Source organism: Ambystoma mexicanum, chromosome 2q, assembly GCF_040938575.1.
Source record: "Ambystoma mexicanum isolate Mex_15411 chromosome 2q, UKY_AmexF1_1, whole genome shotgun sequence".
In the NCBI taxonomy this organism is placed as follows: domain Eukaryota; kingdom Metazoa; phylum Chordata; class Amphibia; order Caudata; family Ambystomatidae; genus Ambystoma; species Ambystoma mexicanum.
In genome coordinates this window covers 1,206,038,522-1,206,110,610 of record NC_090924.1, presented here as the reverse complement: position 1 = coordinate 1,206,110,610, position 72,089 = coordinate 1,206,038,522, and positions in this window count along the sequence as shown.

The following is a 72,089-nucleotide window of genomic DNA, read 5'->3' as shown; positions in this document are numbered from 1 at the left end:
CTGGCAGAAGGTGGACCCAACAGGGCAGACTTCAGTAAGGGACAGAGAGAATGTCCAACTCTGGAAGGCCTTCGCCACCAGGCAGAAGCTCAGGCTGAAGGGCAAGAGCCTGGGAAATATAGGTTGCACTGGGAAGATGGCCTCTTCTACAGTGAACCGACCGAGTCTGCACCTGGAGACTACAAACGACTTGTAGTACCCCAGGAGAACAGACAACAGTTCTTGCAGTTAGCCCACAAGATTCCTTTGGCTGGTCACTTGAGTTTCAAGAAGACTAAGGAAAGGCTCTCTCTCTACTTTTATTGGCCGAAGATGGGGGCCGAAGTAGAAAAACATTGCAGGAGCTGCCACACTTGCCAGACCTCTGGTAAAGTTGGCTCCAAGAATGTTGCACCTTTATTGCCTCTCCCAGTTGTGGGAGTCCCATTTGAGAGAGTAGGGATTGACATTGTTGGTCCCCTTGATCCTCCAACCTCCTCAGGCAACAGGTTTATACTGGTTGTAGTAGACCATGCTACTAGGTATCCTGAGGCAATTCCTATGAGGATTGTTACAGCTCCGGCTGTGGCTAAGGCCCTCCTTGGTATTTTTACCAGGGTCGGGTTTCCTAAGGAAGTAATCTCTGATAGGGGGTCAAACTTTATGTCCCACTACATGAAAGCCATGTGGAAAACCTGTGGAGTTACTTACAAGTTCTCAACAGCTTACCACCCACAAACAAATGGATTGGTAGAAAGGTTCAACCAAACCATGAAGAGCATGATAGGTGCTTTAGAAGAACCCCTTAAACGGAAGTGGGACCTTCTACTGCCATGCCTTCTCTTTGCTTATAGAGAAGTCCCTCAGGAGGGAGTAGGTTATTCTCCCTTTGAGCTCCTCTATGGTCATCCCGTCAGAGGTCCATTGGCCCTGATTAAGGAGGGGTTGGAGAGTGCTCCTTCCCCCAAGCCAGTCAGAGTGACTGACTACGTGATAGGTCTCCGGAGGAGAATGTCGCACATGATGATGGAAGCAAGTGATAACTTGAAAGCTGGACAAGCATTGGTCAAGCACTGGCATGATCAAAAGGCTAACATGGTTGAGTTCACTCAAGACCAGCTAGTTCTCGTTATGATCCCAACAAGGCAGAGGGCCTTGCAAGACAAATGGATGGGACCCTTCAGAGTTGTGGGTAAACTCAGAGAGATCAACTATCTGGTGGACTTGGGCAATCCCAAGGAGGCTCCAACAGTCTTCCACACCAACAGACTCAAAGCGTATGTCTCGAGACCTGATGTAGGAGCGTTGCTTCTAGCATCATCAGAGGAAGAAGAAGAGAGTGAAGCTCTTCCTGATCTCCTCAGAGGCTTACCTTTAGACGAAAAAATTGAAGGAGTAAATCTCTCTTCAAATCTGACACCTGAGCAACAAGAAGAGTGCAAATCTATGTTGAATCAGTTTGCCTCTCTGTTCTCACTTTCACCAGGCTTGACCCCTCGGGGCCAGCATGACATACTCACTGGTGACTGTCTGCCAGTCAAATGCAGAGGATACAGAATGTCAGAAAATGTACGAACCCACATCAAAGGTGAGGTCAGCAAGATGCTTGATCTCGGGGTAATAGAGCCCTCTACTAGTCCATGGTCTAGCCCAGTTGTGTTAGTACCAAAGGCAGGATCTAAGGAACTTAGATTCTGCGTGGATTATAGAGCTCTTAATGCAGTCACCAAGACTGATGCCCACCCTTTGCCAAGAACAGATGAGTTGGTGGATAAACTTGGTTCAGCCAAGTTCTGCAGCACATTTGACTTGACGTCAGGCTATTGGCAAATAGCCCTGACAGACCATGCCAAGGAGAAAACTGCATTTTCTACCCCAGTGGGCTTATACCAGTTTAAGGTAATGCCAGTGCCTTAAGTGGCACTACAAATCGAGCCGGGGCTCATCGAGGGGGCGTGGTTTAACAGCGGGGGTCCTGCTGGCCCGTGAGGCCACGCCCCCTTGACACGCCTCAGCTCAATGGGCTACTGGCACCCTTTTGTAGAGATCAGCACCCTCTCCCCATAGGGGAGAGGGTGCTGACCTCTGCATTTATTTTCTATAGGCTTGCCTGGCAGGGGACAGCGCCTCGCCTATTCAGCCTTAATGGTGGCACTGCCCCTCGCCAGCTGCGGAAGGGCAGCGTCACCATTAAGGTTGAAAGGGTGAGGCCGCTGGAAGCAGAGACCTTTTTCCTAAATACTGAAACTCCCGCAAATCCGCGGGAGATTCAGTATTTAGAAAGCAAGGCCTCTGCTTCCAGCGGCCTCACGTTTTCTCTATAATGGTGGCGCCGGCCCACAGGCATCCCTTGATTAAAGGGATGCCTCGCAGGTGCGGCGCCACCATTATGGCTGAAAGGCATTTTTTTCTGAAGCCTGAAGCTCTCGCACACGAGCGAGAGCTTCAGGCTGTAGAAAAAAAGTGTTTTCGTGTAGTGGCCGGGGCTGCCAGGGGAGAATAGTGGGCCCCGGCAGGGCCCCGCCTCAAAACGAAATTTCGGAGCCTGCCGGGGCCCAGCCCCGGCAGGCCCCGGCCCACTTAAAGCCCTGGCTAATGCCTTTCGGATTGAAAAATGCACCTGCTACATTTCAACGGATGGTAAATCAGGTTCTTAATGGGATGGAGGACTTCTGTATGGCATACTTGGATGACATAGCAGTGTTCAGCAATTCCTGGGAAGAACATGTGACCCACCTAAGAGATGTTTAGCAGGCTCTTGGACGAGCCAATCTGACCATAAAGGCGTGTAAATGCCAAATTGGACAGAGTAAGGTAGTCTATCTTGGACATGAGGTAGGAGGTGGAGAAATAAGGCCATTGATCACTGAGATTGAAGCTGTGCAAAATTGGACAATACCTACTACTCAGACCCAGGTGAGAGCCTTCTTAGGTCTCACTGGGTATTACAGGAATTTCATTGAGAACTATGGGACCATAGCTTCTCCTCTGAATGTCATCTTCTCTCCCAAATTCCCTAAAAAGGTTAGATGGAACGAGGAGTGGAATCAGACTTTTGAAAACCTGAAAAAGGCTCTTTGCCAAGCCCCAGTACTCAGAGCCCCTGATTACCACCAAACTTTCATTGTGCAGACAGATGCTTCAAATGTAGGAATAGGTGCAGTACTCAGTCAACTGGATGGGAAAGGTAGGGAGCACCCCGTTTGCTTCATCAGCCGCAAGCTGAAGGATCCTGAAACAAGGTGGGCAACAATCGAAAGAGAATGCTTTGCTATCGTGTGGGCTCTGAAGAAGTTTAGGCCATACTTGTATGGTTCTACTTTTGTCATTCAGACTGACCACCAACCCTTGAGATGGTTACTGCAAATGAAAGGGGAAAACCCAAAACTACTGAGATGGTCAATCTGCCTGCAAGGGTTTGATTTCACCATTGAGCACAGGTCAGGGTGTCACCACCGAAATGCTGATGGACTCTCTAGGATGTATGTCATCGACTTAAGGTATGAGATTCATCCAGGAGTGGATGAAATCCTCCTGTCCCTTAGTCTGGGGGGGGAGCAGTGTTAGGGAGAATTATCTGTTTGGGCTGGGATTTCCTAACCTAGTGAGTCCCCCAGCAGCTTTGCTGGATTTCTGGAGTTTTTTTTTTCCATCCTGCCAAGAGTGAGACTCTTTTCTCCCACTCTTAAACATGAATGTGGTTGATTCCTGAAATGTCAATGTGTGAGGGGCTATGGGGCCTTTTACTCCATAGAGTCTCATGTGTTTTACTATGTGTGTTACACCGCACCCTCCGTGCCGTAACACTGGGGCGTCCTAGAGGATCCCCACCATAGACTCCATACCCTGGGACTGACTACTGTCTCCGAGGGCATGTAAAGTCACATTTGGCTTTACTAGACCTAAATTTACTAACAGAACTAGTACAAACCATCCTATTGTGGACGTACTAGTAGGGGTAACTCGATTACCCCTGGGTCTGTTATTCGAGGGGGCACTGTCCCGTCCCCCCTCGTCGAGTTTTGGCTTGTGGCAGTGGAAACTACTTGTTATATTCGACCCCGAATATAAATCTATTGGATTCTTCCCATTGTTGGAGGCTAATACTTTTTCCTGTTAGTCTCTAAGATACCACCGGTTTATTTATCTTAAATAAATCTACTGGTTGGTATTTTCTGCCAGAACTCGGTTTTTAAAATGGCGTCTGGGTTCACCTCTGTAACTCCGAACCAAAGGTTGAGCCCTTTGTTCCACCTTTGGCGGGCTTCTGCACAGAAGCCCTCCAAAGTGGTGCTGTTCTGTCTGGGTACCACAGGGGGTGTGGGAGGGGGTTTAGGCACCCTGGACTGAGTTGCCTTGCCAACTCAAGTCGCACTCTGGTGTGATTGGCCCAAGTGGTGAGCCACCCCGCTCACCACTTAGCGTGTTTTAATTGACAGCTAGGCTGAATGAATGGAGGTTTGCTCCATAAAAGCAGGGCTTTTGGGACTGGATCTTCAGAAGTCGCTACAGGACCTAAGAATCCGACGAGGGTAAAGCTGAGCCGACCTGCAACGACGACACCTCCGGTGGAGCCCTGCTGAACCATCTCACCACTTCCTAACGACAGAGGAGATCTCCCGGCTGGAGAGTCTTCTTCCCCTGACTGGTGGGAACAACCAGTCCCTTTGCTTTTTCTTCGCTTCCCGGGCGTAGTGGTCGAATTGCCCGTGCTGAGCTCCCCAGCAACCGGATAGCCACTAGCCCATACCGTGACCAAAAGGTGGTGCCTTGTGACGGAGCACTCCGCGGCTGGTCTCTTCCCTGGTGGTGCAACGATCTTCAACTTTTCTTCAACGACGAGACCATCTCATCTCTTGGCAAAGTCCCGACTTGCATCCACCACCAGGAACAACTGCCCCCGCCGGAGCTGTCTATGCACTTACAAGGTACCGTGTCCGCCTGGCTTCCCTTGTGACGGTTAGCGTGGGGTGTCTTAAATCCCTGCCTTTCCCTTGGGTCGCCTCCAGACCTTCTTAACTTTTTGTTCTAAACTGGTCCAAACTGTCTGTGACAATTTGCTACAAAGACTCGAAGTGCATTTCCACTGTGATACTTTTTGGGACATATCGCCTTGCCTCTCTCCGAGTGGGCCTGGCCTCTGAACTTTGTGATCCACAGTAGACCCTGCCTTACTTGCCTTGCATTTGCTTCGTAAAAGTGTTGGTACCGAGTTGGTTGCATACCCTGCCTTTTTCTCTCCCGTTCTAACTAATATTAGAGTGCCATCTAGGTTAAAGCATTCACCTCTGTCTGCAAATAAGTGGTGCAGTTGAACCTAGACTTGTCGAAATATTGTTAGGGGATTGGTATACTTATCGGAATTGCAATTGGAGTTGTGTGCCATATTAGCGCCAGCGTGTTTTTCATAGATGTGTTTTTAAAATAATTAATTATATATCTTTACACCCAAGCTCTGTTCCATGTATGCTTGTCCTACGGTGTAAGTTGCCCTATCTTGTATACTCCACATACTGCCTAACGTTTCTTGAGAGATGTCTGACTGCTCAGCCACAGCTACCAGGTGAATCTGTGTGGTACAGACTGCTACCAAGTGGGTTTACTGCCAAACACATGTAGGCCTAAATATTTTGCAGTGGTCCCAGAGGGAACTGCACAGGTTTCCGCTTAAAAGCCATAGCCACTCATTGACTGCCATTTGGGGAGCAGTCCTATGCTGACAGCATACAATGCTCTCACAGTATGTTCTAATCTGGATCTAGGCATCCTAACAGTATTAGAGAAACCCTCTTCCCCAATGTGTGCAGTTGACGCACATAACACAAGACCTAAACCAAAAAGAAAGGAATGGCAACAACAACAAAAAACATGGTGGCGCACAATAATAACAGAAGGAAATCCTCTCTAAAATCTTTGACAGTGATGGAAGAGTCCAACAACTTATCCCTCAGGAAATTTAGGCTTCTCCTCAACCAGATTTAACTGGCCAAACGATGCAAGAAGACCATATAGCAGTCCCTGTGATGGGGAATAAAGCTAACCAACATAAAATGACTTCCTTCTTGACATCATCATCACAAGCCACAGAAAGGCATAATGATCTATCTACTGTAAAACAACTGACTTTCCACACAGAAGGTGCCACTCCTGATAACAACGCTACAAGGGCCCAAGGTACACAGTCCATGGTCACTAATAGAAATGGACTTGCACCTCTGAGTGACCCCTTGAGGGCAACAGATACTGGCTTTCCGTTAAATTGGGAGGATAGCTCAGGGTCAATGGGCTGGTCATGGAAGCAAGACGACTCAGAGCAACACAAGTTTGATCCCCAGGTCCATGCTTAGAAACCTTAGGGTATTAAGCATGTTACAAATAACCCATTCCAGTTACAATTACAATTACCAACCACAGATACAAAAGTGACCAATAGGCCAATTACTAAATCTTTTGGACAAACAAACATAACCCAGGTTAATAGTGTCATGGTTATGAACAGGACCAAGGTCCTGGAGCAGTTCAATGTGATTCAATTTTGCAGCTTCTGCATTCTAGTGATATAGACCACGTAGTATTCTCTGAAACAGAGAGCAAACCTGCTGGTGTGCCATTTCTATTCCAACCTGGTCACCAGGCTGGTCTTTGAAGAGTGAGCAATTTTAAGATCTATGGGTTTTGATCTATATGAGGTCAACAATGTGGAAGAAGCCAGGACCGTTGTAATGGTACCCTCTAAAAGGGTACCATCAGTGAAGGAAGATAAATGACAAGAACTAACCATACATGTAGCCTCCCAGAGTGGTAATTCAACATCTGTTGTCAATATTGGGTTGGCTCAGACTTGGTCATGCCTGGAGGCTGCTCTTAAGATGTTTCTGAGCTCAAAATTAGTTCAACACCATCTTTATCCTCTGTAAACTTTCATTAAGTTGTTGGAACGTTTGTGGACACAGTAACTTAGATAAGGCTACAAACCAAAAAAACTTCTTCAAGGACAACATTTTTTTCTCTTTCAAGAAAGTCTACAATAGTGATTTAGAAAAATTGCGGACCAGCCAGTAACTTTCCCAGTTAATCTGGGTCATGTCAAGTTAAATGCTGTGACATTTGCTGATGATCTGGTCTTTTTCAACAAAACTTCCTTGGGCCTCCAAAGAAAGTTAAATCTATTTTTTGATTATTCTATTGAGAATAGTCTCCTGATTAATGGGGAGAAGTCCCAAGTCGTTATTTTTCGAACAAGTTAACACCGAAAGTGATGCAGTGGAAGGTGGGGGAGTACAGTCTCGAATGGGCATCTGCGATACACTATCTGGGTTATAATTTAACAAACACTCACTCTCTGACACTTTATAAAAACACTCTCAGAGAGAAATCCATGCCATTGATTTGCCAGATGAAAAGGCTTAGTTCAAACCTCTGTAAATTCTCCCTTCTCGCTTCAATGTAGTAATTAAGTACTACTTAGCCAAAGTGGAACCTTCAATTCTTTACAGTTTAGATATGACCACCCTTGAACTTGGTTCTTACCTAAATACCTAAATGCCATTCAGGGTTTAGTTTGGGAAGAGTCTATGGGCTTGTCGAAATTGATATCAAACTGCTTCATCAGATATGATTTGTGTCTGATTTCCCTTCAGGCCTGGGCACAATGGAGGCAACTGTTGAACTATTCAAAATTGATCTGTCCTCCTAAAAATTCCCTATACAGGGATTTGGGTGAACTATTGGTCAACCAGTCTGTGGAGTCGATAAATATGTTCAGGCTCAATAGTAAACTAATCCTGGAGAGAATCAACTCCATGGAAGAGGAACTGACCCTCCGTGACAAAGAAAACACTTTTTATGTTGTATTGGTGCCTTTCAATCGACGGCTTGTCACGATTTAAGACCTACAGAAAATATGTAAAATTCCCTAGAAAACGTGAGCAGCTGCCAAAATTTGGTTACTTGTTTCCTTGCAGTAAAATCTATCTCTGTTTCTGACTTAACCAACTTCCTACGTTGGAGAGGGTGACTGGGTGGAGTTCTGAGGTTGACACTACATTACACTGTAGACTGTGCCAAGCTGAATCCACTGTAGAAACCCTGAAGCATCTGACCTTAGACCTCAACAAACTAATGGACATTAGGTCTAAATACTTCAAAATTGCAGTACCTCCATAATCCAACGACCTGGGGAGTCACTGTGGACAGGCCTTATGCTGGGCTAGAGTGTCATACTGGCTCCAAATGGCTTCCTGATGGAGACATTTAACAAAATTAATGAACTAGGTGTGTCTTTGTTTTCTTTTTTTGTTAATACTCCTCACTGTATGCATGATTGTATATTCATTGTATGTATGATTGATTTTACTGAATTTGTAACTTGGATAAAGGATTTCTTTTCTCTTCTTTCTTTCTACATTTCTACAGCTTCATAGTATTCAACAGTTTGCAGCTTAAAAACTTTCAACAACTCTTCAGGGAAAACAAGATTCACATTGATGCTCTTTAATACTCTTCTGTAAATAATGCTCCTCTAATTCTATATATCCTTTTCCAAAAGGGCAGACTTTGCCACCCTATCTTTCCCCACTGCACAAGTAACCAAATACTGACAGGGAGAGGGTCTTATTCTGCTTCTCATTTGGCTTTGGCAATGTGAGTTTATACCAACTTTCACCATATGTTGTACAAAGTATGGGCAACACGTTTCACAACTTATGAACCTTTCATTAGCCCCCTTCTGCCATTGGCAATGTCTGTTGGATTGTATTTGCCCTGATTTTAGTCTCTCTTAGTTTTTGCAATGCTTGTAGGTATTCATTCTTAACGTCTTCCCCACGGATTGCTGGGTTTTACACAGACTCACATGTTTTATCGTTACAGTCATTTGACTTCGTTACATAAGGCTTTCGCTTCTTTTCACTAGTTCAGTATTCAAAATTACTTTGAGAACCTCATTCACTCATACGCGAGTGCTGCTTTCACTGCTTTTCAATATGTTGGTATTCAAAATTACTTTCATAACTACTTTCACTCATGCATGAGTGTTGCATACTTGTTGAATGTCTGGTGTTAGGGAGAATTCTCAAGAATGTGCTAATTTCCCTTTCCTTTTGAGACCCCCAGCCACTTTGCTGGGTTACTAGTATTTACATTTTTACCTGGAAAGAGTGTGAGCCTTTTTTCCCACTCTGTCATGTATTTTGATGTGTATTTTACTTTTGTGTTCTTTGGTTATGGAGTTTTAAAACAACTCCATAGGCATCATCTGTTTCTGTGTGTCACACAGCACCTTAAGTGCAGTGGCGCAGGGGTGTCTTTCAGACTCCCCAAAGTTTAAATACCTTCCCTGGGACTGACTACTCTCTCCCAAAGCTTGTAAAGTTAAATTGACTTTAGTACTCTTTTTAAATGTACAGACCCAGCACACACTATCTTCCTATAGAGTGCTGGAGGGGTTGCCTAGGGGTTGAATTTTACACTCATGTAAAATTCAAATGTTGCCCTTTTCTACTTGAAATGGCTGGTGGCAGTGGTTTTAAACAAACGACCATGATTTTTCCCAACCGCGAACAACAGTAGCTAATAATCGGGTCAGCCATGTTTTTCAATACAGCGCCCAAGACCTATCTGTAAAAACAGACTTCGGTGGACTTTTTTCGTTGTATCTTTTAGAAAAGGCTGTTCTTGTGTTTAAGTCTGTGCGCCAAACAAGGTTTGGTCCCCTTGTTCATTGGCCTTTGGCGGGCTTCAGTGCTCAACCCCTCCTCTGGCACCTGAGTGTCGGAGGTGGACAGAATGTGAGGGAGGTGCCCGAATCTCCCTGTGCTTAATCTCCTGGGTAATCTGAATGCACTCTGGCGTGATTCGCTGGCTGGCTGTACGGCACAGCCCCCCTGCTTTGTGAGTGACAGCCAGGCTGGAATGAATGGGGAAAACTGTTTAAAAGCAGGCCTCCGGGACTTGGAAAGCAGAGTCGACCATTGGAACGAAAGAACCGAAGACGAGCTGAAGGAAGACGACTGCTGCAACTCCTGATCCACCGGTGAAGCTCTGCTGCATGTCCGAATTGCGTGAAACTCCATTGACAGAGAAGCCCTTCAAGGTTAACTTCTTCCCTTGAGTTTGGTGGGAACAACCAACTCGTAAGCCGCCTGGACACCATCCCCATACTGGTCGAATTTTCTTCAGAGTGCTGTTGAAATCAGGATTGCCAGTGGGAAGGATACCAGTTCATGGTCTTTAAGGCAATCACACCTTAAACTGACGTTTTGCCAAGCTTGTGGGCTCTTCCCTGGGCAGTGCAGGAACCTCCCGACGTCCACCTTCTTTTCCCCACGACTGAAGCACAGGAACAGCGAGATCTGCAGGAACTACCAGGAACAACTGCCTCAGCTACAGCTCTTCTTCATTTAAAGGTACTGTGCAAACACGGTCAGGAAATCTTTTCTGCCGCTGTGAAAGTTCGTGAAACTTTCCCAACTTCGAAGGCTTGTCCTTCCCTAAACCAACATCTAACTTTTCATCTGACCAACTACTTCTAAAAACCGTGGCAAAGATTTAACCGTTTACTACCAGAACTTTGCTACCCTATCCAAGACTCTGAACCATTGTCTTTGGCCCAGGCCTATTGAATTGAATTTTTGGTTGTAGTGAACTGAAACTATTTGCCCTACCTCTGCAAAGTATGTGTGCTTTTGATTGTGACATTGAGCTGCTCTTGCTATTGGAATGTTTTCCAAATGACTGTGTAAATAAATGTATATTCTTTTACCAAGAAACCTGATTAAGTTTTTGTTTGAAACACTGATTGCTAGTCCTTTGTGTAACCCCTTGTACTGCTCACTTTACTCTTGAGATAAGTCTGGCTGCTCAGCCACTGCTATCACATTACTGTGTAGTACAGGCTTGTACCAAAGGTGAAATTGTACTGACACTTGTAGTCTTAATTGTGTGTAGTGTTCCCAAAGGGTACTGCATATGATTCTACCTGTCACCTGCCTTGAACACGTAAGCGGGTATGGTGTGCTCCCGGGTCACTACGTTCTTGTGAACTCACTCAGCATGGCATGCACTTCCATTCCCCTTGCTGCTCGTAGGACTTGAGCTTCTGAGGTGCCTCACGACCTGGAAAACTGCTTCATTAGTCCGCATTCACCTGTGCCAGCTGGAATGGGAGCTCCTTTTGCTCCTGAGTCTCTCTGGTGCATGCCAGCCACCAGTGACAGTCTTGAGGCCCTCGGGTGCACGCAAGGCAACAGAGACAGCCTTGTGGGAAATAAAGCTTCCCTCATGTTTGCTTCCCGCAACGCAGCATCTTCAGAACAAGTATCCACAGGGCACGCTTCACGCTCGCATGCCTCTCACTGCGCGACCTCTGCACTTCAGGTTTCGGGAGACACAGACCCTCTCATGTCCGACAGCTGATATCTGCCAAACAGTTGTCCCAGCGTCTTCTCTCTCCTCCAGCTTCTGCTTGGCTGCCTGAACAAAACACACTGCTTCTGCTTCTTGCTTCCTCTGCACTTCTCCATAGCCTGCACCTGAGTGGGCCTTTTAAGCCTCGCTGTCGCACTCACATTTGGATCATCTGAATTAACGATCTGGCCACTCCTGCAACATTGCACCTTGTTAGTCCCAGTACTTGATTTATGGGACATGAAGTTAGGTTTTGGAATTTGATTTTTACGTTTAACCCCAAGAATATTCCTAATAATATTAATTAAAGGAATATCATAATGATTATTCACCAGACTTGAATGAAAAGGGGAACAAAATTCTTTTAAGCTATTATTATTCATCGAGTTCCTTTCACTGTACCTTTGGATGTTCGAGAGGTCTTTAGCATTACAGTTCGCCAGGATTTTGGAAGGGTGTTTATTTTCCCCAAGGCCAGGAGTTTCTGATTGGTTTCACCTCTATTTACATATGTATCCTGTAGAACAAAAAGATGTTTTTTACAACAAGCCATTACATGCTTTGGCATTGTGGAGCTATCCTCCCTAGAGGAAGACAAATACTGCGTCTCATCCCACAGAGTCCTTTCTTTTCCCTGGTCGTTTTCTCTTCCCAGGTGATCCTCCTGCAGAACACCATCCCCAAGGTCAGGATCAGACAGCTTCTGCCTTTCCCTGGCCACCCAGGAGGCGAATATACGCAGGGAATTAGTGAGCCCCACCCACCTGGTGCCTTCCTGGTTGCAGCTCTTTTTCCCCACTTAAGGATGCCTAAACCCCGCCCACCTTTTGGCTTCCTGGTTGCCGCTATTTTTCTCTACTTAAGGAGCCCTCCAGCCTCTTTTCCTTTGCAGATGGGGAGCAGGTGCAAGTGGATCTAGGTCACCTAGCCTAAGGCCTGCCCGCCTAGTGCCTTCCTGTTTGGTGCTCTTTTTCCCGATTTAAGGATGCCTAAGTCCCGCCCACCAGGTGCCTTCCTGGTTGCTGCTCTTTTTCCCTACTCAAGGAGCCCTCCAGCCTCTTTTCCTTTGCAGATGGAGAGCAGGTGCAAGTGGATCTTGGTCACATGGCCTAAGCCCGCCCACCTTGTGCCTTCCTGGTTGATGCTCTTTTCCCCCACTTAAGGATTCCTAAGGCCCGCCAACCTGGTTCCTTCCTGCTGTGTTTGGGATTGTAGTACCATTTAGCTGTCTATCAATTACCATCTTCAAAAGGGATACACCGCCGCGGAGCGGCCGCATAGTCGGCTGTTGTGTCTTTGTGTCTTTGTTCCGTAGGGTCCAAAGGAACAAAGAAGTGAAGAAATAACCGGCTGTTGGAAACGTGGGACCAATCAGCTGGTGTTCAATACTTCTAAACTGCAACACATTTGAAAACCATTTGAAGAAGGAGACGGTGTGTGTTTAAAACCAGTGCTAAGATTGGGACTGAAGACTGGGGGCAATTGGTGTTAGAATGCGGTTTGAGTTTTTTCCGCTTAACAGAACACCAATGACACCAATGATAAACAGATCCAAAATTAAGTAAAGGTCTAGTAAGCAAGGATTACCTTTTCTTGGTCCCCAGTTCCCTCAACACCTCTTGCAGTTGTCTCATGGCTTTTGTAGCATTATGCCTGCTTTGTGGAACTGCAACGCGGATTCCTGCCTGGGCTTTTTTTGTGGCCGAGAACTGATAACTCGTGTTTGCAATTGAACGTTTTTTTTTTTTATTGGTGGCCTCTGTGCTCAACAAGGAGACAGAGTAAAGTGGGCTAAATAAGTGGCTTCCAGATCCATCTGCATTTCCATTGACATTTTCCTTTCTGTTTATTTTTCCTTTCTTTTTTTTCTTTTTTCGGCGTGTGTGATCATCAAGAGACAATATGACTTTCTGTAGCTAGATACTTTAATTGTTAGTTCCGTATTGGAGGAGCGGGGGGAGTTTGGACACCTTAGGACACCTCTGAGTCAGTCTCTATGACTACTGACCTGATTAACTAATTTTCAGAGGGGCACTTGTCAGAGCCTCACGCTATGAAGCGCCGAAGCTCAATTCTCCAGGATGACATGAGATCTCCAGAGTGCGATGGTTCCTTTATAGATCCCTCACCCGCTCTGGTCCTGCAGGCCCCATTGGTGATTGAGAATATTTTGGCAGCTAATCTAATCCACACGATACAAGCCCAAGTACATGAGGGACAGCAAGCCATAATGAAATCATGGAAACGTGGTCTCGAGTCTACAGTGACCACAAGAAAAAAAAAATGGAAGATCATTTTGGAAGATAAATGAGTAGAAGCGTAAATGACAACGAATCCCTGACCTCCACTTTGGCCCTACCTTCATGGCAAGAAGAAAGAAAAGGTGAAAAAAGCAAATCAGGCTGGACCACATTGCAGAGTGAACTACCCTCTGATAGGGAGACCCTGGACATTCTGGCTACTCGGGGGGATCTTTTCATTGATTTCCACAGGGACCCTTCAGAAGAGGAGAGGTGTAGTGAGCCTACAGAAGAAATATGCTCATCTCCAGCCTCCAGGGGTGCTCAGTTGGACGTACAAACAAGTGAAGTTACACTATCAGCCTTGAATTTCGTTTTGAACTCCTTGGTGTCTGTCTTTGAACTGTTAAAGACAGAAGTGCAGTCATAAGCAGGGGTCATGCTGGAACTCACCAAGGAAACAGCGAACTGTGATTCTTCATTAGTAGGGATTAACAATGTTAATAATTCTGTGTTGGTCCCATCTCTGAAGGATATACGGCTGGATGTAGCAAAACAAGGCCTGGATATTTCAGCAATCCAGACAACACTCTCAACACGAAGGAAAGAGGAAGAAGCTAACAATCTGCTCCTACAAGAACTACTGATCCAACTGAAATCTAAAACTCGACTAGAGGAGAGAGAAGAAGAGGGGGAGTGGGCAGAGGATGTACATTTAATCTTGATGATACCCCCCCTTTTCCGAATTAATCTTGGAGGAATTTAGAAGGCTGGCTAATGTGGTTGAGGGGACTATGGAAGGAGGCACAGTCCCCCCACATCCCGAGCCAGTGGACCCAGCTCAGGATTTGGAGGTAGTCACACAAGAGTGGACAGAGACAGGTCAGCAGAACTCTAGTGGTAGAAGGAGGATCCAGAAGAGAGAAGCCAGGAAGAGGAGCTCGAATAAGACCTTAGTGTCACTAAGGAAAGAGTTAAAAAAAACAAAGAAGCAGAAAAGTACAAGGTTGAAGAAATCAGAAATTAATGACTTTTTCAAGGCCTTATCGAAGCCCTCCAGAGAAGATGCTTCGGGGGGAGATAACAATCTAAATTCTACAGTCACCATCAGGAGGGAATCAATTGACAGAATTGATAAAGAAGGGAAGCAGGAGATAATAAGTAAAAAGCAAAAGTCTAAGATGATGAAAATTTATGGTGGGCCACAGCAAGCGATTGAAAACATAAATGTTAGTGTGGGGCTCCAAATGGATCTGCAAGAGTCTTGGATCAAAAACAACAGAGATCAACACATCACAATCAATAATCAGAAGGGTGACAATTTGTCATCGGGGGGAATGATAATTCCCCACTCGTTACCCAATCATCAAGTCCCAAAAACATCTGAGTTGCCTTTAGCCCCAATTTTCCTGTGTAATAAACGCTCTTCAGTGACTTCAAGGTTAGCTTCAACCTCGGCAGTACCTGTTACAATGGGGGCGAGAGTAAAAATTGCCCCAATATTCTTAAAACACTCAAGCAAGGAGACAGGAACAATTAGGATAGTAGAAGAAGTGAGAAAGGGGCATGGCAAACAGACAATAAATGCAATGATATCAAATGGAGCTGGCAAGTCAGCAGAAATCAAGGGGGACGATAATCAGTCTATCTTACATATTCAAGATCGGAGGCATTTGTTTATTCCTCAGAAGAACAAAGAAGAAGAATATCAGCGTTTGCTGTGCCGAAGGTTTGGCTCACGTCAGTAGCAAAGGACATTAAATATAAATCCCTTTGCAGAAGTGCAATTTTGTCGCATTTCAAAAGGGTGCCCGACCTCTATCTGTTTGGTTCAAAGGATATGGAATTTGTGCGATTCCCAGTTAGTCATAATCTCTTCTTGGTGGAGGTTGGTTTAACTTCACGAAAAGCACATGATGCTATCATAGGGGCCGCAAGAAAAGTGATGGACCAAGGTCTTGTGGTATCCCCCCTAGCTCCAATGGAAATGACTGGAGCAAGTGATCTGGCTCCAGTCAGGCCGTTTAGGGGATCTATGTGATTATTGCGACCCTCACAATTGTGACAGCCGAAAATGCCGACTTTTTGTTTTTTTTAAAAAACTCCTTTAGACCACATATATATGCGGGGGGAGACCACCCAGAGCTCACCCATATTAATATTAGATTATATACCCCCCCACATATATATGTGGTGAATGGGGGGTCTCAAAAAAAGTCTGAATTGTCGGCCGTCGTAACTGTGGGGGCAACATTTCGGTACGATTCCCATTTAGGTCAACGCTGGGACTTGGGGATGTATCAAGAATTGAGACATCTGGTTGAGGCCAAAAAGAATCTAGAGACAATTCCCAAGATAATACTCTTTCACTGTTACCTGAAATTCAGACACAAGTTCTACAGAAAATGGGAGTGGGGCCGCAGTCCCTTTAGACAGACAGAATTTCACCTTGTGAGCTGAAACAAGTGGCCCCAATATCTTCACCTCAAGGAAAATGAAAGAGTCTCTGTTCCCGGATATGGATGTGGTTAGTCTGCAGGAAACATGGCTAGTGAATTCTGTAGAAATGTAAAGCTATACAGTATTTGTTCAACCAGCCCTCCAAAAATCTAAAGGTAGGCCCTCAGGGCGGCTATTAAGGGCTTTAAAAAATACTACAATTGAAGATGCGATGGTGATCTTTAAAGATAAAATAGGCATTCAAGCCTGTAGGTTTACACTAAAATGTCAGAAACCCATTTTTGAGGTGATTGTTATAAATATTTACTGGAACCCCACCTATTTGAAATTACAGGCATTTTTGGATGTCCTGTCAGTTCTTTTGGAAAAGATAAAACTGTTATACTGGGTGGCGCATATAATCCTCGCGGGGGACCTGAATTCCCAGGGTAGCCCTTTGACAAAGGAGCAGGCAATTTTTTAGAATGCGTAGAGTCTCTGACAAGGGTAGAAGTTGGGTGGACTTTCTGGTCAGTTGGGGCCTGAATATGATAAATGGGGCGAAAGTGGGGGATTCATCGTCTTTGCAGACATGACACCGAGGGAATTCCATATCAACCTTGGATTATATCTTCATGTCAGCAGGCCTCTTCACTAGAAAGGCCACATTGAGAATCAAGGCAGATGGAGGTAGTGACCACTCATGCTTAGAATTAACATTCTCTGGCATAACCTCCAGCCTACCAGAAAAAACATGTTCAGGACCTTACGAGCAGAAGGGTAGATTGTGTTGCTTGAAATACAAATGGGAGGGTGGTTTGTTGAATAATAACCTTGCAAATATTTCTGACAAATATTGGCAGAAGAACTGCCAGTCAGAGACTTTTGTTAAGTTTATTTGGTCCATCTGCCCACTGAGCTTGGCAGGAGGGGGGAAGAAACAAATGCATTTGATGAGGGGACTTGGCAGAAAAAAAAGCTTTTAAAACAGCAGCAGAGAAAATTAAAGAATTCTCTCCTCAGTTTGGAGGAATATAGGAGAGAGGCCAGAATTCTTAGATAGGACTATAAACAATTGTCAGTTAACAGAAGGATGCTGCGTTTACAACAAGACAGCAAAATTATGCTGAATTTAATCAGCAATAAAGATTCTAGAAACTTCTGGTCTGTCATCCACCCACTGGAAGAAAACTCTTGTAATTCTCAGTGTAACTTGGTGTCGGAGGATTGAATACTTAACACTTTATATTGAAATTGCAGAGGAGTTAACATACAGAGCTCCAGGGATGTCCCTTGGACCTTTTCATTTGATGAACAGGCTCTGGCGGACCTGATCTCCACCTCCTCCAGCTCCAAAGCTGCTGGCCCAAATGGGCTGACTTATCAAGTCTTGAAGAATAACATAACCACCTGGGCCACATTACTCTGCTGGCTTTTCAATGACATCCTTAGAAAACAAAAATGTCTACCCTCGTGGAAAACTGCCATAATTATTCCACTCTTCAAGGGGGGGCGATTGGTTATTACCAGCTAATTATCGGCTGATCGCCCTCCTTAACATTGACAGTAAGCTTTTCATGAGGATCCTCCTAGCTGAATTAGAAGGGTGGGGGAAAACTTTGAATTTCCTATCTAAATACCAAACTGGGTTTAGAACAGGTCTTTCTACCGCCCTGAATGGGGTGGCTCTGTACCTGATGAGTGAAAATGCCAGAAACAAGGGCGAATTACAGCTGTATGGGGCATGAGTGGACTTCTCAAAGGCCTTTCGATCAAGTTAACAGAGATTGCCTCTGGTCTAAGCTTAAGAAGTGGGGTATTCCGGAGGGACTTCTGTCTATGCTTGTCGAGCTGCACAGGGATACAACTATAAGAGGGTGCTTAGATGATGAAGGCCATCTCTCCGAATCCATCAGACTGGAAAGAGGTGTTTGCCAGGGTTGCCTGGGGGCACCACTCTTTTTTAATCTTTGTTTGGCGGATATGAGCGATTTTCTGAAATCCTCGACTTTGACCAGCCCAGTAATTAATTGGAGTGAGATACACTGGCTGGCCCACGCCAATGGCATTGTCCTGCTGGATAGCACAATGGTGGGGTTGCAACGCCTGCTTAATAAGTTGGAAAAATATGCTATGGAGAACGGCTCTCGATTAATCCACTGAAGTCTAAAGTTGTTATTTTCAGACATGCAAATAAAAAGGTTGGCTGCCCCGACTGGAAACTTGCAGGACATGACATCCCGAGAGTGGAAGAACTAGTTTATTTAAGATATAGGGTTTATGTATCGCACTCTTTCAGTAAAGTGGAGCAGGATGTGCAGATTAAAATAGCGCAGTTGGTACCGCAGATGAAAAAGGTGTCATCAAATATTGCACATTTTCAGTCATCCCACTAGTTAAATATCACTTGGAAAATGTCATGCCAGTGATTCTATATGGATTGAAAGCCAAACTCTTTTTGTGGACTATAAATTGGAGAAAACTGGAAGGGCTGATTTGGATGCGAGCTCTCAACCTCCCTATGAGCCTCTCCATTTCGAGCCTAAGGTTTAAATTGGGATTGAAATCATTGGGTGTCCAGGCAGAATGGAAACAGACTTCTCTCTATCGTCTCATCATTACTAGTCAGGACCACACTCTATGCCGACATCAGGGCTCATTCGGCAGCCCGGGAAATCAAAGAAGTTATTAAATCTGGAAGAAAGGGTTACAAGGGTCCTTGATAGAGCAGACCCAGACATTGAGACAATAATCCTATGAAGGCTAAAAAAGCCTTGGAGTTGAGGGACTGGATCAGTGCAATCGAGAATATGCTCTGCTTGTCCCTTCCAAATTCCTCTTTAAAGGTAGATAAGCAACTGGTTGTCTCCCAAGATACCTAGTGAAGTTCTCTAACTGAAAGATCAGAAAACATATTCGGAGAATTCGCTTGAATATAGCTCAAACCAGTGAGGTTTTGAATAAAAGAGGACATGAGGAGGCTGATAATGTCTTGTGTAATGTCTTGCAAAAATCTGGCTAATCAACCCCTTAAACATTTGTTGGTGGAGTGTGAGGGTACATGGCCAATCAGCTCACTTGGGTTTGTCAGGTTTGGAGTGGGAGAAAATAATTTTTTGCCGGATAGAATGATCTCGGGATATGACAGAGCCTTGACAATTGCAGTGGTTCAGGTCCTGGAAAGAAGCAATGTTGTGATCTGATACCAGTGCAGTTGATCAAAGGTCAATGAGGTATACCCTGGTTTGGTTTTCCTAGATCCGAAGGAAAAGCGAAAATTGGAGATTGTAGATGATTTAAAGTGTGTAAACTTTCTGCTTCTTCTTTTTCTAATTTTGCGTCTTATGACCTTTCTCTTTTTTGACAATGTTGCAAAATTGTGCTTCTGATGATTGTATTTACTTTTTCTTTTGGATTTTTTTTCTTTTTATTATTCGAACTCTAGTTTTATTTTATTAAACTGGTCCCAAATTTGAGAGTTTTTATAATGGTATTTGGAGTTTTGATTCTGGCTCTTGATTTGTGCTTTTAAGCTTGTTTTCTCTTAATTATTTGGGTTGTTTGATAAGGTATCTTTTTTCTTTTCTTTTCCTTTTGAGTCATGTCAATGTATTTTGTAAAAGGTTTTGTAACAAGATACTAATAAAACAAATTAAAAAAGGCTCAAGGTCACCTGGCCTAAGCCCTGCCCACCGGTGCCTTCCTGGTTGCCGCTCTTGTCCCTTGACCGAGTATGATAACAACAACATTTGTCTACTCCCCCCTCCCATACTTGCTCTCCTCCCCCTTCCAGCACTATCTGAAATGTGTAAGTGATTTCAATCCGGCACACACCCAAGTCTCGCCCAGCATGTAGTGTGCAAATGAAACCCTTATTTATTTTTATCTATAAATTCAATATTCTGAAAGATATACCACTCATATCATATCTTTAAACAGATTAGTCAAGTAACATCAACATGTCAACAATTTCCCATTTTAATACCAGTGGCAGCTCGTGACAATTTTACTTGCAGGGGTGCAAGCATTTTCCATGAATGTGTGCAAGCGACTGAGCCTTTCGTGGGGTCAGAGGCATAGACAGGGTAGGGCCTGAGCTGGCAAGGCCCACCCAAAATCTGTAAATGCCCACCCTGCAGCGCTGTGTGAGAATTTACAGATGTTAATGTTATGGTGGGCCCAACTACATTACCAATGCATTTTCATGATGCCTTTCTTACAATATATGGCAGTGTTTTCCCAGTGTAAAAACATTTTCATGCTGGCTGTGACCAAACATGTCCCGAATGACTGCACCCATACATGCCAGCCTCCCCACATAATAACACTCAACATGTTAGATTTGCACTAATGGCAGTACAACATATTAAGCTTTCAGTTCTGGACCTAGAGACATTCCCCAGGCCATCTAGTAGGAGCCTCTCCTCCCCGGCCGCATGCAAACATAAATCGACATGCATGCTCATACAAAATACACACTGCACTCTTAGTCTCTCAGTCACATGCTCATCCATGCGCTACAACACACACACACGGAACTCTCCTTCATAACAAGTACACCAATACAACAAAACATCCTCATTAGACTGGCTACTCTCACCCTCATATAAGCACCAGGAAAAAGGGGGAGATGTCAACCAAACCCCCTTCCTGGTTCCTGACATGAGCGGTGGTGGTCGAACCGGAGCGCAATCAGTAGAGTGCTCCAGTCCCATGTATCAGAATATGATACATTTAGTTTGAGGTTTCTGAAATATGTGAGCAGATTCCCTGTAGGGCTGAGCGGAAAAACAGGCCAGCGGTGGGAACCTACGTGCACATCAGGGATTACTCAATTGATATGTCCACGGATTGGGGAACGGAGAACAGACAAAACTGTGTTAGTGAAGTTGAAAATTACAAACATTTACAGATGCAGCTTGGGATTTACGGTTTCATATAGAAACTCAAGGGAGGCTTTCAAGTAGCCAGATATTTTAAAATCACCCTAGGTCATGCATGACTTGAATGTGTCATTGACTAATAAAAAATAAAAAAAATCACACGGGATCTATCATACATGAATGAGAAGTCCATTTTTATAACACACACACCAAAACGAATGCACAAATTGCCTTGACGACGTGCTCCCTCGTGTTTTTTCATTTCAATAAATATATGCAATAAACCACACCGAGCATATGATATGTTAATGTATGTAAACGCGCGCAGAATCAAACATCGCCATTGTACATTTCACCTTATTTAAAAATGATGTTATCTATAATGCTGCTTAATACCCAGAGGTTTAAACACAGAACCGGGGATCGAACCTGTTTTGCTCCGTGTTGTTTTGCTTCCAAGGCGAGCACGTTGTACCTGAGCTATGCTCCCAATGATGCTTGGATTCATGTATCGGCCTCATTACAATTAGATGAAAAGAACGGTATTTGTGCTTCGTTACCATTCTGTTGGGAAATCTAATCACGTTGCTCTGAATATGTTTCCGTTAAGATCTGTGTTTTTACGAAGGCGCTCGCAGTGGATGTTAATTATTTCTTATCTTACGGTTCTTACCGCAGTGACATGAAGAGGTAGTGGGAGCTGTTAGTAGCTCTTCCGAGAATCGGCTCGACTCTGTCTCCATCACCATCATCCATCAAGCAGGCTCACACTCATCTGTCGATGCCTGCCTGCTGTAGTGCTGTGGCGAAGGTCAGAGGAGGCTGGCAACAAGCTGCGCAGCAGTGTCCTGCGCACTCCCAGGCAGGGCTGGGCTGGCAGTGGCACATGCCGTATTCCGGGGGGTGGGGGAGGAGGGGAACAACTCTTGCTCGTGGTCCTGCATCGTTCTCCTCCTCCCCCACTGTTGTGAATCAGATTTGTGTGGAATCCACAGCCCGCACGCAGCAGTGCACATGATGGCACATCAGACTCCAGGGCAGGACACAAAACTGGGGGGGATAAATGACATTGTATCCCCCCCACTTAAAATTGTGGGGGGGATTTGTCCCCCCTGTCCCCTCCATGTCCTACGCCCATGCTAATAGCGCCATGGTTTAGCGCCAGTGTTGTAATGAGGGCCAATATATTTTACTAGGTAACAACAATCACCAATGGGGTGACAGAACACTGAATAATATCTTAAATGCACTGGGAATCAAGTAATGAACACAAAAACAATGCAGCACAGACAAGGATACTTTTGGCTTGGTTTGGAACAGATAGCACTATGGTTAGGGGTTCCCCCTGCAACACCCCTCAACCCACCAATAGGCAATTTAAATAGATGTGAGGAGAGAGCAGGTATTCAGGAATAATGCAGATCAAACAGAATATCACTCCCACCTTCCCGTTTAAACACAAGAGAAAAATGGATTTGACTTTTCAACAGCCAGAATGGCTTGGAAATTGGCTGAGCAAAAACACCAAATGTGGTCAAAAATGCTTAAATTATCATACATTTCTATGGGAGCGGCTTTGAACAGATGCAAGCAAACACAAGCAATGATTTAATCAAAAGGAAACAGTTGGGATCTCAAAGTCAAAGTGGGAAATAATTTAAGCTAATTCACACGTGTAAAACTTTTCAAAATGACAATTTGCGGCAAACTTTCCCTTATGCGATTTTTGATATAACGGGTCAATCGCACTGTTTCGCACTGCGGTTTTAGGTTGTATAGATAGCTAAGAATGTTAGGTACAAGTGGGAGTTGAAATTCTATCTTAAAAACTGATGGAGTTATGGAGGTTTTAGTGAGAGGTGTTTTTCGAAAATAAAGACACAAATTTGAACAAGGACTTCAGTTTGGAATCAGAAAGTATGGCTTATGCTTTTACTCAAGGCTAGAGCGTTTAGGATAGGCAACCAAGTCAGGACAAAGTAAGCTCTGAGACTGATTCATGACTTCAGTAACAGATCCGCATTACCTTCCCCGGCGGCACCAGTCCAAAGACTCAAAGGGGATTTATGGATCAGAGTTACACAAATAAGATGACTATGAAAATGGCGCTTTAGCAACTGGAGAGAATAAGATAGCACTAAAGATTTTGCCACTGTGACTGGTTATGAAAGTAGGGATAGTTCAAAGGTTAGAATGGAACAAGATAATGCAAGGTATACAATAGTTCTCTAGCGTCCTATTAATACTCACAATCCACTGGGATTTAAGATTTTTGACAGTCACGGTTCTGGTCAATGGATTTGGTCTATCAAGGAAGGACAGCACATCAAGCGCAGGACTGGATCAGCTAGGCCGGTCGCTGCAACTGCTAAGGATCTGCCCTTCTTGTTTCTGGGTATTTCAAATCAGCGGGATAGCGAGTTCATTAGGCAAGCCTTATGGTAGCAAGCCAGATAGTTTCAGGATGCTAGTTCAGAATGTTTTCTCACACCACAGCGCTTCAATGGGTTGTAAGAATAATTTTGAGGATTGAGGCCTTGCTGAAAATGGTTCAGCTACTGCTTGGCAAGATTCTTGGCATCTGGATCTGGAAGGATGTTAAAGGCTGGGTGTTGAATGCTGGAACAAAGTGCTTTGCTGGAATCAGAAGAGTGAGTGAGTCCCTATGTGTTGACAGCTGTCTCTATTTATCCTTTCAAATGACATCACAAAAATGGGTGTATGGTGTAGGGGCCGGCTTAACTAAGCTTACCCCTGTGAACTGGGATTGGATCAGGGCCTCATCTCCACCTTGCATCTGAGTGATTGGATCAAGTACGGATTCTGGCACATTTATGGTTTGGCTTACTCCTTATAAACCTCCCCTAGCCACTAGTATCAAAATCAAATTTTGTCCTAAATACATATTTATACATTGGTAACCTCTAAAAGAATCACACACAAAGATTTCATATTTTATGTAGTGTCTGTTCCTCAAAATCCCACAGTTGTGAGACCTTGTTTCACCTTTCTGCAGAATTGTGTCCATTTCGCCATGAACACATTTTCCAAACTTTCTGAAAATTTCCACAAATGTGTGTGTTTACCATAGGGATGTTTGTGTAAAGTTTAACAATTCTAGCATTAATACAGTTCACATAAAACCACATATATTGCCATTCCTGTCCAGAATATGTTACACAGTTCTACCGCCTCTTGAAACGTGAAGCCAAAATTAAGACTAACAAAATCTGTCCTTTTTATATTTTTCACCACTTTGGATAACAAGTTATGAGTCTCTAAACATTGTTCATTATTTATTCTTAGCAGCAAATGGTCTGTCTTTTGTCTCTACCTGGAGGTCAAGGAGTAGCCCCCTCCTTTGGGGAATTCCTTCAAGGAGCAGTTTACAACCTTTTCACACATCCATTTCCTGGCCTGGAGGATCTGTCATTGTTCCTTCTCTGGCTACAGACAAAAGTCTGGCCTAACCCAAAATTATAATATGTCAGTGAGTTTCTGCTGAGAGGATTTCCCTCCCCTTGGGGGAAACCTGTTTTTCCACTTCTTGCAGGCCCAGCCAGGCTAATTTATTCTTAATTTCTTGACTTAAAATCCAGCAGAAACCAAACTTGTTGCATCAAATGACATAGATAAATTACATTCTTAGCTTTAAACCTGTGGAATTGAAAACAACTGAGATCTTTATTCCTTTTAGCACCAATCCTTTTATGTTTGCTAATCCGACAGACTTTTAGTTTAGATAACTTTGAAGTTTCACCAGAAGATCCCATCCAACAGGGCTGTCATTCACAGGAAGCCCAGTGTGCTGCACACAGATTTTGACAGGTGGTGTCATTCATTTCACAGGCAATCCAGTTTTTCTGAGAAAATGTTTTGCTCTTCACATTTCAGGACTTAGTTCATTCACATTGCTTCATTAGGTTAAATGAATTTTAGCGCCAAGCAAGATTTTGAGTGTTGAAACAGTATTATGTATAGGCCTTTCGGAGTTTTAGTAGCAAAATAAATGTCATTTACAGGCATATTTTTGGGTTTTATTTTGCAAAGCGCTGCTTCTCCCTCTGCACTCCATGTTTGCTTGTCATGGAGGCCACTGGCACTTTTTCTGCAGTGAGTGCTCTATTCCACCACACATGCACCATGGGTGGCAGGTTCTGCATCCATCTTGTTGTGTTTTCAAAAATGTGGTTTTGGAGGTTTTGGCGAGCACAAGAGTTTTGCCGCCATTGTTGATGTTTCTTGCACCATAAATGGCAAAGTGATGCCGCATAGTATAGCAAAGTGGTCCAATACATCCCGCATATTGTCATCAGGTCTAGTACGATAGTCACTTGTTTTGTTCCTCTCCCTACTTCTCATCCCTTCTCCCTCTCCTCTTGTAAAATTCTGGCTCTACCTGAAATGTCATTAGGACTTGTACGGTAGTCGCCTGTCTGTTTCCCATTCCTTCCTATCTGTCTTTGTACTTGCTCTATCTGAAATGTCGCCAGGCCAAGTATGATAGTTAATTTCACATTCTTGTTGTTCATGGCCTGTAAGAATGTCATTGTATTTTTCCCTTGTGAAATGCTTCGAAACACATTGGGCCTCATTACAAGGTGTGAGGTCCAATAACAACGATACCGGTAAGGCATTACTGGCATCGTTTACCGGACTGGCCCATCACAACCTGCACAGCCGTTCCTTCCGGCATCGATAGGGTCCCGTGCCAGTAATACTGGCATGCCACAAGGAGGAGGATATTACGAGTCGCACGGACATGCACATACCGGCATCCAGATGCTGCTAAGAAAGGTCACCATGATGCCGGCAACACCGGCATCGCAGATCACCCCTTAATAGCAAACTGCTGTGTTCCCAACTGCCACGGGTGCACATCATCAGCACAGATGGAGGCAATGGAGCCTGACCCTACACAAAAGGAGCACACCCACACACCACACCCCTTCCAAGACCAAAATGATTCCACTTGCAGTTGCGATACTAAAGCTGGAGGTCATGCCTGCACTGCTACTTCTTGAGCAGGCAGTACACCACGGATAACAGAGGAGACGCAGAAAGAGAAGGAGGGTGAGACTGGACCAGCAAATTCCACTAGTGCAGGCAGTGGTTCCCTGCAGGCAGCCACCAATCCCTCGCATAACGGCCAGTCCATTCAACTTAACCCCAGCACAGATCCACACCATGTACCGCCTGGACAGGGACACCCTCACCACCATTGTGGTTCTAATACATGATGACTTGGTCAGCCTGATCAACATCCGCACCACCATCCCCCCCTTTGCTGAAAGTGGTGTCTGTGCTCCTTGCCCTGGCCACAGGCACCTACCAGCACACAGTGGGGCAGCTGCATGTTATCTCGCAACATGTTTCTCTGGTGTGCTTAGCCAAGTGCTGGATGCACTCCTGAAGCACGCCAATGCCTACATATCCCTACCACGGACAGCACAGGAGGTGAATGACACTAAAATTGCATTTCATGCACTGGCAGGCATGCCCAATGTGCCCTCGACTGCACCCATGTGAAGTTGGTTTTCCCGCATGCCGTGGAGGTGGTGTACCGCAATCGGAAGCTATACAACTCCATCAATGTGCAGATGGTGTACAATGCAAGCAAGATGATTACACATTGCTGTGCCAGATTCCATGGATCCACACATGATGCAATGGTGCTGCAGAGCTCCTGCTTCCCCGCTACATGGAACAACATGCTGCACAATGTGTCTGGCGGCTGGGTAAATCCGATCACTGGGCCATGGGTGTGTTTTTGGGGTGGGGTGATATACATATGCAACCTGTCTGCTTAGCTGGCAATGTGGGGTTTTGTGGGGGGCGACATTCATATGCAACCTGTCTGCTTACCTGGCAATGTGGCTTTTGTTGGTGGGGGGGTGACATGCATATGCAACCTGTCTGCTTATCTGGCAATGTGGGTTTTTTGGGTGTCTGGACACTGTCCTTGGTGGTAAACGCTGTGCCCTTGTGCATCCCAACATGATGCATGACACACACAATGGATGCAGACATACCATGGCTGTACCTCATTGTGCAAATGCCAGATACAAATCTGCATCCACCCCTGCACATGTCCACTGGACATCATCAGAACGCAGGCACAGGTACCACAATGCCCCACCCTGCAGTCACAAAGCCAAATACACATGAGCGTATCAAAGGACCTCACAGGTCATGCATCCATGACTGCTGAAGATGAAATGCCACACATGGAATCCCCTATCACTGCCCCTCACTGACAGAAACACTGCATAACACCATGACAACATGTTCGCATGAAGGCAAACTCAAAAATGCCATGCCACAAGGTATTGAAAATGGAATCCATCAAGTAGTCAAAATCACCAACATGTGTGCCATTTCAGCAGTTACAATCCACAGCACTTCAGTGCCAGCATATTCCTACATTGACGGACCATACCAACAACCACATTGTGCCATTGTTACATGTGTGAAGATGCTGAGGGACATGTGCATGGCAACATCAATCATCAGAAAGCATGATATCCAAAAACACCTGTAACATGGTCACACACTCAAGAAGCAATGTCCAGTCATGTGTTTTTTTCCCCAACAGGTGTAGGTGCCACAAGGTATTGAAAATGGAATCCATCAAGTAGTCAAAATCACCAACATGTGTGCCATTTCAGCAGTTACAATCCACAGCACTTCAGTGCCAGCATATTCCTACATTGACGGACCATACCAACAACCACATTGTGCCATTGTTACATGTGTGAAGATGCTGAGGGACATGTGCATGGCAACACCAATCATCAGAAAGCATGATATCCAAAAACACCTGTAACATGGTGGACGTCAGCCTAATGCATCGGTAAAATCCCTAAATGCATATGGTAACATCCTCTCCCTTACATGCCTCACATGTGAGTACATCATGGACCTTTGCACCCCATGTAGGTGAGTGGTGAATCTAATGTCAATGCACATAAGTCATGTACATCAGCCAGCCCCCCCCATCATGTATTGCCAAGTACTACACATTCCTGATATTGGCACAGATGCATTGTCAATAGCTGCCGTTGCATGCCCACTGCACATGAACATGAACAATGTACATGATGTGCACAAATGGAATGGAAGAAATACTCACACACATACATCATTGTGCCCCCATGCAGGTGATGCTAGATATCCCCTGAAGCTGTGGCTCCTCACCCCTGCCCGGAATACACAGAACAGGCACAAGGAGAACTACAATTGTGCTCATACACACACTTGTGTGCTGATTGAGCAGACCTTTGGCCTGTTGAAGGCACGGTTTCGCTGCCTCAGCAGGTCGGGTGGCACACTCATCTATGGGCCTGAGAAGGTGGGAAAGATCATAAGGGTATGTGTCATGCTACACACCATGTGCATCCGTTGGAACATACTGCTGCCACCTGACATGGAACAGCCACCACCGGGTGAGGATGAGGATGATGAAGAAGAAGATGCACATTGGCTAGGCCGCAATGCACGTGAGGGATGTGCTGTCCGCCAATCATTGATTGGCCGATATTTCTGATGCACTGGGATGCAGAGGGTGCTTGAAATGTGGAACTCTGGCCACAAGGATTGGGAGACTCTGGCCACTGGGATTGGGGGACTCCGGCACCGGATACTGTTGTGCAATAAATTGTCACACACTCAAGAAGCAATGTCCAGTCATGTGTTTTTTTTCCCCAACAGGTGTACTGATCTGGTGAAACTATTTACATGTATGTATCCCCCCAACCCAATATGTCAAAGTCCTGCATTAGAATCACCCTCAGGCCCCTCATCCTCGTCAGCACTGTGTTGGGCCGGTGCTGCAACCTCGCCCACAGAACTGGTGGCTGCTGAGTGTATACCATCCATGTCGCTTGCCACTGATGAAGGGTCATCCTGGGAAGGGGTGTCTCCTGGGGGGCTGATTGTTGCATGTGGCCTACCTTCCTGGCTGCAGCATCTCTTGGCAAGCGTGCCTTGCAGGCACAGGTTCCTCCACCATGGTGCTCCAGGGTGACAGGGGCAGGTGGCTGCTCAGTCTGTGGTAGGGGCTGTGTACCCTGTTGGGCACTGGTGTGGTGCTCTGGCTCTCCCTTTGGATACTGCTGCACACCTGGATGTTGATGGCCTCGTGGCATAGTCCTCACCTCTGGACTTTCTTGCATGTGTTTTCGATAGTGCTGCAGCATCTTCACCATTGCTTTCTGAATTTGTGCCTGTGGGGGACAGAGAGACAGGGCATCATTAATGGGAGTAATTGCATCCTGCATGCATTGTTGTTGGTGCAGTTTGGGGCATGTGGTTCATTGTGTGCTAGTTGGAGTGGCAGACATGGTGCTTGCTAGATGGGGGGTGATTGTTTTGTCATCCCTCAGGTACAGCCATGATGTCCATGGTGTCTGTTGTGAGGCCTACAGGTGTGTTGTGGCTTGCATGCTGTGAGCCATGTGCTGTTGGGTTGGGTATCGTGGGTGGCTTTGGTATTGGTGAGGCATTCAGCATGCACTTTGATGTGACAGTGGTGAGGCCAGCATTTCAGCAGGGATGTGTGTGTATGTGTTTGTGTGTGTGTGTGTGCATGCATATGTTGCTTGTGTGTTTTAGTCGCAGGGATGTGGCATTTGGGTTAGGAATGTGTGTAGGTGTGGATATTGGGCCATGCATTTGCTCTCATCGACTTTGCATTTGGTGTACTACTTTGTACTTGGGATGTTAGAGGTGTGTGGGGTCTCCTGGGGTGTGCAAAGGGTCACTCACCGTCATCTTCCCATGTTGGTACACCATAGTCCGCTTGTCCGACTCCTTCTATCACCTCCATGTTGTTGATGGAGCTACATGTCTCCTCCCACCTGACCAACATGATGGGGGAGTTTGGACCGCTGCCTGTCGCCGGCCCCTGGCTGAGGTTGGCAGAAAGTATATTCCTAGTTCGCAGAAGCAGGTCATCCCATCTCTTTCTGCAGTCCTTGACGGGGCATGGTGTGGTTCCCACTGCACTGACCTTCCTTGCGTCATCCTCCTAGATTTGTTTTTTACGCAATTGCGCTGCACGCCTCAGGTCCGCACAGAATACCACATCCGCCTGCTCCACAAGTGTATCTGTGAGTATGTTTAGGTCATTGTCACAGAAGCGCGGTTTACGCTGGCGAGCTGTTCTTCTTTTTGTAGCCTTTGACATGTCTTCCAGCAGGGTTAGGGATTATAAGTGTACAGGTCGTGTTGCTGAGGATTGGGGCAATGGATTGTGTTTTTCAAGATGGCCACCAGCGCATTTTCCGTTCCGGCGTGATGACGTTGCTTCCGGTGGTGGTAATACCAACCCGGTAGTAGCAGTGTTGTTAGGAACAGTGCCGTTATTTAGGGGTGCAACGATGGCAGAAGTGGTTTCAGTGCATTTTTTGATGCCGCTATAGGGGGGTTTAGGGCCATTACCGGCATTGCGGTACGTCCATTGGATTAATCACACCTTCCTCCACATCCATGGGTATCTCTGATATAAACAAACATTCTGTGGCTAATCTCAACAGTTTATCCTGTATTTGTGGAAGGCATGCCAATAATATATGTACCTCATAAAATAATACCTCTGGGTTTAGTGGCCCCACTCTATGTGCTTTCTGACCATAGAACACTCTTATGAACTCACAGGCATTCACATAGTGGATGACTGGTGTATAACTAATGATTCCCTCTTCAGTGAAAGAAATCGTCATGTTTAATTTACTTATTAAGTATGTCTCTAAATCATGTATTTATTTATTTGTTATAGCATCCAGACCCACAGGTACCAGAGTGCTTGTACATAGTAGGTCATTGCAGACACGAAACAGGTTTGTGAGCACAATACCTAATACGTATTTGTTAAATAACCATGTTTTTAAGAATGTTTTGAAGGCCACAATGTAAGGTTAATTCTGGATGTGTTGGATCAGGGTGTTCCACCGTGTGGGAGTAGTGACACAGAGGCTAGATCCCCCAGCTCGCTCGAGGTTGAATCTCGGTGTATACAGAGCACATCTGGAAGAGGATTGAAGGGCGTGTGTCACTGTTTTAGAAGGAATGTGTCGGAAGAGGTAGGAGGGGCATTATTGTGCAGGCATTCGTGGGGGATGGTCAGCGCTTTGAAATCAATTTGTGCTTTTATGAGGAGCTAGTGAGCTTGCCTTCTTGTTTCTGAAATGCGAGCCAAACATTTTAGGCCCCGACTGATCTTAGTGATTTATTTTGCAGGAGTTGTAGTTTTGCAAGTTTTTTGGCAGAGGTTCCAGGAAACAACACATTGCAATAGTCAAGCTTGCTACCAATGATAGCTCGAGCTAGACTCAGGTGGTTTTGCAAGAAATTAATTACCGCTCAGGGAAATTAGTTTGGCACTATAGGCACTAGTAGAGGTAAGAGCACTGATATGGCAGGACATGTTGAGCTCGGCATCCAGAAGAAAACAATGTCTTCACGTGTTTGGAAACCTGGCTGGTGATTCCGTCGATGAGGACGGAAGAGTATGAAGGGTCTAGGGCACTTAGGCGATGCACCGAGCCCACAATGAGAAGCGGGGTTAATATGTATATTGGTGTCTTTCAAGAGTATAACACTGGCATAGCCATCTCATGGTCTCTTATGGTTATGGGCAATTTGTCTGTTAAAGGAACCATTGCCATAGCCCCAGAGAATCCGTGTGTGTCTATTGATATTCCTGACATTAGAAACTTCCCATCTCTAACACAGGACCTCGTCACCCCCGTATCTCCCAAGAAGGAAAAAGTCTTGTCACTTATAGTCACCCCGACCCTCGGTTCCTCTTCGGTGTCTGGGACAGTGATAGAATTGGAGACATCAATCTACCTATGGGCTGTCCTATTATAGATACATGTTCCTGTCCCCAAAAAAAGATTTCCTCACACTACTGTCACCCCTCCTGTTCTAGATGCTGCGATACCTGCAGCAATACGTCTGTGTCCCATTGTACAACTACCTTCTGGGGTATTTGTGGTTGCCTCTGTGTTTGCTATATCAGAGATTGTACTGCTTGTTGTGATTTGCTGTTGTGGTGACTGCAGTGTTTGCAGAATTGGTAGTGCCTGCGTTTGCTGATAAAGCATGTAATCGGGGACGTTATATTGTGGTGGTGCAGTGCTGTACTGTGGTGGATATGTTGACCCCTCTCTTGGACCAAATTGTCGCCAGTTTTGTAGCATGCCTCCCTTACTTGTACATACCCTTAAAATGTGCCTCAGTTTCCCACATGTCTAACACTGCATTGGAGGTCCTCCGATTTGTGGTGCCCCTATTGAAAACTCCTGTCTGTGCTGCTTAAAAGCCAAACCCTTTACCTCTGGGTGTAAACAATCTTTCCCGGGGCTAATAATTCTATTCCCCCCTTCCTGCTAAGTTTAGTTTAGTTTAGTTTAGTTTATTATTTGTATAGCGCCGCCTGGCCCTAGGGCATCCAGGCGCTTGCGATGAATACAACAGAATAATACAACAGAAATGTACAAACCGATTACATATTTACAAATTTACAGTCTTGGTGCATGCTGGCTACATCTGCTGTGTCTCCTGGCCATTGTGATTCTCCCCGTTATTTGTTAATACAGTTCCTTTTATGGTTAACTAGCAGAAGTACCTGTTCTCCGTACAGATTCTGTAGACATACATGATAACACTGAACCTGTACGTTGCTGTTCGGATTCGTGTATCGATTGATGTGCTTTGCCTCCTTATGTAAACTGCATTGGGAATGAGCTTGTGTGGCTGACTGACATACCCTGGAGCAGACGTTGGGGTGCGGCGAGAGTTGGTGTGCTGCTGCATACTGGGACCATCTCCCCACCTGTCTCTTCACTCTGGCATGGTGCAGTTAATTGCATTTCATTATGGTGCAAATATCTTGGAAACCGTGCATCCTAGGGCCAGGACCTCGAGTTGTGCTCCTCATGTTAGGACCTGTCCTTCTATGACCATATTGATGTTTCACCAATTTCAGGCAACCGTCTCATGTGTGAAGGGAAAGAGGTGGTGTGTCCAAATGTCATTCAGCTAGTGATATCCAGGGGGTCCTAACATGTAACTATGCTACATTTGGTGCAGATTGGTGAAACAGTGTGGAATTGAATAATGAACAACGCTTTGCCAAGCCACAAAACCACAAACACATTTTGACTTGTGCTGGAATCTGGGGAATTGAATGGGGTGTCTAAATGTCATGTAGCCAGTCATTTCTGCAGGGTCATAACAGGTAACTATGCACATTTTGGTGCATATTGGTTAAATGGTGTGGAATTGCATAAGGATCAACGCTTCGCCAAGTCACAAACCCACAAAGAAATGTTGACTTGTGCTGAAATCCAGGGAAAGGGTAGCGTGTCCAAATGTCATGTTGCCAGTAATGTCTGAAGGGTCCTAACGGGTAACTATGCAAAATTTGGTGCAGATTGGTGAAACTGTAAAATTGTATAAGGAAAAAGACTTCACCAAGTCACAAACTCCCAAACATTTTTGACTTGGGATGAAATCCAGGGAACCAGGTGGGGTGTCCAAATGTCATGCAGCTAGTAATGTTCAGAGGGTCCTAACAGGTGACTATGCAAGATTTGGTGCATATTGGCAAAACGGTGTGGAACAGTATAAGGAACAAAGCTTTGCAACAAACCCACAAAGACATTTTGACTTTTTCTGAAATCCGGGGAAAGGGGCGTGGTGTCCACATTTCATGTAGCCCGTAATGTCCGAAAGGTGCTGACAGGCAATTATGCAGAATTTGGTGTAGATTGGTGAAATCGTGTGGAATTGTATAAGGAACAACTCCTGCCACAAACAAACACATTTTGACTTTATATATAGATTTTTCAACAACTTCTTTTGGACCAGTGTTGCATCTTCTATCTTCTATCTTTCTTCCCTCAACCTTCTTTCTGTCCTTCTCCTGTTTTAGTCTACAATGATGGACAATAGTTAATTGTATCTCAGGCCATGAATTTGCCTCAATCCCCACCATTTTCATTAACTGTCTCTGTCTGTCTTTGGGAGGCCATGGCATAAATTGTGATACAAAATTGTTATGTTTTTGTCCCATGCTTCCATGGTATCTAAATGCAATTTCTCTTGAATGACTTGTATATAGGCAGCTGGGTCTTTGTGCGGTCCCACTTTCTTCATCATTATTGCACTCATATCTGATGTGTCATGGAATTGTATCCTAAGTGCCCTCACCACATCTGCTGAACTGTTGTTAAAAGGGGCACCGTCATGCTGACTGTTTTATGATATCACTCCAGGATACCCTGCTCATTTCTAAATGTTGTCTGATTGTGCGCTGTGAGAAACCTGATGATATTCTACCACCCAATCCCTCTGGATCTTCCATAAAGGTGGCTAGGGATGGGCCATCACTTTTGGATCCCATGGGGTGGACAAGTGAGGGAGGGTTACCAGAGAGGAGGGTAACAAGGAATTGGCACAAGAATGCCAAAGGGTGAGACATGGTATTCCCCCAGTCCCAAAAATACCCCAACCTACCCTCCCTCAGCATGTGTGGGGTATCTCCAAACCCACCCCATCTCTCCCTCCCCATTTCCAACAAGTATTGAGATGGGAAAGAGGAAACCAGGATCAATAAGGATTACCCATAGGAATAACATGGGCAAAGTAAGAGCAACCGACCCTGGAAAGAAAGTATTGTCCCACTAATAGAGTCAGGCAAGGTTAATAGTGATAATTTACACCTGACTCCACTTGACTGGGTTTTTCACTATTAACCGTGTGGCTTAACACGGGTGGAGGAGCAAGCTGAAGAAGCACTTTGGACCAGAGAAGCCACAAAGCTGGAAGCTGCTGTGAGGAGGATTCGGAGGAGAGCAGAATGCTGCAATGCTGGCCCAGAGTTTAAGGAGGGCAACAGCATGGTTGGGGAGCAGCGTCCCTGTGAGCCAGATGAGAGATCTGGGATCCTGCTGGCAGAGTCCTTGCAAGTGCTTGTTCTCTTGGGCCATGTGCTGGGCCCAGATGTTTGTGAGGGGTAGGTGGTGAGACCCTAACCTCAACCCAAAGCATCCCAGAGAGACTGATCGACAGCGCAACGCTGCCTGGTGAGTTTTGTATGACAGGGAGAAACTCGGGAGTGTGTGGGTGGCTTCAACGGTAAAGGGAGGAAAAGCAAGATTATTAAAACAAAATTAAGTGGAAAGCAAGAAACAGAAAGTAGAAATAAAGAAAGCAAGTAGATGGTAGGCACAAGCGGCGCAGAAATGAGAGGACAGAAATTAAATAGTTTTGAAGGAAAGATCGAGGAGCTCCAAAGTTGAATTAAAAGCAGACAGAGCAAAGTAAAAAGGAAAGTGTGAGGGCGCACACTAAAGTTAAGAATGGGCAATTGGCACAAAATGAAAGTAAGAAAAAGGTGTGAGTGAGCAAAGAGAAGGAATGTGATTGTTTTAAAGGTGCAAAAACGCACAGCAAAGAAATGAAGTGCAAGTGGGCGCAACCAAAGACAGAAGTGAATGAAAACAGAAGGATAAAAGGAAGCAGACAAAAGCAGGTTGGTGCAAGAGGCAGCACAGAAGGAGCCTAGAGCGGAAGCGAGCATAGTAAGTGTGCACTCCAAATTGGAAGAAATAACAGACAGGGCAAGTTTGCACAATAAACTGCTGAAGATGAATAAAGGTTCTAAGGAAAGTGCAAATAAAGATAGGCGCAGAGGAGCAGAGTGATCGCACTGAGGAAAACTAAAGAGCCTGGTGTTTTCGAAAGCCTCTGATTCTACCCCCATGTGTATGTAAGAAAAGCTGTAAATAAGAAAAGGGCATATTATGAACAGCTAACTTTGTGTTTGGAATTAGAGGGGCCTAAACCTGGGGAAGGGTGCCCTGAGAAAGTAAAAAGGAACTTTGATATATGTTGTTGATGTGTTGAAAGTTAAAAATAGGCCTGTGCTTGGGGAAAAGAGCCCTGAGATGTCTACTTAAGACATCAAATTACATCTGCTTACAACTGATTTTCTGTTTGAAAGCTGGAAGGGTACTGAGCCTGGGGATGGGAAGCGTAAGATGCCCAGTTGGAGACTTATTGGTTTGCTTTATAGTATTGAAAGAACTGAAGCTTGGGGAAGGGAACCCCAAGAAGCACAAAGACAGTGAAACTATTGGAGCTCATTGCAAGCACCCTGTGGCGAAGGTCTTGCAAGCAGCCATGTTTTATTGAACTTCATTTTGATGAACTTAAAACTAGGCCTGGCAAGGAAGCCACAGGAAACCAATCCTGGGTTCCCTATTTTTTTGTTGAACCACTACTATTCATTTTTTACAAAATACACCTAAACACATTTTTGTATAGAGTGAGGGCAAGCATAGGTTTAGACACCGACTGACTTTTTATTTGGACTTTCAGACACCGAGGGCCCTTAGAAGCATCATTTCAGGGAAACATCCATTTAGAGCTAGGACAAGTCAGGTATTACACCTACCCTGAAACTTTAAATAAAGGTTTTGAAATCTTACTTTCTATATATGTGTCTCTCTTGTCACCATGAGTGTCTCACACCCCCTAATATAGCAGCAAACAAACATTTCATGTCTCCCACAGCTAATTTCATGCCAGCCGTCTCTCTTTCTAGCTCATGACTCCACTTCCCTGCACCTTCTGTAAGTGATGGTAACTCGTAAATTAAATTATTTTTGTCGGTATGCGGCCAAGGTATGTACTGTGCTAGTCCTCAGCCTTTTTTAAATAAATGAAAATTGTGTCAGCACAGTTTTACATAAGGGTGCGGCACACCCTTCTTTTTCTTTGGCATCTCTGTCATACTAACTTTCTTTCTACCCAGTAAATCTCATAGTATATTTACATACAGAGATTTCTTTTCCACCCCCATCAAGCACATCTCTAGGAGCAAAGGTTATTTAATACGTTCCAACCTTATTGCTGGTTCATCCAAATCTGACCAATATACCTCTTTCCCTACACCTGTGCCCATAGACAGGGCCCATGTGGTCTCATCTTCCCCGCTCCCCTTGTCATATTCGTCTTCTGTCATTTTGTCTACTTCCTCTTCATCCTCTCTATCCTCAAAATCTAGTCTTCTAAGGGAGCTGTGCCATATGTTCCACTCATTACTTTTCCCATGGCATCCCTGTCTTCCTCTTGCTGATACATTCCCCGGCTTCCTCTTACTCTGGTATCATCTCTTGTGTTCCTAGATACGGTGTCCCTTTTTCTTCTTATCACATTTCTTTACCCGTATCTAACAATATATGTCTACTCATGATGTCATCAACTTCCTTACGATGTCTTGCTAAACTTATCAACTTTTCCCTTTCTTCATTTCCACCTCTATCTCCATCCTTGTTTTCTCTCTCTTCTGTTTCTTTTCCCTTTCCCGGTCATCCTCTCGTCTACACTCTTTTTCCTTGTCCTCTCTTCATTTCTCTCGTTCTCTCTCTTCCTCCACCATCTTCCTCTCTTCCTCCTGTCCATCGCTATCTCTACTTGTCTTCTCTTTAACCAATTCTCTTTCCATCAAGTTTCAATAAAATGGGCCCTCCTAACCATGTGTCTGACATAATTGCTGTTTTATCCCCCTCGTCCTGCGCGCTTGTTGCTCTGAGACGCTCATCATCTTCGTCTATTAACTTTGCTTGCACCCTGCGCCACGCATCAGATTCCTACTGTAATAACACTGGCCTCTGTCAGCTTACTTTCTCAAGTCTAATACTGACCTCATCAATATACAAGATGACACATATATGGGGATGGAATACCCTGTAGCTGCCTTTAATGGCTATAATCCCTGTACAATCAGGTACAGGTAACTTATTTGAGAAAGAGAAGGGGGAGGAGCCATGGGCTCTGCACCCATTTAGTCATGCTGATTAAGCATCCAGTCTTTTTTATTCTGCTCCTCCTACCCCCCTCCTCGAAAATTTTCCACAGTTGTGATATACTTAGCGTACTCTGTAATTGTTTTCCCTTATGGGTGGCATGTAAATATGTACAAATATGTTGCAACACTGATTTGGAATGAGCGCCATCTTGTGGCCATGTCACATGGCATAAACATTTTGACAGCTGTATTTTTAACACACTCGATGTGGTACTTGAGAATTGTGGTTTTGTATCTGGGAAGTGTCTTACATAAATGAACAATAGGGCTACCCTCCATGCTGATAATATGAAACACAACGTATCAATGATCAATGAATACAGCTCCAACTCTTTCTCACCTTCTTTCCACTTCTTTTCAAGCCTATTCCCCACAATAGCTTCCCCAATGTTACCACACCCACGTCACTCTCTGAGAGCAAATCCTCAACAACCCACAACCCTTCTTTTGAGCAGCACCAGAAACACCACTCACACTCCAGACCCCTTTACCTGGTCCACAACACCAGTTCACTTTTCCTACCAACAGAAAGAAAAACCACCTCTACAATTCTAGATAACCACACAACAAAAATCTGGTGCCAGCAAACATTAATACACTTCAAAATACGGCTATTATCCCATATAAGTCAATAAAGAGGCTTATCATGTGATATTCCTCAACCCTTGTCAAAGGTATACAACCCATTAATATTTTTACTTCTCATAAATCACCAACTCAGAAAAACCTAGAGCCCCCCGCTGTTAACGTGCATCGTTCATATTCACATCCACGGACCATCTGAGATTCTTCAGCGTTGATCCTGCTCTAGCTCCCTGCTCTCCTCCATGCCAGCGTGGCAGCCTGCTGGGACCAGACAGGGCTCTTGCATCAAGTAGGGTGCCTGCTAAAGTCTTCTTCTCAGAAGCGGGTTTATCTCTGCTCTCCACAGACCTACCTCACTGTCCGAGGGAATGCGGGATGAAACCTTGATTGTCCAGAAACGTCTAGAGAACCATCCCCTAATACCATGTGTTAGGGGGTGCTGAGGATTACACAATCAGTCAGAAAAGATACTCGATGATGGAGCACTCAGCTGCATGTCAAAACCCTGCTTTATTCAAACAATGAATCTAAGCTCGGACAGCATACAAGCATTTCCTCTTGTAGCTCTCATATATCAGACCTTTACAAGCTGGTTTTGTTACAAAATTACATCAGAAATGAGATCACATCACATTATCAATTTATGAAACCTATGAAGGATTGGTGTTAGTTAGTAAGTTGAGCTACATATAGAACATTAAGAGGTTAGTCACTTAATTGGTGGATACGTATCTGATGGCATCCCCTTAGCCCATCCTACCCACAGATATTATTTCTAATACATCAGTAAAGAGCTTATTGATTGGTTGGTGCTATCCATCATGGGCAGTGTGGTAAGGGGAAATCATACTGTTTGGCATCTAGCTTACCAACCTAGGACACTTTGACAGGACAACAAGATATGAGTAAGACACAAGTGGGGGAAAAGACATCTATGGTCTACTATTTTTCCAATAAAAGAATACCCTTTATCATCCCAAGGCAAAGAGGCCTCCTTTACTCTTTGAACTTGGACATGTGTGCAGTCTGGTGTCTGTGTTCATGTGTTCCATCAACATTTGGCGCATAATGAATAGGCAGTGTTTTCCATATCTGGGTTACATGTTGGGATACCATGTTTGAGAGTTAATTTCCTTCTACTTATTAAGGTTTTAGCTCATTCTAACATGCATGTTGTGTTCTTTGTGGCCACTGTGAGACAGGCATGGTATCACGAGAGACAGAGACACAGGTGATATAGTTCTAAAACCTTTTTTTTTTTAAATATTCAAGGTTGGTTTAATGCCTATCTTGCCCTATCTCTAGTTTTGGGTTTCCCTTAACTGATGTTTCTAAGGATGGTCGAGGTCTGTAAGTCCCAAAACAAAGTCTGTCTGTGTCAAAACTATGCTTGCCCTTACTCTGGAAATACATGTTATGCAGGGTTTCTCTAAAAGAAAAATTGTTCTCCAAAAAGAAGTGTAAAACAAGACTGGGGTCAAGTGGCCTTCCTGTCAGGTTCAGCTTTGCCAGTTCAAAATATTTCACCTAAAAGTGCCCTTGGAATCTCCCAGGCAAGGTTCTTGTAGCTTCAAAACAAAGCAGTTCACAAACATTCCTTGGTTCACTTGGACTCCCTTCCCCAAGTTCTCAAACTTCACATTTCCTTTAGGCCTCTCATGGCTCCCTACCCAAGCTTAGGCTTTTCTCATTTCAACAGTTCAACTCAAAATCCCTCTTGGGCCTCTCAGGGTTCCCTTGCCCAAGCCTAGGACCCTCTGGTTTCATATGTTTAGCTCACAGTCTCTTTCGGGCCTCTCAGGGTTCCCTTCCCCAAGTTTAGGCCCCTCTGGTCGAATATTCACCACAAAGTTCCTGAATTAACTCTTAAAACACGTCCCTCCTCTGAAGCTCAAACAGTCTTTTACAACACTTTGGGGATTTTGTTCCAACTTAGCCTTCAGTGTAGCTCCCCCTTTTGACCACTCTCAAGTGGCGCTGTTTGTATGCTCCTTTCAACACCAGGGCAACATCCGAGACTTTCAAGACAGCATGGCTTTACTCTTCCCTATGCGTGACCACTCTGATACACTGCCCCCTCTTCTTCTTACTTATTTTCTCTGCCTTGCTTTGGCTGCGGCAGTGCCTCTAATACATGGGACTCTGCTTTATCCTCATGTCTGTGTCACTCTCCATATTCTTTCTTGTTTCTCTATCGTATGCCTCTTGCATCTTTCATTCTGTCTTTCTGTGCTACTTGCACGCTTTTATTCTTGCCTCTTAAGTATGCTGCCTTTCTTCCATGCCATTTGCACACTGTCACTTTTCTTTTCATTCATGCCGCTTGCATGTTTAAACTTTCATTCTTGCTTTCCTTTTCATCGCTCGCACCCGCTTACTTCTATTCTTTCCTTAGATGCTTTCAATGCTTTCTCCTTTTCACCTTTCATGCCGCTTGCACACTTCTGTATCCTTTTCTTTCTGTCATGCCACTAGCACACTTCTATTCTTCCATTTCAGGCTCCCACTTAAGCTTCACACGCGCATTGGCTTTCTTCAACACACATAAAAGGAAAGGGTAACGCGATGTGCTCGGGACCTCTTGCTGACTTCAATCCTGAGGTCAGGGTCCCAGCACCTGCCTCTCAGACATCCCTGGGACCTGGACTCCACCCAGGGTAATGTGCATCTGCCTGGTCATGGCTCATATGACTTAGTACGCCCCAGTCCAGCTCCTTAGAAGACATGGCTCCCTTGCCCCGCTGAAACTCTTCTTACACACTGGGTCAGTGTCTTGGCATCCCGCTCTCCTCCGGACCCCTCAGGATCCTCCTGCTGCAGCTTCCCGGAGTTCAGCTCCTGTGGCCCAATCAGCACCCAAAGCTTGCACTCTTTCTCTGGCAAAAACTGGCATAGGAACAAGAAGTGATCCCCTGCTGGACTCAGCCATGCAGCCTCCCTTCTGCTCTCCTAACTGCTGCTATGTGCTCTGTTGAGTGTTCCACCTTTTATACGACTGAGCCTTGTCAAGGGGTTTCAGGTGTGAGTCTTTGGCCTCCCTTGCCTGACTCCAATTAGGCCAATGAATGAGACATGCCTGACTCTTAGGTTTCTTTTTCTTCATGCCAGTACTGGAGTGGTAGGTAATAGAATGCAGCTGTGTTTAGCTGTTACCAAGTGCCTGACCTCCGTAGAGGGACATGTTGGTAGTGGGGTGTAGCAGGCCTCTCCATCTTCCTCCTCACAGTACTGTAGGGACATATCCCATAGGTAATCTTTCTTTCTTTCGGATGGCTCTTCCTCGTCTCAATATATGTTGGAATTGGGAAGGGGGACCAGAATAGGACTTATAATAGTGCATAAAGGCTGAGAGAGAGTGAGGTGATGTATAACTGTGAAAGGGGGATACTGTGTCTCACCCTCAGGTACCCTCTTCCCACTCCACTAGGACCTCCTTCTCAGGAGATCCTCCCTTGACTGGCCAACCCGAGAGTTGGGATCCAACAGCGAGGGCCCTTCCCTGGCCACCTGAGCAAAGGATCCAAGGGAGAAAATATGAGGACGTCATCAGGTTTCTCACACCACTCATGGAGCTAGTCAGCTTTTCTCTATAAAGGCCTTTGACCTGCTGATCTCATTCACACTGGACTTCATAGGTTATCTGTGCTCTTAGTAAAATGTATTAGCTGGGGAGGGTACCATGCCTCGTCCTGGGAAATGTTATCTGTTGTCTGCATTCCGCTTATCCAATACTCCCTCCCTAGTTCCTGACCTTGGCTCTTACAGCAAGCTACTGCTTGGGCTCTGCACGAATATGTGTCTCTGTTGATTCCGTTTTTGGTGTTTTCTGAGGCCTGGAGGCCTGTGCTCATTGTAAGAGATGCTGCATCTTCCAAATTTGGGAAAATGGCTGACCAATTACACTCTTGTATATTCATGTGTCGTTCATGTTGAATTCACTTGATACATGGGTCATGTTAATGTTCTTCTTGTCTATCAAAGCTATATTAGTATTCTTTGTTTCTTTTTTTTTTTAAAACTCTTTTTATTGACTTGACAGCACAATAAAGAAACAGAGGGAGCCACATGGCACCAGTGCTAAGAGCAAGCAATGTGAATGATAAACAATACATCATGCGTAAAATGTAGCAGATAGATAAAAGGCAATATACATAGTATTGATACATACACCATAACAGATCACTATCTAAGGGGATCCACCTGGGGAAGTAGAGGGAGAAGTTGACGGTGAGGCCATGGCAGAGATATAGACTCGGAATCTCGACCAGATGTCCCTCGGCCTGGAGTGTGGACACTGCATCGCACTCCAGGACTGCTCTGTGTCGTGAGCCCATGTGACCGATCTGAGCCATTGTGTATAAATAGGCGCTCTAGGGCGGAGCCAACAGAGTAATATACAGCGAACTGCCAATAGCATGCAAAGACCTGCCAGTTTCTTAGAATCAAGGGGTAACTGCGGGAAGTCATGGAATAAGCTGTGCAGTGTGATTGGGTGTTCCAGAATATCAGACAGTGTAGAGCAAATGTCTAACCAAAATTGGGACAGTCGGGACAGAATAACAACATGTGTATATAGGATGCTTTATCTGCGCCGCACCTAGGACAGGAGGGGGAGTTGTCGTTAAACATACAGTGGAGTCTCATAGGTGTATGATGATACCTGTGTAAGATTTTAAACTGGATGAGTTTAAATTTAGTGTTGTAATAAACCTCGTGGGTACGAGCGCACATCCGAGACCACCTCTCGTCGGTGATCTCAGAACCAATGTCCTCCTCCCATCTGCGTCTCAGCTCGGTGAAGTGGGGGGCCGCTCTAGTCTGTAGTAAGGAGTAGAGCCTCAACCCCTTGCCTCTGAAGGAGAGATAGGAGCAGAGCTCCTCCACTATAAGTTAATCAGTGGGCAATGCGGGAAAGTCTGAATATCTGGACTTGAGATGTGCGCGGAGTGAAGAGTACTGTAGCCACACCGAGGGTCGGCGCCTGTGTGAGGGAGGAGGGTCAGACCATTCTATAAAGTTTCCCTGTTCAAAGGCATCGTGCAGCATCAGGAAGCCAGCAGCGGCCCAGCGAGTGACCACTGAAAGTGGAATGTGTGGAACATCGGGAAGGAAGTTCCACAGTGGCAAATCCCCTTGGAAGGGGTGGGGTGTGTCGACCATGGACCAGAATTTGGTAAGAGCCAAGGATGTACTGGCTACAGGATTCGCAGAGTTTAAGTCAGGGGAGATTGGTTGGAGGACCAGGGATCTGATCACTCGGTCACAGACAGTTAGCTTCTAGAGGCGACCATGTGGGGGGGATCAATAGTATTGAACCAGTATGCAGCAAACTGTGATTGGGCCACCACCCAGTATCTGATAAAATCGGGTGCGCCAAACCCGTCCAATGCCCTTGGAGCGGTTAGTGTGGATAATTTGAGGCGGACGGCCCCAGAGTGCCAAAGGAAGGCGTTACATATGCTGCGCAGTGTTTGGAAAAAGGTATCCCCGGGCCACAGAGGCAGATTGGTAAATCGGTACAGTAATTGAGGTAATACAATCATTTTGAGTATTCCAATTCTGCCTGCTAGCGAGAGGGGAAGTTTAGTCCAGCTGGAGGTTTTAGTCTCCAGGTTAGTTAGATAAGTTTGGTAGTTGTCGTCACGCAGCTGTGACGTGTGCCAAGAGACCACCACCCCTAGGTAGGTGAAGCTCGAAGGCGACCAGTTGAACCCATGTAGATCAGGGGGTTTGTGTCAAATCTGTGAGTGGAAATAATGTAGACTTGGAGCAATTAACCTTCAGACCGGATATGTCACCAAATCGAGCCACATCTGCCAGTATAGGTGAAATATTGATTTCAGGGGATCGAACATACAGCAGGGTATCGTCAGCGTAGGGAGAGACTATATCAGTCTGGCCTGACGTGCGCAACCCCCTGTGCGAGTGTGATTGCCGAATCATGTCAGCAAAGGGCTCCATGGCTATAGCAAAAATGAGTGGGGAGAAGGGGCATCCCTGGCGTGTACCTCTAAATATCTGGAAGTGGGAAGAGCACCTGTCTTCCGTGCGGACCTTGGCTGACGGGGCGGTGTAAAGGAGCTTTATCCAGGTGCGAAAGTTAGAGCCGAATTTGCATTTCTCAAGAACACACCACAGGTATTTCCAGGAAACTGAATCAAATGCCTTTTGCATGTCCAATGTAGCTGCCACTGCTTGTGTGGCCGCGTCGATTCTGCTGATACATTGAAGAGTGGACCCACCAGGGACGAAGCCGGCCTGGTCTGGATGAATAATGTGGGACATGTATGGGGCTAAGCGGTTGGCAAGTAGTTTGGCAAATGTTTTAATATCACTATTAATCAGTGAGAGGGGTCGGTATGAGCTACACTGCGTGGGGGTCTTACCAGGTTTAAGGAGCACTGTAATCAATGCCTCCCGGAGGGACGGTGGAAGTATGCCCCTGTCGCACGATTCTTCCCACAGGGTCAGTAGGTGCGGTGCTAGTTGGGCCTTCTATAGTTTGTAGAAGTCCATCGGGACCTCATCTGGGCCAGGGGCCTTCCCCGATGCCAGTGACTTAATGGCCTCCACAATTTCCTCTAGGGTGAAGGGCCTCTCGAGGGAGGTGCTAGTGTCGGTTGACAGGACTGACAAAGGGAGGTTCTCTAAATAGGAATCGATTTCAGAAATCTGGGAACTATCAACCTCCAAGTACAGGGAGGTGTAGAACGCGAGGAACTCAGAATTGATGTCTTGGGGGGAGGTGGCGAGTGTGCCATCCGGTCTAGCAATGGCCGGTATGTTGGGGGCACTGAATTCACGACGTCGCAGCCTAGCTAGCATTCTTCCGGGGTGCTCGCCCTCGCCGTATTTCCTCGCCGATCGGGGGGAGTCCAGGAACTTAACCTCGCGCTCGGCAAGGCCACGGAACCTGTCCAGTTCAGAACCCAGCATCGGTAAAGTAGCCGGGGAATGATCCACAGCGTATTGGGATTCATAGACGGATAGGGCTGATTCGCTGGTAGCGATGTCGGCACGGATGCCCTTCAGCATGCCACTGCTCTTGGAGATGGCGACCCCTCTCGTGTGTGCTTTGAAGGCTTCCCAGAGCACAGATTGTGTTGAAACAGAGTTTGGGTTAATCTCAAAATATTCCTCAATGGAGGATTCAAGCTCGGAGGTGAACACCTGGTCAAGAAGCGCGTGGGGACTCATCCTCCACTGTCTGGTTTTATTGGCGTCTAATCCCCAGTTTAAGGAGATAAGTACCAGTGAGTGGTCTGATAGTGTCCTGGGGAGAATGGCTAAGTGAGTTATACATCTAATCAGTATGTCTGTGATAAGCCATCTATCTATTCTAGAGTGGGAATCATGCACTGAGGAATAAAAGGAGTATGTATGGTCCTCGGGATACATCAGACGTTAAGCATCCACCAGTGCCAGACGGGGGAGCGAGGTCAGGATAGAATATGCTGCCCTAGACAGTTGGCGAGGCCGAGAACCCGATCTATCCAGGGTGACATCTAGTATCGTATTGAAGTCCCCGCCCCATACGATAGGAATCAGGGGGTAGCTCTCAAGTACAGTGGCCAGGTGGAGGTAGAAGTCAGGGTCGTCGACGTTGGGACCACATATGTTCAGGATGACTATCTCCTGATGCTGTAATATACCAGTGATGAACACAAACCTTCCAAGTGGATCTATGTGGGAGTGCTGACACGTAAACTTCAGACTTTTATGTATTAGGGTGAGGGTGCCTCGGCTCTGAGTGGAATAGTTAGTGTAATATCTCAGGGGGCCCCATTGCTTAGCGAACCGTTCACATTGCTCCGAGCGAGTGTGGGTTTCCTGTAAACATAGGATCTTTACTCCGTGGCGTTCAACGTGGAGCTGAATCTGTCGCATCTTTTTGTAATTGCCTAATCCCCTGATGTTCCAGCTCATAAAGGTCAGGGTAGTGTCAGCCATATTTGAGGGGGTGATGGTGGAATAAGTAAAAGTGGATTTCTGGAAAAAGAAAGGCGTATACCCTAGATGTATGCGATTGACTGCCCACATATATGAATTGATTTGGCGCGGTGCATGCGGCGCCTCTGGAGGCTGTCAAGACTTTTTTAAACCATAATGTTCCCACCCCAACCCCCACCCACACCCCTCCCCCAATCAGAGGGACGAAACCCGAACAAAAACAAAACAACCATAAACTTTTAGGCATCAACGCCTGGGGGACTGTTAGCAGCTGGGCGATGGCGCGCCGGACTGAGAAGGGTATAAGGAGAGTTATGCTCCATAGTAGAATAAAGCAGGGCGTTTAGAATGGGTAGGGGTTACATCGGGACCAGGTCTATAAACAAAGGACCCATGGGAGTGTGGGGTGTAGCCATTTGCCTTGACACGGCTACGAAAGAGTTGGATGTGGTTCTAGTCCAGGCGAGTCAGGGTATCGGGGTATAATCACAGAAGTGGCTGGGTTGTAGTGCCAATTGGCACTGAGATGGGGGCCCAACAAGAAGCGGATATTACTGCATACAATGCGACAGCGTGGCTCGAAGGTCACCTACGCAGAGAAGTAATGGAGCAACAATTATCAAACTGAACAGCAAATAAACTACGAAGAGAAGTGGCCATCGTGGGAGGGGGAAGCACCATGGCGGTCCCGCCACGTGGCCTAGGTATGATAACAACCATTGAAAAACATGAGACTTATATTAGCACTGTTTAGATCAACCAGGAATGTGTTTGTCTATAAATTTCGAAGCCTCTTCTGGGATGGTGAAAAAGTATGTTTGATTGGAGTGTTCAATCCTCAGCTTGGCAGGGAAGAGCATGGAGTACTTGACTCCTAAGTCTCGAAGTCTCTTTTTGACCGCAAGGAAAGTCTTACGCTCTTGTTGCACAGCCACAGAGTAATCCGGGTACAAGTGTATCCTTGCCGCCCCCTCGATGCAGCTCCCCCTTGGCCCTGGCCGCCCGGAGCAGGGCATCACGGTCACGGAAGTTGAGGATTCTGGCTATGATGGGGAGGGGTGGGGCACCCAGCATGGGCCTTGCGGTCAAGGAGCGGTGAGCTCTTTCCACCGCAAATTGTGCCAAAAGCTTGGGGCTATCAAGGAGGGCTAGAAGGGTTCGCTCCACGTAATCCTCCATGGGCTCCCTGATGTTGTCCTCTGTTATGCCAACGATGCAGAGGTTATGCCGCCTGGAGCAGGATTCAAGGTCGTCATTTTTCTTTTCGACCATTGAGACCCGGCTGGTCAAGGTGGTCACAGCGGCGCGTAAGGAACCCTGGTCGTTCTCCGCGGTGCCAACCCTTGTCTCGATCTCAGCAACCCTACTGTCTGTTCTTTCGATATGGGCCTTTATAGATGAGATGGTCCCGTTCATATCGTCTAACTTAGTGTGAAGCGTTGTGAAGCCCTCGCGCATATATTACAGCATTTTCTGCGAGTCATCAGGGGTTGAGGATGCTGTGGTATCCGGCGACTCCTCCGGAGGGTCAATTAGCGGCTTGGAGGGCGTCTAAGCAAACATATTTAGTGAGCTTTGCTTCTTGCTAGCCCCCGCTCCCTTGGTCATGGTGACTGGCCGTGGCCGGCACCCAGGGCCCATTATGGATATAACAGGCAGGCCCTCCGATCACAACCCCACCGAGTGCCCCGGGGGGGGGCAAGATGAGGAGTGGGTTATTGATGCTGGAGGCAGCACCAGGGGGTCCCCACCAGGGCACACAGAGCCAGGTGGCGAGCCCACGGGGGCCGGAGGGGTGGTCCAGACGTGATGTTGACACTGGATCATTGGATCGGTGATGTGATGCAGGAAGACGTAGCACAGGTTGCTGGCACAGGGTGGGACGTACAAGGTACTGCGGAGCTCAAGATGAAGCACTCCAACCACTGCGAGGGAGCTGGGGAAGGTAAACCAGGTGCCAACGCGGGTCCGCACCCCTAGGTCAAGGGGCATGGGGCGTATGCACGGTTAGTGCAGGAGTGGGGTAGCGAGTGGGTCCACGGGTATAGTTCAGTGCAGTTGAGGTGGCAGGAGGCCCGTGGGAGCAGATCTGCAAGGCACGCTGTCCTGTATTTGAGAACAATAGGGGCACAACAGGTAGGTGGCTTAATATAGCTGTATCGCTGTGAGGAGGTGAGATGCCAATGTTCCTGTGGCAGGTGGAAAAAAGGGGTTCAGCAGTGATTAGTGGTAGGCTGCAGGTGTGGGTCCAAGTGTACCGGGTAGCACACCTAGATGGTAAATGTCACTGCGGTCGGTGAGGCCCCCCAAATCAGCCCAGGCACGTGTCAGCGCAGTCAAGAGGGGTGGGGAGAGCCAATCGATCGTGGCGCAGGAGTGGAGCCGGCGACAGGGTGTCTTGCAGTGGGTAACCCAGCCCAGGATTAGGGTCCAGCAGTAGTTGAAGTTAGGGGCCCACAGCCAGTATCCTAGAAGGAGGCGGGCGCCAGCAGGAGGAGACAATGGCACCGTGTGGATGAGAGGATCCGGAAAGGCGACCCAAGGGCCACGGGTGGGGGAGCAGCACCGGCGAAAGCTCCTTAGCCACGCCAGCTTGCGCACCCCAGAGCAGCAGAGTAACCGCAGCTATAGCGGGAGAGAGGACTGTGGGCCGTTGGGCCCGCGGGTGGCAGAATGGGGGGGCCGCAGGGATGGCCTGGGCCAGGTACACACACTCCCCCGCACCCCTACCTTGCCGTAGTCAAATGCTGCTATCCGTGTAGAGGAGCGGTGGGGGGGAGGCCGGCGAAGCGAAGTCCGGCAAGGCAGTCACGGTGCTGAAGGAAGTGGCGCCGGGGCACCCGGCTCACAGACGCCGCCGATGCAGGGGGGCCGCGCCCCGGAGCGGGAGGGCCGGCGGGCCAATGAAGACCTCCGCAAGATAGATGGAGAGACGTGCAGGGGAGCAACCCCGTCGGCCACAGCAGCCTGGTGCGCCTCGCGGTCGCAGGAGCCGTGGGGCAGGGAGAGCGGGCAGCCGTAGCCGCAGGCGAAACTGGAGGAGTTAGTCACGCGCCCAGTGCGCGTTCCACGCTGAAACTTCGTGGAAATGCAGCAAAGAGGTTCCTAAAGGATTGTCGGCAGCGCAGCAGGGTGTAGGCAGCGTTATGAAGGGGAAAATGAGGATCAGTCGCTCTATCCGTACGGAGCGTTACGCTTAGGCGGCCATCTTGCTTTGGCGCAACAGCGCCCCCCAGTATTCTTCTTTTCTGAAAGCATATATTACATATTGTATGTGTTTTTCATGTGGAGTGCATGTTTTCTTTGCGTCGACTGCACGCACTTCTGCAATGTATACATGTGTGAATATGTATATTGATCTAGTTACTCTCTCTCTCTCTCTTTCTCTACATATATTAACAACTACCTGTCACTCTACTAGTCAACTCATCTATCTTATTCATAACAGTAACTTCATGGATTTAGTTGGTCTCATCTTTCACTCCAAGGCTATTGGGGCGGTAGGGCTGTATCAGCTGGTACCGTTTCTCACTGGAACGATATTGGCGAGCGACTGGAGCTGGAATCGTTACTTGCCTATTCATCTGAGTATGGGCAGTGGGTATTACCTGTGTATTCATCTGCCCATTATACTAAATTACCCAAAAATATCCTTTGCAGGGTCTACAAGAAAATTAAAACCTGTTACCTCATTGAGTGCACCAATACTCTTTCTGAAGCTACTATGATCTGAGTACGTTGGCATCATCATACAGAACACACATGACCCACATGTTGAATCATGTCACACCTATGAGAATAAAAACTGTAAGGGATGGACTTTCTCATAATAGTTTGTTTATCCCAACTCTTAAAGATCTAAAGGCAAGCAGAACATAGCTGACAAAAATCTAAGTCAAACATTCACAAAACAGCATGGAAAATCCATGAAAAGGATTAGTTATGTATGAAACAACGAAGAACTTCTTTAACAAGCAGATCCATAGTACAAAGAAGAACACTGACTAGCTTTTTGAAATTTTAGGAATACTAGAGAAGCATCAAGTCCAACCTCAGGTCTTTAGTCCCACCAAAGAAAACTGTGCAAGAAAGCAACAAGCCTTTGCAGATAAATGATCTACCGCATGTGTAACAGTTACAAAAAGATCTGCTTGTCAGTTTGCAGAATCTTAAGGTTGAAGTGTCTGATAACTTACCAATTAATCTAAATGAACCAAAACAAGTGGCAAGCTATTCAGAATTTTCTTTTAGGTCTGTCACTGTGGCAGATTTGGAAGAGGTACTGAACAAAATGAATTCTTCTTCATGCTTTGGTGATGTTTTTCCATATAAACTGATTCTCGAGAACAGGAAGTTGTTTGCCCCCTTTCTTACACAGTTCCTTAATGCTTAATTTAAGCATAATAGCATTACGGACAGTATTAAGGAAGTTATGGTCACTCACTTGATAAATAAAGTAGGCCCTAATCCCAAAGATGCCATCAATGTTAGGCCTATTACTAACTCTAGTTTCCCCTTAAAGATTGTCCACAAAATAGGTAAAATGCAATTCCAAGAAAACTTGGATACAGCCTCTATTTTGCATGTAAGACAATCTGGCTTACTACCAAACCCCTCTACCCGGGCTGCAGGAGGTTAGAAAATGGATTGTGATCCTCAATTGGCAAATTTAGGGTGATGTGGGAATCGAGGGATAGTACACAGAAGGTGTGTGTGTGGGGACCCTGGCACAGGCTCAGACAGAGAGGAAACGTGTGGAGTCACTGGGATCCACCATCCAGTGGTGCATCCTCAAATGGTGACAACTAAATCCATGCATGGTTAATATCTGGTCTTCTGTAGCCACTGTAAATTATGACAGGCAGGCATGCATCAGGCTCCCAATGGCGATCAAGTGCTAGTGTATAATTACATTTGATTCTAGCATATCCTGGTGCATAGTGCCCCTTGAAGCTGACATCTGCTGGCTAATGTTTTCCCTAGATGCTGACATCTCTTGTTGAATGTGTTACCTTGATGCCAACATCTTCTCATGAATGCTTTTTGGAATGCCAACTTCTCCCTGTGAATGTTTATCTTTGATGCCAACATCTCCTGGTGAATAGTGTTCCCCAAGGTCACAATGTCCTGGTGAATTTCCTGTCTCATTGTACATATAGCTTGCCTGAGATCACTCAGTGCTGCAACTGTAGTAATGCCCATCTGGCATATTTTTTGCAGAAACTCTTCCTCTCACTCAGAGTGGCTGCCATACAAGCAGCACCAACATGTGCGTGGCCTAGCCAGGCACTGAGAAAACTGCCTGCCCTATCTCAATGAGCCAAAGGTGATTAGCTTGTGTCCTTACCAGAGATACTGGCCCCACCCAGAAAAGTGGACTCCACAGATGTAGATGTTAACGGATCAGATACAAGTGCAAGCTCTGCAGCTTTGCTCACACAAGAACAAGGCACACTTAAGTCCTGCCTATCTTGTTATTATTATCATTATTATTATCATGGAATTTATTGAGAACTTCGAGAGCAACAGATCACTTTACAGAGGTATACAACAATGCAGATACATAACGGAGTGGTTTACAGAGGTATACAACAGTGCAGATGCATAACTATAAGAAGCCACACCAGAGTGATATCATAAATGTCTCAGTACTGTGAGCCCAGGCCAGCTGTGGAAGGATTGCATCTGTTGTGGTCATGCAGCATGGCCTTGTCAGCCTGCAGGGCATGTGAATGAATGGCTGGACTAGATTTTGATCCCGTGTGATGTCTGGTAACATCTCCTTTCAGCACACCCACCCCAAAAAGGCTTACGATTTGTAATACCAAAAGGACCTTTGATTCTGTGGACAATGGAAGGGAGGAGAGTTAGTGTAGTCAGAGGGAGCTCAGAATAGTTGGAGGAAGATGCCACCATCTTGTTTCCCTCTACACCTCTTTTTTTCCTGTCCTCTCAACTTCCTTTAGCACAAAGCATTTAGAGTATGATGTCAGAAGGCAATTACCACTTGTCTCAAAGACAGGGATTCAACCGCTTAAGGCAGGTTTGCTTTAGTCCAAACACCTGTGGACCTTTGCCCTTAAAAGGAGGGGGTTCCAACTTGTATTTTCTCTTGAACAAATATGTGAGGAAGAATTCATTGGTCCTATGGTGGGCAAGTTGACTTTCCAAAGTCCTCTGCCATTGAGGTGAAGACTGAGTGTCCAAGACAGAGACAAGTTCTGTTCTCTACTCACCCCAAGGGCACTTTGGGGACCACCTATTTCTGAAGCAAGACATGAATTTGTTATAACACCCTACTGCCATGGACCCCACCATGCTGAATGTCCCCTGAAGGTGTGTGTCAGCCTCTCCTGTGATTGAGAGCCCAAGAACAAGGACTACACTTGAACCTCACACCCTGGAGAGGGGCTCTCAAAACCTGAGAGCCAAGACCGCCAGGATCCTTGTTTTCTCACCATCGGACCACTGCAAGCCATGATGCGAGCCATATGACCTTGTTGAACCTACAGGACCATCTGGAGCTGCCTTTAGCACTCAAGTGACCCATTGCATCGCGCTAACCAGTTCACAACCGCACCAACTGAGCACATCATTTCCTCACCTTGAACTTGAAGCTCACCACCGTACCCACCACATTTGAACAGCTTTTTGAACAATCAGCACTTTCGTTGCCTATCTTCATTAAAATCAGACCAACCCTTGTGGCCTCATCAAATTGTGACCATCGAATGACACATTAAAGCACTTGATTCAAAATGTGTATTCAGTAATCCCCATCTTCGTCATTGCACACAATGTCAAATTGACCCTGGTGCACCTTACTTTCTCACAGGTCTTCAAACAGCACTTTGAACCGCAATGAACTTCAGCTCGACCGAGAAGCCTGGTTTGATGCTGTTGAATCGCCAAGAACACAGAAAGGTAGTATTTTCCGATAGCTGCCTCCCTGGTCCATCGTTGGGCACAAGAGACTGGTTAGGTTGCCTTTAATACTTTTCTCATACAAATAACAATTTATTTTAGTGCTTTTCACTCCTATTTCACTACCCAGAGTGCAACATCTTTCTATCTGTATTTTATTTAGTAATGTGTGCATGTGGTGTGGTTAATGACAGTATTTATATTTTTGTAGAACCTTGAGTGGGCATTTCTTTATTTTGGAATGTTATACTTTGTTATTTTGCACTACTGGATTACATTTACACCAATCTTGATAGTATAGAGTTTCCTTGGCCCATGTTACCACATAACACAAAGGAGGTATATCTCTTAACTATGCCCGTTTCATCTTTATGATTGGGATCACTCTTTTTTTTAGAAGTGTGTGGCCTGAGTAGGTGCTTTAGCCACTCCTCATCCTCATACTCCAGTGGGGCAGAAGTCATTTCGTGTGACAAATCAATTAACTGTACTTCTCTGAACAGCACCTTGGTGCTGCTGCAAGGGCCATTAGAGGTCTATGAAAGGTGCCTATTTGGACAGGCTCCAGGTTAGGACCAACTTGTACACACCTACAAGATCCCTAAGATCAGAAGGAAAGGACCATATAAAAAGCATCCCGTTCAAATGCTCACAGGGCATGGGCAGAGCTTTGCCAGTCAGACTAGCCCTGATATGTAACAAACCTCCTGTCAAGCTAAAACGATGAAAAAGGAAGTACCAAAGCTTCTGGAAGAAGCTGAAGACCCATTTATTTAAATGAACCCACAATCCAGTCAAAACTTGAAAAAAATTGAAGATTAGGATAGAGTTCCTTAATAGTTTTTGTCTCGCTCATCTTGTGTTCCCTGTTGCGCCCTGATGCCTGCGGGCTACAGTGCGGTGAAAACCAATAAATAAATAAATACATAAAAAATGTGCACTGTGACAAATTAACCTCGTTTTGCACGTACTGTAACTCACATTGTTGTCAGATTATGTTGGCTCGCAAAGCAAGCGCAAATCGATCTAAAAACAGCAATGTCTAAAAAACAAATGTTTTTAAAGAAAACTCCTCATTAGAAATCGTGTGGTGTACCATATTACACAAAGTGAAGTCTTAGTTCAAAAGAGGCACATTTTACGGAAGTCACTAAATCTAACCCAATGTCAGCAGGACGAAAAATCTTTCTGGTCAATGTTCGCAAATTTTGAACAGTCTTACCAATTTAAATATGTTCACGAAAGAAGACTCCACCTTTTTTTTAATACCCCTTAACCTGTAAGCCTGACAATTAGGTATTCCAAAATGCTCCAACCCTTTAATATAATTCTATTTTTGTAGAGCGCTCTAATGCCTTTAGAATCCTAGCTGTAACATGACATAAACATTTGTAAATTCGAAGGACATGTGAAACTTGTTTTGTTTCTTTTTTTTTTTTTTTTTTTTTGGATGCCACCCATTTATTCCAGAGCATGTTCCTGTAACTATATATTATATTTAATATGAACATCACCCAAAGGGAAAATCCAAGGAAAATGGTTGTGCTGTGCATAGGAAAGCAAGCGTGAGTGCGTGCTCTCTAGATTGTGCTCTAGACATCACTCCATGTAAATCACACGTAGACATTGAATGAAAACGAGAACTAATCAGTTCTTTAAAAAGTCTATCATTAAAGTAATTTATAAAACTATGTCAAAGTGGCTTTTGCAGCGTGACACATCATTATTGTCCTTTGGTCTTCAACCACAGAATCGGGGAAAAATTGAATTATACGCGTTTGAAGATATTTATGAGGTGATTTGACTTTTTTTTACTAGTCTGGTAACACGAAGCAGATCAGCCTTCTGTTTTCCAATCGAAGGTTATGCATTTCAAGCTGCACCTGTTTTCAGATCACTGGCAGTGGCGCAGCTGTAAACAGAAAGGGAATACGGCCTGGCGTTCCAGAGATACTTTCCAGCCACGTTGCCAGTTGTGCTTTAAAGGTATTGCACAGCCAAGACCCTAATTGCATCTCATTCTCCAACCTGCCCCGCAAACTGTGTGTTATGAAAAGCAAGATGAAATTTCAAAGGGCGATTATGACGCTGCAGTAGGCCCAGGCGCTGCGCTTATTGGGTCCAATATTTCTTCACCGCATCAGTTCATGATCAAAAAGCACACATTTGCTAAACCAGATCACACGTTGTTTAACTTTCCAAAAGTGGGCAGGGAACAATACTATTTGTCACGCCAGCGACATGAGGTTGAGCGTTTATATTCAATCACACGCTTGGCAGTACATTTCTGTGTTGAGGTTTTCCGTCACGCAGTAGACATGCGCATCTGGTTCATTTATGAGCGGGTGGATTGAGTTTTCACAAGAGACGAAGCATATTTCCGCGCAACTTTCAAACATATGTTGATTTCCTGAACTTGACACACGTGGGACTTCATGAGGATGGTATCATAATTATAAGTCCTATTTGTATCCAAAATAGAAGCACACATTTAGGTCGGTAATTCATAGAATTGAGCGCACAAGTGGCGCACGCGGCTGGCGCACAGTGTGCGCGTGCGAATCCCTGCGCCAGCCGCGTGCGCCAAAATACATTTCCACGCACAGGTATTCATGGATTCCAGCCACCGAAACCAGCCGTGGCGCAGCGACCCTGCAGCAGTGCCAGTTACGCCCCCAAGAACGCCCCTTGCGCAGGGAAAAGCCATCAAAATCCCCAATCCAGCGCAAAGGGCTGCGCTAACCCTGTACCAGCACGGCAAGCGGGGTACGTGTATCACTGGGGTGCGCGGGAAGTTCCTCACGTTATTTCAGCTGGGTACATGTATTTCAGGGGTGCGCGGGAAGTTCCACACGCGAGTCCATCATGGTACGCGTACATCAGGGGTGCGCGGGAAGTTTCACACGTGAATTCAGCAGGCAACGTGTATTTCAGGGGTGCGCAGGAAGTTCCACCCCCGAATGTCCTGGGTACGTGTATTTCGGGGTGCGCAGAAAGTTACACACATGAATTCAGCAGGGAACGTGTATTACTGGGGTGCGCGGAAAGTTCTACACGCGATTCCATCAGGGTACGTGTATATCAGGGGTGCGCTGGTAGTTCCACTCGTGAATGTCCTGGGTACGTGTATTTCAGGGTGTGCAGAAAGTTACACACGTGAATTCAGCAGGGTACGTGTATTACTGGGGTGCGTGGAAAATTCTACACGTGATTCCATCAGGGTACGTGTATATCAGGGGTGCGCTGGAAGTTAAACACGTGAATTCAGCAGGGTACGTGTATTTCAGGGGTGCGCTGGAAGTTCCACAAGCGAATGTCCTGGGTACGTGTATTTCGGGGTGCGCGGGAAGTTACACACGTGAATTCAGCAGGGTACGTGTATTTCAGGGGTGCGCGGAAAATTCTACACGTGATTCCATCAGGGTACGTGTATATCAGGGGTGCGCTGGAAGTTAAACACGTGAATTCAGCAGGGTACGTGTATTTTAGGGGTGCGCTGGAAGTTCCACAAGCGAATGTCCTGGGTACGTGTATTTTGGGGTGCGCGGGAAGTTTCACACGCGATATCAGCAGGGTACGTGTATTTCAGGGGTGCGCGGAAAGTTATACACGCGATTCCATCAGGGTACGCGTATATCAGGGGTGCGCTGGAAGTTACACACGTGAATTCAGCAGGGTACGTGTATTTCAGGGGTGCGCTGGAAGTTCCACACGCAAATGTCCTGGGTACGTGTATTTTGGGGTGCGCGGGAAGTTTCACACGCGATATCAGCAGGGTACGTGTATTTCAGGGGTTCTGTGGACTACTACACGTGAATTGGCCGTGTGGGTCCTCCCAGGTGTTCGCTCCACAACCTCGACGGCCCCTGCAGGCAGCCCACACCACGGGGGACTACCCTGCACCCCCACTCATGTCCCCCAGCACCCCCACCCCCCAGCACTGTGGGGCACCCTCCACCAGGCCCCCAACTCATGTCCCCTTGCACCCCCACCCCCCAGCAGTGCAGGGCACCCTCCACCAGGCCCCCACACATGTCCCCCTGCACCCGCACCCCCCAGCACTGTGGGGCACCCTCCACCAGGCCCCCAACTCATGTCCCCCTGCACCCCCGGGGCACCCTCCACCAGGCCTGAACTCATGTCCCCCTGCACCCCCACCCCCCAGCACTGTGGGGCACCCTCCACCAGGCCCCAACTCATGTCCCCCTGCACCCCCACCCCCCAGCACTGTGGGGCACCTGCCAGCAGGCCCCCACTCATGTCCAACTCATGTCCCCCTGCACCCTCACCCCCCAGCACTGTGGGGCACCCTCCACCAGGCCCCCAACTCGTGTCCCCCTGCACCCCCACCCCCCAGCACTGTGGGGCACCCTCCACCAGGCCCCAACTCATGTCCCCCTGCACCCCCACCCCCCAGCACTGTGGGGCACCCTCCACCAGGCACCAACTTATATCCCCCTGCACCCCCACCCCCCAGCACTGTGGGGCACCTGCCAGCAGGCCCCCACTCATGTTCAACTCATGTCCCCCTGCACCCCCACCCCCCAGCACTGTGGAGCACCCTCCACCAAGCCCCCAACTCATGTCCCCCTGCACCCCCACCCCCCAGCACTGTGGGGCACCCTCCACCAGGCCCCAACTCATGTCCCCCTGCACCCCCACCCCCCAGCACTGTGGGGCACGCTCCACCAGGCCCCAACTCATGTCCCCCTGCACCCCCACCCCCAGCACTACGGGGCACCTGCCAGCAGGCCCCCACTCATGTCCAACTCATGTCCCACTGCACCCCCACCCCCCAGCACTGTGGGGCACCCTCCACCAGGCCTCAACTCATGTCCCCCTGTAGCCCCACCCCCCAGCACTGTGGGGCACCTGCCAGCTGGCCCCCACTCATGTCCAACTCATGTCCCCCTGCACCCCCACCCCCCAGCACTGTGGGGCACCCTCCACCAGGACCCAACTCATGTCCCCCTGCACCCCCACCCCCAGCACTGTGGGGCACCTGCCAGCAGGCCCCCACTCATGTCCAACTCATGTCCCCCTGCACCCCTACCCCCCAGCACTGTGGGGCACCTGCGAGCAGGCCCCCACTCATGTCCAACTCATGTCCCCCTGCACCCGCAACCACCCAACACTGTGGGGCACCCTCCACCAGGCCCCAACTCATGTCCCCCTGCACCCCCACCCCCCAGCACTGTGGGGCACCTGCCAGCAGGCCCCCACTCATGTCCAACTCATGTCCCCCTGCACCCCCACCCCCAGCACTGTGGGGCACCTGCCAGCATGCCCCCACTCATGTCCCCCAGCCAACATGTCATCACAATCTAGATCCCTGGCCCCTATGGTCAGCCTCCAAATGCCAAACACCCACCCGAGTATTGCATCCACCCACTTAGAAATGGCAATAACATGATAGAACCCCAATTGCAAGTTTGGAAATGAACACATATCCCTCACATACACCCAATGGGTGTCAGTGAATCTCAAAACCCATATCATGATATGCATGAAACCAATGAGATGATACTACACATTGAAGTTTGAACAAAAAATATGTATTAAAAGAAACATAAATTGAATCAAAAAGAAACAAACAAAAATAGGAATTTAAAAAAATAAAAAGCAACATGTCCGTGAAATAATGCAAAACCACAAATCATAATCCAAAGGAAAGGTGTCCAAAGTCACAGTCCACAATAAAGTAAAGTAAATCCAATGGAAAATTAAAATTGAAAGCCATTGCTCCATGGGTAAATTGTAAAAAAAAACGAAAATCCAACAGTCAACTATATACAGATAAACAATCCAGGGTCCGTGATCCCAACAGAAGAAATGAAACCTATCTAATAACACTACCTAATAAAAAAAAACTATATACAAAAAAGTGGCCCATTGTCCAAAAGGTCCAAAAAAAATGCAAAACCAAAGGAAACCTAACACTAACTACAGAACTATTTACAAGGACAGCAGGCTAGTCCGACGGCTCTCTTTTGGATGTCCCGGGCCAGGGCATCATCGAACTCCTACTCAATGCCCCGGAGGCGGTCCTCCTCCATGGCCCCGAGGGTCCACAGGGCCGTCGACGTGTCCACCTCCAACCCCCTGCGGATTGCCTCGAGGCACTCGGCCCGCCTCAGGGCCCTCCGCATGGAGTTCTACGCCCTGACCATCGTGAGCCGTGCCTCTTCCGCCCGCTGCCGCTCCGCATCTATGGCGTGGCCCAACCGCTGCCACACGGAAGACACTTCCCGTCCTGGGTCCTCCTGCCCTCCGGCCGATGCCTGCCCCTCCAATGTCGAAGGCCCCGAGCCATCATGGCTCCCACCACGTTGCTGCTGCTGCTGTGCCTCTGCCCGTGCACTGCCTCCTGCTGCCTGCACATCCTCCGCTGGCTGGGGTGCAGTCGTTGATGTGGCCACCCCTGCTGGACGTCTGACTCCTGACTGTGGCAGGGATGCCTCCTCCACCAGCCTGGCCGCACCGTTAGAGGCAGCTCCACAGGGCACCCAGGTGACTGATGGGTGGGAAGATGGCGCGGAGGACGACTGGCGCATAGGGGGTTCAGTTGAGGAGGGTGTCGTAGCAAGCCCCATCAAACGGAGGAATCCGGCCTGGGTGACCTGTCCCAGTAGGCCGACGCGGTCAACGAGCCATTCGAGATGACGTGCAGTCTCCTCATGAAAAGACTGCAGGTCACCTCGCATGGCCCGTTGACGCAATGCCACACCAGTCAGGACAGGCTCAACCCGGACCCGGATAGCCACGTCCGCAGGCAGAGGAAGGCCAGTTGTCGTGAGCTCATCCCCTGCCTGAAAACGGGTCTGGACGTAGGCATCCCTGCTGGTGCAAGATGATGCAGAGACAGGATCAGGGATAGGATTGCACACAGGCACCACCGCGGAGGCCTGTGCTGCCTCCTGTCCCTGGTCCTGCACTGCACCACTAGCACCAGTGGAATCCCCACCTCCAGACCCCGTCTCTGTTGCTTGCACGGCTTCCTCCTCCAACAAACCCCCCACCAACCTGGATGACTCCGTGCCATCTTCCCCCGTTGGGTCCTGTGGGGTCCCAGCTGACCCTTCTGCTGCCGAGGAGTCCAACTCCAACCTCCGCCTCTTGGACCTCCCCCGGCAGCTGCGGCCTGGGACGCGGCACCAGACTCCTCACTCCCCGACGAGATCACAACCTGGGAGTGGAGCCGGGCTTTGCGTCTCCGGCTGGCGGTGGGATCCCCGCCGCTGTGCTCCACAGCACATTCTCTGCCCTCTTCATCAGTTGACGCTGCAGACAGGTAGAAATAAAACACAGGCATCAGGGCACTGTACAATGGATACATACACACATGACAGTTGTACATGAGTGGCATTGGCAAACCTCAGACATGCCATCACAATCCCCAACACACATGTCATTTCAACTTGTACACATGAGCCATACCACAGCCATATCGCAACTGCCAGCACCATCCATACACATACAACAGCATGAGCAGGCAATGGTGAGTCAGACATCACATGCAACACAGGGAGTGCACTACACATGTAAACACACCACCACACTTGCATGCATGTGTACACCTCTGCCAAGTGTCGCAGTGTTCAGATGGGCATCCATGTCACATCTGCCAATCAGGCTTCCACGTACCGCTGTCACATGCATCCATGTTGCAACACTGTTGCACCCTTTTCAAATACACACACATGCCATGTACACAGTGCTGATAAATGCAGCTGAAAACAACATACAAGCGTGACATCACGAACATGTCTACTTACATACACATTCATCCAAACATATGTGCCCACACAACTGCATTTGGCATGCAAGCCTACACACACAAGCACCATCCATGTCTCACACATGACAGCCCTCGCATGTGTTAGCCTCACGGCCCTGTACACCCCCACCCATACTCGGCCCCATACAAACAGATGTGCAACCTGCACACTACTGAAACATCACCACATGCACAGCTTACAATCAGGATGCATGTACACTTACCGCTCGACTCCAGACGGGTCTGCCTCTCAAGGACCTGGACGTGGAGCGCTGGGGATATGCGTTCCAGGACCCTCATCTGATCTTCCGACAAGTGGTCCGGCGCCCCTTAGCATCCGCTGCCTTCAAGAGGCGCCGGGCCTTGTTGAGGGTCCTGGACCTGAAGTCCTCCCAGCGCTTCTTGACATGTTGGAAGTCGAGGACTGCCACCCCCTCCGCATTGATGGCAGTCACGATGTCCGTCCAGATCCGAGTCCGTCCTTCCTTGTCGGCGCGGGAACTTCCGAAGAGGGCATCATACTGCCCCAGGACTTGCTCCACCAGGACACCAACTTCCCTGGCACTGAAGCTGGTGCCCCTCTGCCTCTCTGGCCGGGGGTTGTCAGTGGTGCCAGATGTTGCAGTGCCCGACATGACAACCCCAGAGGCAGGAGTGGGTGGGCAACTGGGTCCTGGGGCTGGGCTGTGGAGCGATGGAATCCCAGTCGGGAGTCTTCGGTTCCAGCAGGGGTGGTCACAGCAACAGCAACCCTGGCTGATGTGCAGGCAGCAAATGGCAGGGCACGTGGGCACCAGGCAGTCAGGCAGCAGCAGATGGCAGGTGGGAGCGTGCTCGGGGCTCTGGGGGGCAGTAATTCGGCCTTCTGGGCAGGAGCGTGGTCTTCCGTGTGCTTACACATGGCCAGCTTGATACGGAGTGATTTGGCACGTGAAAATTCTGCACGTCAGCGTGTAATTCGAGGAAAGGCCCTTAGCGCCTAAGCGCATCTACACGCATACGCAATTTAATTGGACAGAAGGCCCTTCAAGTGCAAGCGCCCCTGTGACGTGACGTGTGCAGGCGTGCATGGGCGTTTCAGCACGCGTGAAAAAACTGCACGTCCGCGTGTAATCCGAGGAATGGGCCTATGCTCGTAAGTGATGTGACGCGCGCGGGCGTTTCCCTCAGCACGGGTTAAAGGTGAGCGGGGCCAGCAGTTCGCTGTACGTGCCTTTCGTGGAGATCGACGTGTGTTGCTGCTTCCTGTTGTTTCGCGCGCCATCACAACTTCACAGCTATCAAGGACGTATCTCTTCTTTTGGCAGGGGTATTGGCTACGCGTGTTTTTCTGCTTCGCGCTAGTCAGACGGTGAGTCGCACACGCTCTTTTTCCTACTGCAGGTGCCCCTGTGTATCGCACCCATTTCCGATGTCATAGTAGCCTGCGTGTCCCACGCGTATGCGTTATTCGTGTTACTGGGTGCCACCGCGTACTGCGAGAGGTTGAATCCACGCACGTAGGCTGCAGGGTTGCGTTCAAGGTTTTACTGCAGTTTTGGGGTGCCTGAGCGTTGCGTGACCCGTCACTACATCACCGGGGTCACATACAGCCTTGCAGGTGCAGGGGGGCTGTTAACATCTTGCTTCCCACCCCCTCCACCCCAATTGCCCAGGTCAATTGTGGTGTACACCTCCCATTGGCACTACTCCATCTGCGCCGGCACTACTACATCTATGCCATGGTTGGGAGGACACCAAAGGTGAGGGGCGCCTCAGCTGGGCGTACTCCTCGTGGCGGGCGTGGTCGGGGACGTGGCTGTGGTGACCAGGGAGTAGGGGGACTCCAGGGTGTCCAGGGCTGCCACAGAGGGGGAAGAGGCAGGGGTGCGCCACTTGAGCACAATGTTGTGCCATGTGTCGGTGCAGTCATGCCACCACCCCCTGTGGTTCCGGGGGATGCAGCTTCTGCATCTGGCACTGGCACCCATGTGACCCGGCAGTCCGTTCCATCGACTGCCACAGGCCCAAGGGTAGTGGTAGCTGCAGGTGCAGCTGTGGACACCGCCACCCAGGCTCAGGGTCTGTCAGCGCAGGCTGCGTTGGCACTTGAGGAGCCCTTGGTAGATTTCCAACAGGCCAGGAGGGAAACCATAGGGGCAGGCATGTCACACACAAAAGATAACCTGCCATGCATGCCTGGTCAATTATACATAGCATCAGTGAGTAGGCATGTAGAATGGTGTTACATGGCTCAGAAGCGGGTTTATGCAGTGCACAACATGTGCACGTTACTCACTATCGACATGAACAAGTTCGTCATGATGTGTATCAATAATCTTGAAGCCAGTGGAAGAGCTAGTTCAGAAATCCCATGAAATGTTGCTCATACAAGACACATACTACAATGATCATCCTGGCAAGGACACATAGGGGCATGCATGTAATGCACATGGAGCATGAATGGGCACTCATATCCCTGCGGAGCATCTGCCATCTGCACAGTCCATGAAGAGCAGAGGATGTACCCCACTGCATGTGTCTGGCAGGTTGGCTGGGGTGAAGGGGGGGTGGAGGGGCAAGGAAACATGCACACGAGGAGTACCCGCATGCAGGCAGAGGACAGATGCACGCCAGTCATGCAATGACATAGTCCCAGTGCTGAGAGGAAAACCACCACGGGCTACATGCAGAAGGGCCAGAGAGCAGGAACATTGACCGGAGGGGCGTCTGGGTGACTAGCATGTGAGTAGGGTGCAAGTGTGGTGATGAGGACAGTCCACCATCCTGCACAGCAAGCACGCATCAGTGAAGCAGTGCATGACTAGCACATGTGAACCATGTACACATAGCATGTAGTGGCAGTTAAGCACAACTCATCACACAGGCAAAACACACATGGGCTGGACATACATGCTACAACACTCACTGGACTGGGCATCAAAGTCCCGCATCTTTCCCACTCCCTCGACCATTTATTCTGGTATGAACTCCGCAACGAGTGCCTCGTGTGGAGTGAGGTCATCCTCCTCAGGTGGTGGCCCACCGCCAGTCACCAGAGTCATGCTGTAATTAGAGGCACGCTTGGCCTTAGCACTGTGTTTGAGGTCATTCCAATGCTTCTTGCACTCGTCACCTGTGCGCACCACATGGCCGAATGCATTCACATTATCCACAACATGCTTCCAGTGGGTATTCCGATGGGCAGCCGTAGTGTGACGTGAAGGAGGCCGTGGCTGTTTCTGGGGTCCCAGACTGTGCTGCAGATGCAACCTTCCTCCTCTTGGATAGTGGCGCGTACCCTGACTGGCGAATGCCACCCTGATCATTATGGCCAGTGGGACCGGTGGATTGAACCAAGGGAGTGGCAGGTTGAAGGACGACCGAAGGCCTGACTTGCGTCAATGGCTGCTGGGTGCCCCGGAATGGACCCTGCGCAGCAACATCCGCTGTGCCAGGGTCATTGACCGCGACTGTCCTGGTTGGTAGTCTCACAACCGGGGTGTTGTTGGCTGCATCTGTCCCTGCAGAGTTGCCAACACCCGGCTGGTCGGGGCAGCAGATGACATTGCTGCCCCAGGGACACGTCTCTCGGTCAGGGCAGCCCTGCATGCACCTACGATGTTCCTCCTGACCTGCTGGAAATCTTCCAGTGACTCTTCAAGTGCCAATGCAGCCTGCGCTGGCAGACCCTGAGGCTGGGTGGTGGTGTCCACAGCTGCACCTGCAGCTACCACTCCCCTTGGGCCTGTGGCAGTCCATGAAATTGACTGCCGGGTCACACGGGTGCCAGTGCCAGATGCAGAAGCTTTCAAAGAGTAGGTGGAATATGTATTCCACATTTTGTCTAAATCTGGGATCTTCAGAATAAATTGGTAACACGCAATATTATGATGCTGTTATCTAAGTGGGTCTATCATTGTACCTTCCTACTTTCCCATTAGGAAAGAGTAGAGGAAAAGCACGTGCTTCTATACTTTTTTCCCATATGCTGATTGGTGATCCTTTGGTTTGTCACATTTGGTACATTTCTAGTGCATCATCTATGGTGTCTTTAGAGTGTAATGGATGCATTGTATAATGGTCTAAAATATTGGATACTGTAGCAGGATCTAGAAGTTCAAATTGACCAGTTTCTGGTGACTCTTGAATTATTTCAGTGGTTTCCCTCAGGTTTTCTTCAATATTCATGTCTTTGTAATATTCATTATTGTCTTTTAGATATTGCAAGGCGTGTCTACTTTATGTAAGTCTATGAGTTGTTGCTAAATTTCTTTGTCTTTTGTAGGTACACCATTTACTAAGACAATTAAAGATTGCTCTATTGGACGTTGCACTCCCAGAGTGTGCACATTTTCTTTCAGATCTAATGGTAAATAAACTACTTTGCCACAAATCTCTTTCACTAATTCAGAGGGAGGCAATTTTGCTGTTTTTGGTTGAAGGCGTATTATTGCTTGAAATGGGTGCACTGTTTGAATTATGATGCTCTCATATAAATTGAGTTGTTGCAGGGGTTTTGGTAGGGGGAATAGTTATTTGTGATAGCACGTGAAGGAGTTTGGTTGTTGTCAAGTTTTGTAGTGCAGTAACTGCAAAGTATTAAGGGGTCAGTTATTTCATATTTGTTTTCTACTATAAGGTAGAGAGCTAATTCAAACCATTTGGAATCTTCATTGTCTTCTATTTTGTATGTTACGTCTACAGTTTTTGGTTACTTTTATAAAAAGTTCTGCGGCAACACACACACACATGGTTTGGTAGTTCAGCGGATGTACTTTTAAATTTTACTATTTCTTTTTTGTATGTGTGTAGTAGAAGGTTGCCATCTGTACAATTGTTGCTAGTCTGTTGTAAAGCTATTGCATTTTGTAAGTGGCTTTCACTTCCAAAATATTTTCTCTGGATATGCTCTATTTCCTCCAGTAGGGCTGTACCATGTAGAAGATTGTTATTTAAATTGGCTAGTGCTAAAAGCAGGACATTTAGCATAGTACAGTTTATAGACTAAATTTCTTATAGTTGAATCATGTGTTGATATCATGTTGATATAATGGAAGGTGCTTTTGCAAATAGGTCCTAAAATGCAGGCTAATGAATGTCCTTATAGTCCTGTGTATTTTCTCACTGGACAGGTATCCATATTTTGTAGGAGTTTCATTTTGATTTTGTCTTTGCATTTCACATACTGATTGAGGAACTGGCGTAAAGATTTGATAGATTTTTTGGCAATGTTACACATTGACGTGCACAGCGATTTGTATACTGGACGTTCTGGTTCAGTCCAATGGAGAGGTGATACTGAGTTTTCTGGGGATATTTTTGTTAGCAGTATTTCTTGTTCCATTATGGTATTATTAAGTTTTTCATACCCTCGTCATCTGCTATATATGGCAATTGTGTTTGTTTGCTTTTGTTTGTATGCTTCTTCATTGAAATATGGTTCTGTGCTCGTGGTGTGACTCCATTCACCTCCACAGATATTTAAGAAGTTATTTTTGTTGACATTCCGTTTATTGAGAAGTCTTTTTTGTAATTTAGTAGTTAGTTTTGTTAGTGGTTTCATTCTGTTTACCACTAAAATAAATAACTTCCTTTTGAGAAGGATTGCACTGTCTATGAGAGCTTCTAAGATTAATTTTCTATGGCAGGTTTTAGGGGTTGTGCATGATTTCTCTCCTGTTTTTAAAAGATTCTGAAGGACTCTGTAGCGGAATATTTTTTGTAAAATACTTTTTTTTGGTATGGTTACTTGCCACTACATCAAGATTTATAGGAGCAGTGTTAGCAGTAGTGGTAGCTGAATTATTGTTATTCACTTTCTGTTTTGTTTTACATTTTGAAGGAGGAGGCAAAGTTTTCGTACTGGAAGCTTGTTTTGTTTCACTTAATGACTCTATTAGATGTTTTGTTTGAACTTTTTGTACACATTCTGCTAGAAATGGATGCTTATTTTTGACACTTTTATTTTCATTTGCTCTACTTCTGCATTGCTTTTTACGGACTTGCTTTTTGGTAGGCATTCTTTGGGTTCTGTTGAAAAAAAAAGAAGGTATTGGTTGGGCTGTTCTGCAATGTATGTGTGCTGTGTGCATGAGTGTCTGAGTATGATGGTAAGGATGTATGTGGTGGTGTGTGATTGTGCATTGGGCAGCTACAACTAGTTGGGAAGGCTATTCTTGTATTTGTGTGTTACTATAATGGGGTTCAGATGACAGTAGAAAGTAAGCTAGTGGTGAGGAGAAGCACTGATACTACATCTAATGGTATAGAATTAAAACAGTTCTTTGTTCTGCAATACTATGGGTTGAGGTATGTAATTTGTGCCCCGAAAAAAGGCGATCTGTGTGCCATTCTGCCTGCAAATCCTTGTTTAACAAATGGGGATTTGTGGGCAGAATGGTGCAAACATCCCCATTTTTCAGTGCACAAATTCCATGAATCAACTCCACAGTGTGTTTGAGTAACAGTAAGAATATTATGGTAGTATTTAACTTACTTTTTTTGTTTGGAATGAGCAGGTTTCTTCTGAGTTGTTGTTTGTACTTCAGATGCTGCTGCTTTTCAGGAGAGTGGTCTTCATTGCAATTCTAAAAGAAAGAAGTTACTAATTGTGTGTGTTTATAGCACTGATGTTAATTTAGACGTTGATTTTTATGTTTTTGGAGTGGTATTCTTGTTTGATAACTGAACATAGTGTGTGCATGCAGTTTCCTTTGACTATGTTCATGCTTTATATTTTACTTACAATATGTTAGTTCAACATGCTTTGCAAATGAGTAGAACACTAAGTATATGAAACTCACTTGGTTTCTTAGGGCTGTGTTATTGCATGTTAGGAGATAGAAGAAATAATGATGTACTTGTTTTGCAATTTCTGTAAGGTATATGGCAGAAACTGTATAGAAAAGCATAAAATGTATGCGTTTGTGAAGGTGTGGGTAATAAAGCAGTAGGATGTGATGTACAGGGAGTGGTGTTATTTCAGCTGTGAGCTTTTCAATGACATTATATATCTGTGTGAGTGCATAAAGATGCATGAACTTATCCTGGCTGTGTGTAATCTTATAATACACTACTAAGTATTTTTCTATAATTATACTGTTATTTCTCCCATCTTTTAATATTATAATGTTTTAGATAGTTGTGTGTGTACAAAAAGAATTTAGATAGCAGACAGGTTTGGAAGTGACAGTTGATTATAGCAGATGGGAAAAATAATAGTAAGTTCAATTTTATAGGTTATACAGGTTAAGTGGCAGTTACTCTGTTTATGTGCATTCTTAAGAGTTGTACATGTACTGTGCATAAAATATGCATACCTGTAGTTTATATTCTGGATGTGGATATGCATGCAGCTGCAAGTAGAAATCTTGGAGACTTGTACCCTAGTTTTTGTAGTAGGTGCTTTCCAATTATATGAGACTTGAACTCAGAGTGATTAACAGTACATTTGAAGTGCTGAACTCTGATGATGGAGTTAGATGTAGAGGTCTTGGATGTGATTGGTGGATGATTGTGTGACTGCTTAGCTGTATCCAATGAGGGAATGGCAGAGAGAGCGATAGGACGTGCCACATCTGGGGTTTTCCAGCAAATCCAGCATGAAAGGGGACTGTAGGGATCAGCCAATCATATGTTGAGGTTGTGGATTTGTGTTGAAAGAGACTGTGTGTAGTGAAGATGGCAGCGGTGGAGAAAGTCAGTGTGTTGGTGCTTGGAGATGTGTTTGTGCATGGTTTACAGCAGTATGCTCAATGCAGGCATGTGGCAAACAATGTTGATGTTAAAGGAGTGGAGGTGGTGTGGAGCACTGTGCCTGATTGCAAAGTACAGGGAATTGTAGAAGTTTGTGAAGGTATTGGCAGGATGAACAGTCCCCATTTGGTAGTTCTGCACTGTGGTGCTTTCCATTTGGGCTATGTCAGTGGCCTTACTTTGTTGGCAGATTTGGAACACTTGGTTCAAGCATAATGAACATCCTTCCGAATGCCAAAGTTATTTTTTCTGGATTAGTACCTAGGGAATTATGGGACAATAGTTCTGTTTTGTTTTTCCTCAGCAAAACATTGCTAGGTATGCAATCAACCGAGGCATGTCTACTTCCATGCTTATAGCTGGTATGTTCTTCTGTAATAATGCGAATATTGATACCAGTAATGCTGTTTATTTTAAAGAAGATGGCATTTCTATGGGCCTCATTACGACCCTGGCGGAAATCGCGGTGCTAAATGCACCGCGGAGCACGCCGGAAAGCTGCCGATAGCGCCATGGGGGTTGGCGGATTTTCCGCCCCATGCCGACCTTGGCGGGGCGGTAAATCCCCATTCCCCATTTTACCCTTCCCCATTCCCATTTTTGCCCCATAGGGTATAATGGGAGTGGGGAAGGCGTTAATTACGCCACCGTAAAATACGGTGGCGTAATTAACAACAAGGTCCCGTAGCGCCATGGATTTCTCCGCCCGGAAAAACCAGGCGGAAAACGCTCCATGGCGCTACGGGAACTCGTAGTAGGGCGGACGGGTCCGCCGCGAATAACGCTGGCGTAAACCCACTCCGCCAGGGTCGTAATGAGGCCCTATATCTTTTATGGGAAATGCCATGCTGTTTTGGAATGTAAGGGTTACTTTTAAGAAGGTTATGTGAAGATTTTAGGAGGAAAGTAAGAAAAAAAAATACAAAATAACAGGTGTCTGTCAAGCATCTGCAAAAAAAAATGACTCTTTTCAGAGCCAACCTCAAAGGGGAAATGGGGCACATTATTTAAATTTAAATTGACCACGCTCAGTTTTCGATATGTCCACAGACACTATGTATTACATATGGGGATTTTGGGGTGGAGAGGCATGTAAATGAGAAATAGTAGCAATAAAGTTTACTGGGTGTATTGTGTAAGGAGAGAGTTTGTCACAAAGTCTTTTTTCTCAGAGGAGAACAGATAGCTATGGCTGTGTGTTTCAGAAAACAGATTATCTGGATTTTGGGAGACTCATGGATACATTGGTGGAGGTGCATGCAGAACGCTGTGGAGTAGCTGCAGATCTTGGATTCCCTTATGTGGAAGTGCATTGGCATGGAGCGCGTGAAATGAAGTGGCTGGACTTGGTACCTCTCTGTGCTACTTTGGAGACACAGCATAATCCAGACATAATTGTAATTCATTGTGGAGGGAACAGTTTAGGACATGTGACTGGAATTTTTTTGCAATTTGCTATGAAAGAAGGACTTAGGAAGGTTATGGACATGTTTCCTAATTCTCAAGTGATATTTTCACGGATTGCGCAGAGACAAATGTGGCTTCGTTCTTCTTCATTTGGTCCACAAATGGAGAAAGCGAGGTGCAATGTAAATAAGGCTGTTTGTTCCTTTCTAAGAGATGTTGACATGTCCTCTTTTCACAATGAAAATATTATGTTTCTTAGCACATACATTATTTCGCAGAGATGGAGTCCATCTTACTTATGCCGGCAATCAGATTTTTCTGAGAAATGTACAAAATGGATTGCAAGCTTTTTTGGACTTATAGCCATCCATTTTGCAGTAGGTGTTGACCATTTGAAGTTTTTCAAACACAAACAAACACCACCAAATGACTCTTTTCAGAGCCACCACTTCCTCACAGAGAAAAGTCCAATGGTTTTGATAGGGCAGCACCCCAAAATTTTAGATGTCCGCAAACTGTCTGTCGCCTTCTAAAAAATACACAGGGACCTGCTCCATTTATTTGCTGCTTCTATTTTTAAACTGTGAAAGGCGGCTCTGAAATGAGCCCTTCTTTTGGGGGGGTTTGTTGTTTAATTTTTTTTTTCACACACGACACACAGAGGAGGGGAAAGGAGGGTAACGAAGGGACACCAACCACGGGGATAAGAAAGGGCAGGTGGAGAGCGGAAGATGTAGGGTGGGCCTTATTTAGGTAGTGGGTAGACCTTCTCATGCTCTGTGACCGCAGTCTCGAAAGCACTCCCAAGACTCTCTCCCCTGCAGAGTACTGCGTCCCAGTACATACACAATATTGTGAGCCTCGATAGGCAAGGGTCAACAGAATCATGGATTGCCTGTGAGGCAGCTGGAGGGATGCGTTGTCCCACAGGAGTGTCTTCTGTGGTGTCTTTTTTTAATATAATGGTTTTGTAGCTCCGTGGAAACGGAGGATGTTGTAGATTAACTCAACCTACTACATTTATCACAAGGTACAACCTTGCAAATGGCTCCACCGTGGAACGACCTTAGGTGTCACTTCATGGATGTCGTACCAAAGCTATATGAAACAGGCCTCCCACGACTCTGCACCATTTTGCAATGGGTGCAGGCGACCTTGTTTGCACATGCTTTTGGTACGTCACCATGAATGGTAAACAACAGCCACACCAAAGACTCACAGCGAGTGCTGATAGTAGGGACTTCCACTACCTCATCCTCTTCATCCTCTTCATCCTCCTCCTTTACACCCTCATGCCTGTTCCCCTCTGCAGGCCCTTGGGGAGTTGTTGGTGGTGGAGGGGTTGGGGGTGGTGCTGAGGCACTAATAGCACCAGCTGGAGCAGCAGCAAGCAAAGATGCCATCAGGTCTGATGGGAAGCAGCAAGAGCAACAAAATCAGGAAGATCAGCAAAAGCTAATATAGACAAGGCTCTGTCAGGTAGCCACAAGCACAATGAGGATGAGCTCTGGGGTGTGTCCTTTTATACGGGTGCAGGGGCACGCTCTATGGACAGCCGTGCTGTCCGCGGACAGATCGAATACCCCAAAAAAGGCTCAAAGAGTTCCAAAAAGTATGTAGAAAGTCAGGGTCATTGTCTGGGACATATGCAATGGTGATTTATTACTGCAAAATACTTTAGATTGTCTAAAAAAGTACTTTAAAAATGTTCGGGACCCTGACTGTGTCCACAAATCAGGACACATGCTCAGCGTGGGTGCGGTCATATGATGACATTGCGAACACATCCGCGTAGAAACGGTCCAGCGCATGCGCGTGGGTGTTGTACAGACAGTGTTTGGGTCCTCAAACTAATTAAAAGTGTGACACATGTGAGACGG